The following is a 72089-nucleotide window of genomic DNA, read 5'->3' on the forward strand; positions in this document are numbered from 1 at the left end:
CTGCTAATTGATCTGCGATGGCTTGTCCTTTTATTGCTTTTTTGTCCACATACTCAATGTCGAATTCACTCAGGAGCATCACCCATTTGGCAAGTCGCCCAGTAAGTGTTGCTTTATTGAGAAGGTATTTCAATGGATCGATCCTTGCAACCAACTTAGTCTTATGAGTTAGCATGTAATGTCATAATTTCTGCAAAGCAAAGACCACGGTGAGACATGCACGCTCAATTGGTGTGTAGTTTAGCTCATATCCCACCAATGTGCGACTGATGTAATATACTGCCTTTTCTTTGCCCTCAGCAACTTGTTGTGCTAAGAGTGCCCCCAATGTTGTTGAAGTAGCTGATATGTATAGTAATAAAGGCTGATCTGGAATTGGTGGCATCAAAACTGGTGGATTCAGAAGATAATTTTTGAGTGCCTAGAAAGCTTGTTGACAATTATCATCCCATTTGAATTTGATGTTTTTATGTAGCAAGTGCTGAAAAGGATTGCACTTATCTGCAAGTTGTGCTATGAATCTTCGTATGGATTGAAGTCTCCCTTGCAAAGATCGAAGTTGACTGATGTTTCGTGGTGGTTGCATCTCTAGGATGGCCTTGACTTTTGCTGGATCTGCTTTGATTCCTCTCTTTGAGACAATGAATCCCAGGAGCTTCCTGGAGGTTACTCCAAAGACACATTTCTTGAGGTTTAATCTTACTTTATATTTTTCCAACCGATCAAAGATGACTGAAAGTATGTCCAAATGTGTATCTTTGTCTATTGATTTGCCCAAGAGGTCATCAACGTAATCTTCCACAGTAATGTGCATGAGGTCATGAAAGATAGTAGTCATGGCTCTTTGATATGTAGCACCTGCATTTTTTAGCCTGAAGGGCATGAAATTCCAGCAGAAGGTTCCCCAAGGACAAGTAAATGTCATTTTGTGTTGATCCTCAGATGCGATCTTTATTTGATTATAACCAGAGAATCCATCCATCAAAGATAACATCGCATGACTTGCTATGAGATCAACAATCAAGTCAATATTTGGTAATGGAAAATCATCCTTAGGACAAGCTTTGTTGATGTCTCTGAAATCTGTACATATTCTAATACTCTGATCTAGTTTAATGACAGGCACTAAGTTGGAGATCCATTCGGGATAATCAATTGGGCGTATGAATCTGACATCCAATAATTTCTCAAGTTCTGCTTTGACTAGTAATGCCACTTGTGGATGCGTCTTTCTTAATTTCTGTTTCACTAGTTTTGCCCCCGGTTTAACTATCAAATGATGCATTACCAAATCTGGATCCAATCTAGGCATATCAGTGTATGACCATGCAAAGTTGATTTGCCATTCTTTGAAGAAACTTATGAATTTTGACCCTTCTAACTCCGTCAAATATTGGGCCAGGAATATGTTGTGTGTAACCTCTTCCATACCAATATTTGTTTTGATAGTCTCTTCTACCAACATGGATGACTTTTCCTCATATGATGCTGGGAGAATGTCGAGCCTTCCATCTTCGGGTGCCTCAGAGAGGTTTTCGCCCTCAGATACGTCCTTTCTTTTTACTTTTTTGGGATCAGACAGCATCACAATGTGGTTTTCGCCATAAGACCCTTGGTTTGTTTTTATTTTTATATTTTTGCGACTAGAAGGCCCAACACCTTCACCGAAATATGCCACGCTATTGAGTTCTATAGTGTATCCCGCTTTATGGTCCCTAGGGGGAAGATCATCTTGTATGCCAAGATAGTCAATAAAAGCTTCATCATTTTGGAATGTGTCAAACTGTGCAGGTCCTTCATGATCCCAGTCAATAAGTTGGTGGTGGACAAGGGGAAGGCCTTTGATATCTTCGAAGTTAGTGGGGCTAAGAGTGAAGATGCAGTTATATTCCGGTATTTCAAGGTAGTTATCAAGGTCATCGTTGGCACTCTCCTCATCAGTCTCAATCATAAATGAATTCAAATTATCATCACTAGTAGCGCATTCTAGGACAGGTGTTCTCATTCTATGTGTTTTCGACCTAGAACCTAGAGACAAAGACTGTATGGGTTCCTCTGGAGTTGTTTCTTGACCAACTTTGAATTTTTCATAAAATTCCTCTTCTTCTATGGGTTCATCTAGCTCTCTGAATGCCTCGGTGAGCTCATAGTCACTAGAGGATTTGTCTGAACCCCATTCCCATTCATTGGAGTCTGTGGAATAGCGATTTTCCTGTTGAATTTTGGCATCTTTGATTTGTAATGCTTCTTCTGTCCTTTGAGTCACGAAACCAAGTCCCTTCGAGCGTTCCTTTTTGAATGTCAATTCAGGTTGTAAAGGTTCAATGATGCCTTCCTTTCTTAACCCAAGAGGACTTTTGCCATCATACCCAAATTTTTGTAGAATCTTGAACCCTTTGCCATACTTTTCACATGGTAAACTGATGTGATCTTGTGTATCATTTACAAGGTCTTTGTAAAGCATTTTGTATAAGTCTTCCTCTTCTAGTTCACCCCATTTTTGGAAGATTGTAGGATCCCATTCAAGTGTAATGATAGATACCCGCTTAGTAGGATGTGGTCGTCCATATTCTTTTGGTGAATTCATGACTTGTTGTAAGTACATGGTCTGATTCAAAGTGTATTCACCAATGCCTTTGTCCTAGAATTTGCCCTTAAGTTCACCTTGTTTTGATGTCGAAGGTTTTAATGACTCAAGATCAATGTATGCAGAAGAAGGAACAACTTCACGATTACTAGGAATGATGGTCTCAATTTTCGATCTCAAGTTATTGCAATATATGAATGGACTAGGATCTCCATTAACTGTTATCTCAACTCCATTGTGAGGAAACTTGATGCATTGGTGATATTTAGATGGGTCCACCCTTATTTTATGAATCCAAGGATGTCCTAGCAATATGTTGTATGTGAGCTCTAGGTCTAGAACTTGACAAACCACATCCTTTGTAACCGGCCCAACTCTGAGAGGTAAGGTGACTGTGCCTTTGGATGAACGCTCTTCGTCATCATATGCCTTGATGGTGATTTTATTTGTAGAATTCACAGCTTTATCAGAATATCCTAATTGTTTAATAGTGCTCAATGTACAAATGTTTAGACCTGCTCCTCCATCTATCAGGACTTGTTTTATGCGGTGCTTGTGTATGAAGACTTCAATGTGTAATGGTGCATTATGTGGCTAACTTACGGAGGCGTCATCAGCTTCTGTGAATGTAAGAGAGTGTGGAATGGAAAGGTATCCCACCATGGCTTGAAACTAATCCATGTTCAAATTAGTAGGAATGGCAGTGTCTCTCAAGATTTTGTCAAGAATAGCTTTATGTGTGGGGGATATGCGTAAAAGCTCAAGGATGGAAATAAGCGCGGGTGTTTTCCCTAACTGTTCTACAAGGTCATACTCAGGCTTGGTTGATGAGGAAGCGGTGTTTTTAGCTAGAGCACCTTGCAAAGTGAATTTACCTTGATGAGTTGTAACATGACATTCAGAGGTAGGTTCAGAAGAAGATCCAATGCCTTTCAGAACAATCTTGGGTCTCTGGGTAGAATTCTCAGGGGTTTTGTCCTTGATGATAATGGTAGAGACATAATTGTCCATTGAAATATGATTGATAGTTGAATCATAGTTGTAAGATGCTCTGATAGAGTTGGTTTGGTCATCTATGGCTTTAGCTTTTCCCTTGTCATGCTTTGGGAATGGTTCTTTAAACATCTCATGTTCTTGATTGGATGAGTGTCCTTCAATCTCAATGTCACCTCTATCAATGAGATCTTGTATGATGTTCTTCAGTCGATGACAATTTCCTGTCTCATGACCCTTGCTCTTATGAAATTCACAATACTCATCATCATTCCACCAATTTGGTTTCACGTTTGGCTCATATGGAGGAAAATCTGGAATTGTGATTACCTTGTTCGCCACTAGCTTCTTGAAGACTGACTCAAGTGGTTCTCCCAATGGGGTATACTTCCTTCGTGATCTAGAAGTTGTTTGAGTATTCACTTGATTGTTTGTAGAACTTGATCCAGAAAAAACAATTTTGGGTCGCACTGTATTGGCATCAACAACACCATCATTGACTATGTTCTTGTTTTTATTCCAAAATCTTGGCTTATCTTTTCCTTTAAAGTCACCTTCAAACAAGCTTTTCGTAGATCATAGCCAATGTCTTTGTTAACATTTTGGGTGAACATCTCTACCATTTGTTTTTGTGGAATTTCACAAGAGCATCTAATAGCTAGATTTCTCCATCTTTGTAAAAATGATGAAAAAGACTCTCCATCTTTTTGCTTGGTGTTGCACAAAGTAGTGACTGATATGTCTGTCTCTATGTTGTATGAGAAATGTTGGATAAATGCCTCTGCTAAGTCACCCCATGACTTAATTCCAAGTGGAAGTTGGGAGAACCATTCCATAGCTTGATCACCTAGGCTTTGTGGGAATAATCTCATCAAATATGTCTCTTCTGAAGCTACCTCAATGCAAGCTATGAAAAATTGTCTTATGTGTGCCTTAGGATCCCCTTTTCCTCTATACTTATCAAACTTAGGCGTCACAAAGTGTGTAGGAAATGGAGGCATTGGAATGCTCTTGTCAAATGGATAAGGACATATGTCTCTCATTGTGTAAATTGGCTTCGGTGTATTCATGTCCTCCATTTTCTTTTGTAAGTCACTGATTTGTTGTTCCAAATTGCTCTTAGGTGGAGATCGACTTCTTGGACCATACCCCATGCTTGAGGCACCAATTGGAGGAGGAGCATGTTGCATATATGGATGATATTGATCATACACATGTTCATATGGAGGAGGTTTGTAATGATGTTGCGTATATGGACCACTTGGTATAGATTCATGTTGAGGAACTAAATATCTGCTTTGTCCATGTATACCATACTCTACAGGCATGTCATGTTCTAATGTGTTGCCCCCAAATTTGATGTGGGGTTTCCTTGTGTCCAAATTTTGAACATGCCTTTGAATATCCAATTGCTTTGGTGGTTCCTTAGCATTGGTATGTGATTGAGCATATTTTTTTGCATAAGACTTCCATGATGGTCTGCAAAGATGAGTATCATATGCTTGACCATGTGTGTATGGGACCTCTGGTTTTTGAAACAAAGATGATGGTGATTCCGGCACCATATGTGGTCCTCTATTGCTCCACTATTAGGCCTCCTTTGATCCATGTTGGAGTGAGTTTGTTGCAAAGGTCGATTTTCCATTATTTGAGACATGTCAAAATCATGAGGGATCTTGGCTCCACTTTGTGCCATCACTTGTAGAAAATATTGTCGATCTCTCCTCATTATTTCCTCAACCAATCGATTAAAATGGGGATTCATAATGGTGTCTTCCACTTCTGCTGAATGTATGGAAAAATTGTCCATATTGTCATTGTGTGTATCATTGTTGTTTGTAGTGTCCATGTTCTCAACATTTGGAATGTTTCTATAGGCATCCATGTCAGGTAATGTAGTATGATCAAAATTGAAAAAGATATCATTGTGATACTCATAAGAACTCATGTTTGCGGACTCTTGAGCCTCTTTAGTTTCTCTCCTAGATTTTTGAAGACGGGTTTCAACCATGAACTAGGTATTGACCAAGATGTGTGAGACTAGATGAAAATGGAAAGAGTATGGAAGACCAAGAGTTTGGATGGAATGTAAATGAATCTAAGGTTTACTTGCAATGTCCAAAGTGTAAGACCAAGTATGTATGTGGTAGAGTAGGTGTGGCTTCCAAAGAGATGATAGTTTCTCTTGATGAGGTAAGTTGACCTTGACTCTAAGTAAGTCCAAATGAGACCCAAAGGTGATAGACCTTGATGAGGGACCACTTAGCAAAATGTTGTTGTATGTAGTGTGTTGACAAAGTATGATGAGGACAAGCAAGTGACCTTTTGACTCAAGTTTAGACAAATGTGAATGTAATGTAAGGTGTAAAGCAATGATGGACTTTGTGAGACCCAAAGATAGGTTGAATGCTAGATGAAAACCTAAAGAGATAGCTTAGGAAGCTCAAGAATTCTGAAACTGACTGTGTTTGTTTGCTGGACTATAAAAGTTTTTCAATTTTGAACACAGACATGCCTATATACTTCACAGACGCGATTTCCTGACGCAGACGTGGTTCTGTTAAACACAGACGCGTTTCTGAGATTTTGTCAATGCAATGTTGATTCTGGGAACACAAACGCGTTTTTTCCCTTCACAAACACGTTTATACAACACAGACGTGGTTATATCAGACACAGACGCATTTCTGCAAAATTTGTGCAATTTTTTCCAATCTATGAAGTTGTTTTATTGTGACCAAATTTGACTGTTTGACTATTTTTTCATGACAAGAGGACACAATGTTGATGAGGACTCAATGTTTGCAAGTGTCTAGACAAAAATGACTCAAAGAAAGTGTGTTGTTCAATGTAAAATTGTTTTGCATACACTTGAAGACACAAAAGACACAATGTTTTGTTGTCTGGTCTTGAATGTTTGATTGTTCAAAATAAGTCAAGCACAATTCTTATGGTTGGCCAAGACAATAGTTGTTGATCCCACATGGGGTTTTACCCCCGAGGCTACGCTATTCAGAGCGGATACTTAGATGCTTGACCTCACTGGCTCCACCCTCGACACTCACTTCTCAGGTTAGCCAAGCATCAGTCCCCACGAAAACTCCCCGTGGCGAACTTTGTATCTCTACTAAGAATCGTATCTATGTGGGCCACTACCAGAGGTCCGACCTCCTGCCCCAACAACTAGAAGGATTTGGGCTTCTAAAACAAAAAGGTGCTAGTAAGGGCATCCGCTTGTGTGGCCACACATGCGGCACTTTCAGCTCTATAAATACAGAAGGCTCCCAGCCGGTAGGGGTTACGCCCTACAAATGATCAAATAAATTTGATCAAATGAGTTTATGGGGAGACATGGTGTCGGTATGAACTAATCAGCACACGTTATTCATAGTTTTCACCATGAATACAATTATTTATAGTGGTTTGGAAGAAGATGGCTTTTCTTTTTCTACCACTTGGGTCGTTCTCTCCTCACTAGTAGTCCTAATGACCACATGGGGAGACAGGCTCTCTAAAGATGAAACAAAAAGAGCCTATTGCTCAAGACACAAAAGACAATGATTCAATTTTAGTGCACCAATTGAAGTGTTTGCTAATCTATGAAAAACAAGGCACACAATTAAAAAAATCCAAAAACCCTTGCCAAGGTCCTACAACAAAGATTTGTTAGTAGTGTGGATTGTTTGAAATAATCACCCCTTCCTGCAAGCACACAAGTTAGGTAAATTTTAGATCCAAAAGATTTTGTGAGAATAGGGGCCTTCAACAAAAACGATTTTGCTTTCAAGGCAAGCTGCACCAATTTCATTGGCTAGATCTACAAATGTTAGCTCAAAATAAACCAGATCTAAAAATAAAACCGAATGACTAAAAACTTGAATCAATAAAAATCCAAAAATGCAAATAAGTGTACACAGACGCGGTTACCCCAAACATAGATGCGGCTCTCTGACGCAGATGCGCTTATGTGAAACATAGACGCGGTTTCAGAACGCAGACGCGGCTTCTGGACACAGACGCGCCTAAAAACACCACAGACGCGACTAAAGAACACAGACGCGATTTTCAGAATCTGCAAAAATAAAATACTGTCGAAGATGTAGACGCGATCCAGGATGTCGCAAACGTGGCAGAAAACCATAAACGCGATCCGAAAGTACGCAGACGCAAAAATACCAAAATGTCGTCAAAAATGTCAGATCTGCAACTTCAAAATACAATATCTGCAACAAGGATGTTAAATGCAAAAGGGACAAAAGTCCCACCAGGCGTGCCAAAATGTATACGGTGAAAATGGATACAACAATAACAATATTGGAAGACTAACTAGATTCAACCACAAAACCCTAGCCTAACAACAATAAAGATCCACCATAACATATGAAGATTACCTAAGACAATGCAAATCAAATGAAATCACAAAGATTATACCCTCACATGTCCAATAGGGTTTGGATCTCCATTCTTCCTATCTCCATTGATCTTTCTTGATATATTTGCTCTCAGATTTTATGTGCACAAGAGCTCAACAAAGAACGGAATGTGGTTGCAAGTAGGATCGCATATGAAAAGCATAGTGTAGTTAAGTAGTTGGGTAGTTAGTTAGGGTTGATAATGAAGGAAGCATCTCCTTATATAGAAGACACTATATGAAATGGAGGGATAAGATTGAGAGGTGTAAAAGGAGGTCGGCTATGATTAGAGGGTAGGTAAAGAAAATAATAAAATAATGAGAGGGGTAGGTAGTGTATGAATTAAGATATGAATGACATGTGTCATGGGTAGAAAAGGCTAATGAATTAATTAAATAAATAAAGATTCATTTAATTAATAGAGGAAGTGGGATCAATTAAATAGATAAAATATTTATTTAATTTAGGAAAAAGGATAATTTAAATAAATAAAAGTATTTATTTAAATGAGAAATAAGGCTAGAAGAGGATAAATGAATTAATTAAATAAATAAAGATTTATTTAATTAATAGAAGAATTGGGCTAAAGTAATTAAATAAATAAAATATTTATTTAATTAGACTGGACAATTTTAGGTGTCTACAGTATGAGACATAAAACAAGAAATGAAACCACTGCAAGTGAACATGCCATAATGAGAACTATCATCAAATAGAGAATAACCCAAAGAAGAAGGAGAACGGGATATTGGAATCCCGATCGAACCAAAATGAGGCCAAGGCAGAAGATCACCCATAAGAAGAGCCAAGCAAGCAAAAGAAAGACAAAAAACCACTGCATATACCATAACACTTGCAATTTCTAGGTTCCGAAGGACAACCACCACCTTCCAAGCCTCAATAAAGTCATTCGCATGAAGCAGATTGCACTCCCATCCACAATCCTCATCTTAAACATATGAGAAAGACAACCAGTAGGAATCTCTACGAGGCAAAAATGATAAGAACAGAGAAATAGCAAACCCATATATAACCCAAAACAAGTGAGAGAAGACATCATAACAACTACAACTTGCAATGAAGCACGAAATATCATAGAAGGTGACATAACCAGCTCACCCGAACATAATTACCAAGCCCGCGATCCAAAGAAATGATAAGAAACCAAGATAAAGAGCACACACATACATAATTACCAAAACTAATCACCGAAGGTACATCCATGATAATAAGCAATGCCAAAGATCAATAATGATTACAGAATAACCGAATGGGAAAAAGAGTGTGTGATAACATCATAATCCAATAATTAACCAGATAAACCCGATCTGACTGACAAAGGAAACATGAAAGAGATACCGCACAAACAAAAAACTCCATCACCACCACCATTCATAAAGAAAATACTTAACATGTATGCCATCAGCAAAAGTGTTACCACAAGATAAGAAAATGGACAACACCCTCCCAAATGTAATACATACAAGAACACCCATGACGAACAGGGTGTGTGATGAAAGCATTAGATCGCCAACTTACAAAGAGGACACCACCAATCCTAAAGAATGAAATAAATGGTCTAAGCTCAGATTACACACCTACAAAAACAAGAAAACACATGCCAGACCACTTCAAACTTGAGGCCCCAAGCCCATAAATCAACAGAATAATCAAGAAATGTTGATCACAGAAGACTAAAATAGAATGCTAATGCAAGAAGAGGGAATATCTGTAGGGGAGACTTCCAAATATTCCAAGCCCTCAATTGTTGCCTTATTAGCAAGAAAATCAGCAATACAATTAATTTCCCTATAAAAATAAGAAATGGTAAAGGAACTAAAACACTTTAATTGAGCAAGAATTTGGTCTAAAAGGTATAGTAAGTGCCAAGAGGCACATTTCTTATTGGAAACCGAATGAAAGACCAACATAGAATCCCCTTCAATGACAATATCCTTAATGTTCAAAGAAATAGCTAAATCCAAACCAAATGATAAAGCATGGAGTTCTACAGAATTGTTAGAACCAAAACCAATATATTTACAAGCAGCTTTGACAATCTTCGCATTATGATAAAAAAGGAAAGCTCCAATCCCAAATTTGCCCGGATTGTCGTTGGTAGCCCCATCAAAATTTATTTTAAAAGAGAATTGTGGAGGAGGTGACCATTTAGAAAGCCTATGCTTAACAACATAAGATAAACCTAATGATACAACCCCATGAGAGGGAATGACTCGAAGAGCCTCCCAATTCCATGTCACCCAATTATCCCAATGGGAAAAGGAACACAAATGATCCATTTTTTTATAAATATAGGAAAGCACCACTTCAGAAATGGAAGATTGAATCCTACCTAGCACATCCATCAATGACGCAGATTTATGCTTGAAAATCCTAGAGTGCCTCTCAAGCTAGATATTCCAAATAACAATAGACAAAGCAACAATCCGGAGACAGTAGTAAAATGAAGTCAAATACAACAAAGGCTAAGCCAAAAAATGAGATAATAAATTAGAACAAATGGCAAAGGACCATCCAAGCTTACCAAACAGCCAATACTAGCAATCCAAAGCAAATGGACAATGCAAAAACACATGGTCCATAGATTCCATGAAGAAGCCACAAAACACACAAGGAAACACAGTTGTAATCCCAAATCTATGTAATCTCATCCCTATAAGAACTCTATATTGAACTGCAAGCCAGGCAAAAGAACCAAATTTAGGAAGACGAGTCGAATGCCAAAAGAGTCGAGAAGGCCAAGAGGGGATAGAAGAGGAATGAGACAAAACCTTATATCCCTTCCTTACTAAATAGGAACCTGAAACATTCTTAGTCTAGATCAAATCATCCTCCTTATCTTGAAATACTAGCGATCCTTTCTCAAGCTCCTGCATATAAGCATCTTTGAGATCTTGACCTATCAACACAGAATCAATGGATTTCCAACGAAAAACAAGATAAGGACCTAAAACATCAACAACACAATAATTAGCAACAAACACACCCCAAAGATCAGTGAGGATATCAGATAAACGAGACCAATCCTGAATGGAAGTCAAGGAAGCATGGCCATTCCAAAATTCATCCCAAAATCGAGCCTTTCTCCCATTATGAATTACCCAAGAAAGGTGGGGAAGGATAACCGATCTACAACTAGAAATAAAATTCCAAAAAGTTGACCCTTTTGGAAGAGATGAAGCTATGAATAACCGCTCTCTAGGAGCCCCCCTCAGATACTTAGCAAACATAAGAGAGGCCCATTTACTTGAGGGGTCCTTATAGAGATTCCAGACAAGTTTAGCCCCCAAAGCTTTATTCTGAGTAACTAAATCTCTGATACCCAAACCCCCTAACTCCTTAGGAAGACAAACCTTATCCCAGGCTAAAAGAGGGATCTTCTTCTTGCCCCCAATATTGTCACTCCAAAGAAAGGATCTTAAAGACACCTTAAGCTCATGAACAACCTTGGGAGGATTTTTCAAAACAGACATCAAATAAATAGGAATAGCATTAAGAACTAACTTGATCAGAAGAATCTTACCAACTAAAGTAAGCCATTTATGATTCCAAGAAGAAATTCTGGAAGATACTGCATGAACCACCTTGTCCCAAAACATTGTCTTATCTAATCCGACAAAAAAGGGAATGCCTAAATACTTACAAGGAAAGGATGCCACCTCAAAACCCCAAAAAATGAGTCAACCTACTCTATATTAAAGGGGAATCATTCGGAAAAAAACCTTAGATTTGAGACTGTTAACTTTCTGCCCCGAAAAAGAAGAGTAGTCTACAATAATTTTCTTGATGACTCCGGCCTCTGCCAATGAGGCTAAACCAAACAATAGAGCATCATCTGCAAAAAGACAATGGGATTGGGAAATCAGATACCCATCTATCTTAATACCTTTCCAAAGACCTGAAGATCCAGCAGCAAAAACGGCTCTACTAAAAGCCTCAGCTAAAAGAATAAACAAAAAGGGGGACAAAGGATCACCTTACCTAACACCTCAAGATGAAGAGAAAAAACCAGAAGGGGAACCATTAAGCAATACTAAAAAACGAGCAGAAGAAATGCAGGAAAAAACCCATTTAACCCAACTATGAGCAAAACCAAAATGATTCAAAACAGAAACTAAAGAATGCCAATCCACCTGATCATACGCTTTAAGCATATCAAGTTAAGAATCATTATCGGAGTCTTCTGTAGTGAGATGGAATTCAGATTCTCATGAGCAACAATAGCCCCCTTTGAAGTTTCCCTCCTAGGAACAAAACCACCCTGATCAACCGAAACAATCCTAGGAATGAGTTTAGCCAACCTAACTGAAATTGCCTTAGTGGTGATTTTATACAAGGTATTACATAAAGCAATAGGACGAAAATTAGAAAAAGAATTAGGATTGTCCACCTTAGGGATAATGGCAATAAGACTTGTGTTAAGGTCCTTCAAAATAGTTCTATTATACCTAGACTCCTCAAGAGCTAATAAGACATCATTCCCCACAAAATCCTAGCATTTTTGAAGAAACAAAGCAGTGAACCCATCTGATCCCAGTGCCTTCTCCAGAGACATGGAAAAGACCACCTCTCTTAACTCAAGACTGGTAAAAGGAGCCATAAGCATCCTATTGTCTTCCTCCTTAACAAGTGGAGGAATTGAGCTCACAAAGCTACTATCTGAATTCACTAACTCAGTAGAAAGCAAGGATTTAAAATAATTAACAGCCTTCGAAGCAATAGCATCCTCATCAGTCAGACAATTCTCATTAGAATCATGAATGCAAGATATTCTATTACGATGTCTCTTTAGCTTAGTTGAAGAATGAAAAAAATTAGTATTTCTATCACCTTCTGATAACCACAAATCCCTAGATTTCTACCTCCAATAAGATTCTTCATGAGTGGATACTTTCTCAAGTTGAGCTTTCAAACATTGAAGCCTATTAAAGGACAAAGAATCCATACCAACATTTAAAATAACCTCATTCATCTGCTTAATTTCCTCCTGAATCCTAGGCTTTTCACCAAAAATATTTTTAAAATGAAGAGAATTCCATTCTCTAATCTTACCTTTAAGAAAGGCCATCTTCTTAACAACCTAATACATCCTAGACCCACTCACATGAGGGGCAAACATCCACCATATTTTCAACAGGGTTAAAAGGACTGATCCCTAAACCACATTGGCTCAAACTTAAAAGGAAGCTTCCTAGGGGCCCTATCCTCAACAATACAAAATAAAATAGGAAAGTGATCTGAGCTAGTATAAGGAAGAACCGAGGAAAAGAATTCCCAATCTGAACTAAACCAACATTCAGACACCAAAAAACAATCCAACCTCTTAGCAATCTGAAAAAAAATATTTTCTCATGTTAGTCCAAGTAAAAGGACCATTTTGAGTTTTACAATCAACCAGACTCAATTCCTTAATAAAATGACAAAAATCAACAATAATATGTTTGTTTGGGATAATACTCCCCACTTTCTCTTCAAGACTTGAGATAGCATTAAAATTGCCCCCAAACACCAAAAAGGCACCCTTTAAAGGAGAAGCAATCACAACTAATCTCTCCCAAAGTTTCCTTTTCTCAGCAATACTAATAGGACCATAAATATTGAAAAGTCAAATTTTAACATTGGAAAATCTACTTTTCACCAAACCAAGCATCCAATTCGAGGAAGAAGCAAATATTATTAAATAGCACTAGGATAACTAAAATAATATTATTAAGTTTTTATTATTATATATATGTCTATTTATTTATATAAAACTTTAAAAGATTAAGATATAGATTCTAAATAATTTGTTAAATATTTATTTATTGGATGTGTAAAACAAATTTGAAAAAAAAAATAAGCATATCTTAATGTACCTAAAAAAATACATTTAGATAGTGGATCAATGAAATCCGGCATTAAGATGTAAATTTTATTAGCCAATTAGATTGGAGAAAAATAATTGTTGTAATTTAGAAACTTAAAAATCATGCATCTTAACTTTTTAAAAAATTTAAAAAAAAAAACCCTAGTTCTACCTAAATGCAAGTACTAATAAGAGGTATAATTAATATTATTTTTTTTACTATATTGAGGTGTATAGTTTTACATTAGTAGTATTATAGAAGTTTACTATATTCATGAAAGAAAAATAAAATATTAGTGATAATTTTTTGGGTATTTAGTTATGAATTTTCCATCATTTTATTTTGAATTTTATTTGATTTTAGCTGAGACATGAATTATAATTTTATATTTTTTCTTGGCTTTTAGCTGTACACTACAAACATATTACATAGCAATGTATTCTTAGAAGAAAACACAAAGAAAAATGCAAGATAAGATTTTGTATTATTGATATTAATTTTAACATTGATTTATAATATTAAATAAAATAAATAGGAATATTACTATAATGTTTAGCGACTACTTTGTAATGTTTAGCAATTATATTTTTATAGGAAGATAGAGGCTTTAAAAAGAGAGGCTCTTTAAGATTTCTCCTACTTTATATTGTACCCTTCATTTTATATAAGAGAGTATATTCTCCCTCACCTTCATAGAATTATTGAGCGACATATTCCTTAGAAACTAATATTTAAAGGGATTTTGATTAGTTGACATGTAAAACATTTGATTTTAAATTTTTTTAGAAAATGTAATTTGAAGAAGCAAAAAGATAAAGGTTGACAACCATAATCTATTGTGGGAAGCCATTAGTTTATTTTAAAGTAGATGGTAGATTCAATATTGGGGGTGTAATTTAAAAAAGAAGATTATAAATATTATAATACAAAATTTAAACTAAACAAACATAATGTTTTCAAAGAGTATTATAGGTATAATGAAATACTTAACAATCAATTATGAACCATTATAAAAAGGTCAATAGAGAAAGAGCTCAAAAATAGAAAGGAAATCATATGATCAGGGGAATTTAATAAAATCTCCAGTGCTTCATTGTAGAAGAAACATCATCACCCCACCTAGCAACTTCTTCCACTTGCATCGTTGCTCACCCACTTTCACTTAACGAATTCTTATAGTCAAATCCAATTAAGCCAAGTGGATGCAATGGAAATCCTCCCCTACACTATTTATGCATGATGAAAAAAAGCCACACAAAATATAGGAAGAGTAAAATCATTAGAAACCTCAAGGTTTGTCTAGAATGGTCTACCATGATGTCCTCAAGGAATTTTCTAATGTCATCGTAGTGGGATTATAATGAAATAGTTTTACTTCTTGCAACTCAACCTTCCCATTCAAATCCAACCCTTATCTAACAGCAAGATTCTCCACTTTAATGTAAGGTGCTTCCTTCTTTGAAATATTAGCATATAAATAATACCATATACAAGTACTTGATGACAGAAATGGGGAAGCAAAATGGAGAAAACTGGTCATCCCCCCTCTTAAAATTAGTTAAAACTAAACTTCATTGAGTAGTTCAAGATTCCTATTGCTAAGAAGTTCAAGATGCCTATTGCTAAGGTTTGAAAGTTGAACAAGAAGTAAATTAGGGCTTATAATCTAGTTCCTAAAATACTTAAATAAATGACAAAGGTTATGAGGTCCAAACATTTAGAGTACATAGAGAAGTCATATTTTTATATAACATCCCGAGCCACCCACCTATGATGTCCAGTACACTAATACATCAATATTGGAATTCTCACAAATATAATACCATACACAAAGAAAAGAAAACTACTAAAATTCACCAAGGCACAAAAGAAACAACAAGCTTAGCTTTAGCACTTAGTGAGGCTTAACTTCCTCAATTTATGAGTTGTTATGAATGGGTTTGAGATAAACATTCAAGGGATTATTGGTACCAACATGATCACACAAGAGCTTCCCAAAATACATGAACATGGAGAAATGAAGAAATGGGCTACTCTAGCTTCTTAACATAGAGATAGGGAAAGGAACTATAAGAAAAACATGGGAATATATATATAGAATGCCAAGCTTGTTTGATACCAAAGCTTAGATAGGCACAAGTAGTAATAAGGAATTAAATTATTAAGATAATACAATATAGATTCACCTAAAACATCCATAAAAATCATTATAACATATAGTAATTTAATAGGCATATGCCAACACCATCACAATGAGAGGTGTAGAAATTTCCTTAAAACTATCTAAAATTATATTTCTACTATATAATACATTGTAATAAATAATTATGTTTCTAAATAATTTTTTCTTCAACTATTCTCGTAATACACCACAACTAGACATTCCTATTTGTAATTTTTTTTTAGGGTGATAGCCTTTCATTTGTGGGGAAATTGTCATGTCGAGTCTATCGAATACATATAATAATCTCCACTTGTTTGAATATTATTTTTTCACATTTCAGTTTAGTCTAGGTTTTTTTTATATATGATTTAGATCACAACAGAATTCAATGGGAATAAGTTCATTTTTATCTAAACCTCGACATATTTAAGAGAAGATGAGGTTATTCTAACCCTTCTCTTAGATCTTTTCTTTCAACTTTTTTTTGAAGGCAAGAAAAATTTTCGAAGATAATGGATCAAGCAAAGGTGGCAAACTGAATTATAAGAATTTGATAAAAATGAAAAAACAAAACAATGTGATGGCTAGAAGGAAGGAGTTTTTGAATAAGGAAAAACAAGTTTTTAAGGGACCTAAAACCCTATACAAAACAGGTTTTGGAAGGACGTGCAACCCGAACCGAAAGATAAGCCTGAAAGTCCACCCAAAGAAACATAACACAAATGAGACTCGACACACCCATACAAAAGATGGGGGACAACACAAGAAGGACCCCCAATAAAAACCAACAAGAAGGAAGGAGTTACTTTCGATGGGTAAGAACAACCCCAAAGGCTTTTGGAGGGAGCTAAAGCAAGAGAGAAAATAAGTTGAAAACAACATCACTGATGCGCATTGGTTAGACTACGCTAAGCTTCTCTATGAGCGCTCCCGCGATAGAGACGAACCTCCTTTAATTAATGAATCAAAAGAGCTCTTCTCGGAAGAAGATGTCAAGCGTGGTATTAGGAACTTGGCAAGTGCTAAGGCACAGGACATTGATGGATTGCAGGCTGAATTTTTAAAATGAGGAATTGAGCTCCTTGCTCCTCACATCAAGAATATTTTTAACAAAGTCACTCAATGCGGCTTTCTGATTGAATAAGTGTGGTGATTCCTCTACACAAAAGTGGAGATATTAATAATCCCTCTATCGTACAATTATGATCAATCCACTCCTTGGGAAACTTTTTGGGAGCATGATTGAGCGTAGAATCAACAATTGGGCAGAAAAAGAAGGAAAAAGAGCAAAAGGACAAGCAGGAAATAGGTGTTTTGTTGCTTTGTTGATTTCAAGAAGGCCTTTGACATTGTTCCTAGAGACAAACTGTGGAGAAGAATGGAGGAACTCGGGATTCCTAATGAGCTTAGAGTTGTTGTGCATAAACTTTATGATCAAGTTAGAGCTAAAATCATAACAAAAGAAGGAATGTTTGAATGCTTTAGCAATGATATTGGAGTAAAACAGGGTTGTCCTCTTTCCCCAACCTTATTTGGCCTATATATTGATAAACTTGAAGAGTGGCTAAACAAGACTTATGGGGAAGGCATTTAGCTTGCAGGATATGTTGTGAAGTTGCTAAAACTGTGAATGACTTGAAGGATCATTTGAAGGCACTTGAACGTTTTTTTGCCTAGAAGTCAGATTGCAAGTTACTACCAACAAGACTAAAGTAATGATCTTCTCTTTGAAAAGAAAAAAGTAGCAAATCTCCTTTATGTTGGAAGGCTGCCCTTTGGAAACAATAGATGAACACAAATACTTGGGAATTGATTTCCACAATAAGCTTAACTGTGAGACTTGTAGATCAAAAAGGACTCTAGGAGGTTGGAAGGCCTCTTACCACCTCCAAAACAGATGTAGGAAGGCGGAATTATGGGACTGGAAAACCTTGAAAACTCTCTTTGGTTGCGAAATTTGGGAAGTAGCATGTCAAACCACAAATGGAGAGAACTTGAAAGAATCCAAAAACACTTGATCGTCAGCAATCTCAAGGTCAAATCAACAATCCCCTATGCGATTCTTCTTGCTGAAGCAGGAATGTTCCCTCTAGAAGCCTCGGATATAGTTCGTTTGATAAGTTATTTTAAAGAAGTTAAAAACATGGATGAGCAACGTTGGCCCAAAATGGTGGTTTGGGAGGAATTAAAATGGAGGAAGAAAAATTGGATGAAGCAGAATATTAAATGGACCAGCAAGTGAGACATCCATCTGAATGATTGCCCAAATAATAATGAGGAGATTAAAAGGTTTGTGTTTGAAAAATTTAGAACAGCCATGTGGACAAAACAGGTTGGCCGAAAAAAAAACACATTACATCAAAGAGTTTAACCCGTTCGGTGAACATATAGATAAAGACTATCTAAGGGTGCCAATTAAAGGAAAGGCTAGATTGCTTGTCACTTAGATCAAAACTGGGTCCCACCATCTAAGATGCAAAACGGGTAGATGGACAATTCCAAAAGAAGATTGGGAGGAAAGAATTTGTCTTTTTTGCAATAAAGGGGCAGTTGAAATTGAATGGCACCTCATCTTTGAGAGTGCAACTTATGAAGATATTCGCATGCAGTATGAAGAAATTTTGAAGGGGTCCCAGACTGAAAGAAATATTCGAAGAGGCTAAACTTCACAAGACTGCTAGCTTATTGATCAAATTCCACAACAAAAGGGAAGGGCTGACAAGGAAAAGAACTTGAAAACTGCTAAAACTGCTACTCTGGGTCCCATAAACTAATGGTCTTGTGGACGTCATTAAAACTCATTCATCATTCATTCAAACTAGACTCTAGAAACCATTTTTATTTTTAATTTGGTTATTCTTGTGCCATCATTAGCACATTTTTAAACATATAAGTTCATCATAAGGTTGTTCCTTATTTTGAAAAAGTGGCTCATTTTTTTAGCTTATTTAGCCAATCTCGCAATTTAATATTCAAAAACTTGTTCAATAAAGCTAAACGTAAATGTGGAGTATGTAGTAGTTCACAAGTGGAGTAATGCACCATAGATGGTGAATGTGTTTCAATTTGCAAGGAATGTAGGGGAAAGGACCCAGTAGTTGAGCATGTACTAATTGTTGTGAGGGTTGTTGATACCTTTTGTTCCAAAAATTGAACAAATAAAACCTATTGTTTGAAACAAAAAATATCAATTTTTGCTAGGAAATGTATCAAAAGTTGTTAGGAAATGTACCAATAGTTGTTAAGAAATGTATTAATATTGTAAAAAGTGACCAATCAGGTGATGCCATATCAGCTGCACAACTATTGGGGTCTCTTTTGCACGCCTATTGGTCTCACTTTTTTGGGGGGCTATTTTGGACACCTTAGCAAAAAGCATGCTGATGTGGCATCATATTTGATGATGTGGCCCTGAAACCTTAGTTATAAGCAGGGGACTTGCCAAGTAAGCTGCTGTAAAAAAATCAGAATGATTTGAAATTTCCAAGTAAGATTTTGAGAAGCGCGAAGTTAGGGTGCACAACTCCTGGGTCCTTTCCCCTAGTGGATGTCGATAATTTGTCTTTATTTATAAGGGTGTTATACTTGTAGATAGCATGTCTTGATTCATAAGAGAGGTGTTGTACTGTAAGCAATGAATGTTTTACATTAGTTCACCTAAAGAGTGGATTAGAACTAAAGTCACAAGAATGAGTTGAATCAAAGGAGACATATTCTCTTCAATTGGACCAATTCAACAACTATGGAACAAAGATCACAAACACAACAAGCAGGTGTGCAATAGATCTACATAAAATGCTATATGACAATTCTTTCGATAACCCTAATGTATACCTGACCGATATTCAAGTGAATGAATCGTTTCTTTAAAGACAACCAAACAAAACACACTGTTCCTTCAGCCGTTGTGAAGGCTACAAGCTCAAGTCCCCACTATTTATACCGATGTTCACAACAGGAGAAGAGAAATTGCATGCAACAACTTCCTGTGAAAACAACAGTTCAAATTTCTGACATGCCAATCCAAACCCTTTTTTCATACAAACTTGATTGTTTCTAATTGCATATGAGCTGATGGGAGTAAGAAGAAATTCATATGGTGAAACATAAAGTCTTGTACAAACTGTACACAAGTTTGTTACCACCGATAAACGATGGAGATAAAATATAAGTCTTACTCTTCAATACGCAGAATAAATGATACAGCCGCCCAAACCCTTAAACACAGTCAACAAGCAACGTCACATGCAAATACAACGGGCAAACACCAACACACACAAATGAACCCATGACCTGTAACTTCATAGATGGTTATTCATTCAAACGGGAAGATGATTTTCAATATAGTTTCCGAAACTATAAAGACTTCAAAACTGGCAATAACGTGACTCATAATTTTGCGCTTGTGGATATCCGTCCTAAACTTTGCAAATTAGTAATTACTGTTTTCCGTCCCAAACACAATGCGTAATTTAAAAGTATAAATACTGAATAAACAAATCGACAATACTAGTGTCCGTATTAGTCTATGGACCAAGCAATTTAGCATGCCCTACATAATGAATAGTTAATATTATATTGGACCAAGACCTTATCCTCAACAGAGATCATTGGAATTATTTTTTATACAAGTAGAGAGTGGTTTGCCAATATTTTCAGTTCAAGCATGTCTTATATGCTAATTTTAACGAAAAGAAAACTTGCACAAATATTTGAAACTGTTGTGAAAAATTAGTCCATTGGCAACATTGTAATCCATAAGGAAAAAACTAATGTCAAAAGCTTATTTTATAGACATGATGCCAACTAAATACTAATGACCAGTCAATTTAAACTTATACCTATCCTTCACATATCTTTCAGGTTATATCTTTCAAAAAAGGTAAATACACATCCTCTTATCCAATAACTAAGTAGGGAAAAGCATAATATGCACTGCTTAGATGTCCTCCTTGACAAATATGCAATTCCAAATGGTTGGCATGACCTTTAAAAATGCCTGACACGAACCCACGGGCAAAGTGCCAATTTAAAGATGTTATCTTTAGTCACCTGCTTTAACATCAACAAAAACTATCAGCCAGGTCTTTTAGATACTACTAAAATATGTCCTGATTCATGGCAAGATAGAATTATTCACTTACCTTGTGGTGGGCGTGGGCTAACATTCTGCTGGTAATTCATCTGCCGCATTTCTCTCCGTCTCTCAAAGTTCCTTGATCGGTCAGAGTTTCGTGGTCTATCACTGGATCGTCTCTCATTACAGCGTGCATTATTCCTCACCCATTCTTCATGATACTTCGGATCATATGGAACAGCTTGTCCATTAATAAAAGGCTCTCCTAATCAAGAGCAAAATATAGTTTAGAACAATCCAAAACCAACATAGACTGCAATATACATAATAGAAGTCAAGCCTGAAAATTGCAGCAAATTATGTCATAAAACTCAATAATAAATTGTTTTCTGACAAAAACTTAACATGTACTCAAAAAAGGGAGAGCCTGTAGATACTCCAGTTTACACACCCAAAATCATAACTTAACCAACAATTGAAGAAAAAATTACCATGGCAATAGAAACGTGCCACACAGCCACAATATAAAAAGGAAATAAATAAACACCAAACAGTTAAAACATATAAATAAAAAATTTGATCATGCTCACTATTTCCCTGCACCCAATAGGCTTCAAATTACATGAACAAAATGCTCATCTCTTCCATTATTGACTCAGTCAATACCTTTAAAACCCAGCATGACTGAACTTGAAAAGCACCTAGAGACCTGTTGATAAGTGTTTTATGACTTCATGCAACACAGAATAAAATACTAAGTATTCCATCCTCCCTTGAACAAAATCTTCCCAAATGCTAAACTTCGTGATCAATTGGACAACTCCAAGGTTTCAAATGTCAGGTCTTGATGTGCTCTTGGATAGACTCAGTTGTTTGATGTGATATTGTTGGAATCACGAGGTGGACTTACATTGAACTTTGAATGTGCTTGAATTGCTTGAATGCTACTAGAACTTAACCATCCAATATTGCAATCTGGTGATGCTTTCTCTTTAACCAACTTGGATTGAAAAAAACGATAATGAGGGGAAGGGTTTAGAGAATCTAGTCTATTCCTAGAATGCAAGAGCGATGGACAATCTTTGGTGAAACTCCAACTAAGCTAAGCTTTGGCATGCAAGCAACATCTCCACAAAGCTAGTGCGATCTTCTAAGGTAAACATAAGATGTTCAAATCCCTATTATCAACAAGGATACCATCAAGGCAATGCATATCAAAGTGTGAATAGCAATTGAAGTTAAGCTCATTTAAGGATTCTAGTTGACTGCATATGACACTTTACAATCAGCAAAATGCTAGTAGTATGGATATATGAATTCCACCATTGATCATACACAAAGTTCCTTCATTCATCTAATTATCAATATCTAACATGAAGATCCAACAAGAAACCATGCTATTGTAGAAGAAACAACACATTCCACCATAGCTTCAATGAAAAGGAAGATTATTTTACCAGTTTGGCAACAATTTCTGCCTTCTCCTCCTACTCTATTCTAACTGCTTTGCTACATGCTAGCTATCAGCTATTCTTGAACTATTAACTATTAACTTTTACAAATGAAGTAGTAGAGCCTTTATATAGTGCTCTTATTACAATGAAGGGCCAAGATCAAATCATAATCAATGGCCAAGACTGACAGATAGAAACCCTAATTAGGGTTTGTTACACCCATCACAAAGCATTTGTGGGACACATATCCTTGAATAATTGACCAATAGATGACGACGGTAGGTGCATCGGACTTTGTGTCCCTATGGTAGTTATCCTTTTTTTTGGATGAGTCAAGTACATTGAACCTAGACACCTTAGCTTGAAATGATGTAATTGGATAAGTGATGACTAGGCACCTTAGCTTGATTGATCTTTGTAACTCATCGAGGGTGTGTGGATGAACGAGGCATATCTCTTGATGCTCAACATTATCCAAGCTCGATCAAATTGCATTGATGATGACTTTGCTCAAGTTGATCCTTCAACTTTGATTAGCTCTTCTGGCTATACTGACAATGGCTCTTGGATTTTCGAAAGAAATTCAAGATTGTGAAAATTTTCACTTTTTAGCTCGTGCATTTCTATGCTTGCTCTTGTAAATCTTGTGCTTCATTCTTCATCCTTTTGAACTCCTCTATGTTGATCCTTCTTGATGTTGATCTCTATTCCATCAAGATGATCTTATCCTTGATGTCGATGACCTCCATTCCGTGCCTTGAATGTATTGATCTTTCTCCTTGTGTGATCTTGCGAAATCTTTTTCTTCAAGCAGCTTTCGGGTCTCCTCTCATGCCCTGAAATTCCTTACAATTGATCTTTGTGCCCAAATCATCTTGATCAAATGTTCTTGAGCTTGATCCCTTTGATTCCCTTGCACTAATGAGTCTTGATGTTGAAATGAAGTCTGCCCCTTCATGAGCATCCTGAATATGTGTTGGTGAGTTCTCCATGATGTCAATTTGCTTCCATAACCTGAAAAGCAAACAAACCTTGATCAAAATGTAGAAGAGAACAATGTCAACCTTAAAATCTGAAACGAACTTGACCTCTGATTTTACATTTCAAAGTCTGATTTTGTGTCTGATTTTAATGGAAAATGATCAGAATATTCTGGTTCAGACCTGTAAGCGAAGTTCTAAACAGCCTAGTGACTTTGAATTAGCTTTTAACTTGGCCAAATTGCCTTTGTTTTTTAATGTGATACCACTGTGATCAATGTTTGATGCTGGAAAATGCTGATGTTGATTATGAATTCACTGATCCCAGATGTTGACTGCTGATCTGCTGTTAAATTCGCTATCTCCTGAAGATGAATTCATTATTTGCAATGGTGAATTTGCCTTGTTTTTGGATGGGATCGCTGCTCTCAAAGACAGATTCGCTGAATTATAATAAACCAGTAATCAATTATTGATGAAATGAAATGATCAATAAATCTCCTTATAAGCGCTCAAATGACATATCTTTTGATTGATTAAAGCTAACATTGTGTCTTTTATTAAATGTTGTATTTGGTGATTTCCAGGACATAGGGCCGACTTTGTTTTGCCTTAGTTTAAATTTGGGTCAAAACATTAACTTGATGGGACCCTCCTACAGGCTGGCACTTAAACATATCTCCTCACCTTGGTCGGGCTTTTCATGTCAGAAAGTGGGCCTAACCCCAATCCTTCTGCTCCTGATCCATTTCAAGTTAGAAAGTGGGCCTAACCCCAATCCTTCTACTCCTGATCCATTTCAAGTCAGAAAGTGGGCCTAACCCCAATCTTTTTGCTCTTGTATGCTCATTGATGTGTCATAAACTTTCTCCAATACGCTTCAAACATTTGCTTAATATGTCCCATAGATCTTGGGATGTAAGGGTGCCATAATTACCAGATTGGCTCCTCCACAAAGCTCCATTTGTTTATTGTCCCTTCTTCTACTGCTTGGATGCTTTTAAGATCTTCATCGTGCCTTGTTTTCTTACTTGGATTTCCTTTTGTTTCACTGTCAAACATTGCCTCTATATTATGTAATTGGCTTTCTTCCTTTCTCTTTTGATAGCCCTTAAAGCTTGTTGACTTAATGGCATTAACTAATTTCCCTTAGGCTGGCAGGAACTTGGCTTTGATACCACTTGTAATGTCCCCTTTTGGGAGGACACTAAGTCTTGCCCAATATACTTGTAGAATTATTACAGGTTATGTATTTTCAATCTGCTGGGGTAATTTGGACAGATTCAATTCGATGTTGTTTCACAATATAAATGCACAGGTCTGCTGTTTATAAATATCTGATCTGTTGCCTATACTGATATATGTGTGTGTGTGTGTGTGTGTGTGAGAGAGAGAGAGTGAGAGAGAGAGAGAGAGAATCTTTTCTACTCCATCAGGTCTGATTCTATGATTATTGATTTAATGTTTCCTCTTCTTTTCCTTCGATGCCTGCTTTATTATTGTTTGCAGATTTGTATTTGTATTCTGATCTCTTTGATAAATGTTCATATCATTCTTCCAGATTTTCTTATAATTCTGATTTAATAAGTCTACTCCTAAATCTGCTTTTAATGATTCAGATATTTTGTTCTATTCCACGGATCCTTCCTTCTCAAATGAAAACTTCTCCACTTCAATGTGAGGGAGAGTCGCACCTCTTTTTAATGGTCACAACCTTTCACAATTACCACCCTTCAAAAGGGTCACAACCTTTCATCATTCCTGCCCCTTTGAAAGAGTCACTTCCTTATCTTCTTCCCATTAATGCTTCCTTAATTCCTTTGCTCCCTTCTTTCTTCCTTTTCTCCTCCTTTATTCCAAAATGAAGTTTTCTTCTCTCCCTTTTATATCTCATGTTTGAGGGAGTCACAAGTTTTATTTCATGCCTTTTGACCATTCATTAGACTTAACTAAATTTAATTATATTAATTTTTATTTTTATTCCTTTATATTTTAATTTATTATTATTATTTATTAATAAATCCTATTTCAACAAGGGGACATTACAGCTTTTGCCTAAGCAAAGGAAATGATGGAAAGGCAGGTCAGGGATTTAGGAGGTCAAAGGCAGTGGTGAGAAGGAAGTTCGGACTTTCAAGACCCCAAAGGAAGTCATTCAAAATGGTTCGTGGATGAGAAGGGGCAAAGGAAATCGCTCCAAATGTTCACCTTGCCAGCTCAAAAACAATCAAACTGCATTCTCAAAACAATATCATCAGCAATCAAGAGAGATTTGTCATCCAGATCGTGGATTTCAGGGAGCAAAGACAATGCTCTAAGCCTGATCAGGCTTTGTGAGGGTCAAAGGAAAAGATCTCAGCCAGTTTGTACCTTTTAAGAGGCAAAGGGAATCGTACACTGTCAAATCACTCTTCCCCAGTGGCAAAGGAAACGACTCATCTCTTGTGTCGCTGATTTGGACAGTCAAAGGAAATCTCTCACTCTTAAGTCGTGCCTTTCAGTAGTCAAAGGAAGTGCTGTCGGTGTTATTGTTAATGCCTTAAACATTTTCACTCTCCACTCTAAAGTTGGGGAGCCCAAACAATGTGTGGCAAGGAGGGAGTAAGGGAAATCGCAAGGCATGTGAAGTAAAAGATACACGGTAAAGAAGGAAATGGGATATGCCGTGGGGGTAAGATAGATGGAAGATGCGGGGGTAGGATGAGTGACGTGGTAGGGAGTCATAAGGGGTAAAGGGATAAGGTAAAGAGAAGGTGCCGGAAGATGGGGAGTTATAAGGGATAAAAGGATGCTGTGGCAAGGAGGGGTGTAGGCTAGGATAGGATCAGGTTATGAAGGGTATCAAGGAAGGTGGCTTAGGATAGGATAGGGGTAGGAGGTAGTGTGGTAAAGGAGTGTGGGTAGCGGATGGGTATATGGATAGGAAGGGTATATGGAAGATGGGAGATTGTGAAGTGGAAGGGATGAATGTCAAAGGAAGGATGGATGAGAGGAAGGAAGGCGAAGAAAAGATGGAAGGCAATGGAAGTGGAAGGTAGTGAAAGGAAAGAAGAGAAGATGGAAGGGCTGTGGGATGAAGAGGGAATAATCGAAGTTTTGGGCATCCACTGGCAGTGCTGGGAGTGGCAAGAAGTGGAAATGGAAGGAAATGGAAGATTGCACTTTGCTTGGGTACCGGGAATGATTATGCCTTAGGTTGCTGATGTGAAGCTTAACTGGAAGTGATTTTCAAGAAGTCAATTTTGCTAGCTTAATCATTTCCCTGAGCCTTTTCATGACAATTTGGACTTCCAGCCTATCCTCTTCCTTAGAAACTTGACCTCTAAAACCAACTTGCCTTAGCCAAATTTAGCATTTTATTTCTGATTCAGCAAGTAAAAGATGACGATTATCATGAATCATTCACTTCCTAAGCCTTGAAATCAAACTGACCTCACTTCATCCCAAAGAGAGAGACTTGACTTGATTGCCACCTGAGACATCGCACCTCTTCCAAGCAAGGGCTAATAGCTAAAGACGCTACAACTAACCTAGAAAGCAGAAAAAGGTGAGGGTCCCCATTTGCAATGGGGCAATGTGTGAATACGTCACAACAAGACCCTAACCTTGTTTAGTACATTATTACCCTTGTTACCAATCAATATCTGAACCTAACAACAATAATTGACCTTGTTATTATCAGAAAGCCGATGGATGGTCAGTACATGAAAAATTCATATATATATATATATATATAATTGACCTTACAGCCAGCTATTATCAGAGCAGATCAATGGTCGACGCTGAAAAATTCGTACACAATAAATATGAGCATATGAGCACATCCAACATGATATTTAAAAGTAAGAAAAATGCAATCTAGCTAATAAACATAGATATTAAGGAGTAGTAAATATCCTCACCTCCATATGACTTTGATTTCAAGTCTATGTAGGAGTCAGGTAGCACCCAGCTAACATTAGGAACATCTACAATGCAGCAGAAAATCCCAAGTAAGAGTCCTGATATGACTGTCAAAAAAGAAGGAAAGAAATATAGAACAAAACATCAAGAAACACACACGATTAAGCTTCTGAGAGATCTCTTCTGATACATTGCAGCCAAACGCATAGTAATGCTTTGTAGAAACAGAATAAATCTTCATCCTGGCTTCCTCCTCACTGCAAAATAAACAAAACAGAAAATGCCCACTCAGAGTGAGTACACAAACTCTTGAAATCAAAGCCTGTGAAACAGAAACCTCCTAACTCTAATTCTTGAGAATTGTCAACCCTTAAACTGTCTCAACCAGACATACAATACCCCATACCTCAATATCCAAAATGCATCAAAATCCAACTACATATAAACCCTTAAGTCAGAAATCCCAAATTCAAAAACCCTCTGAACCTCAGACCCCACACCCCAAAACCCTTGAAGATCTCAAAGCCTGAAAAACTAGTCACAAGGACTTGTAACCAAACCTTAGTACTCCTACAATCTCCCTGTCTTGGAAATATATAGGCGAACATCTCCAAACGTCACAATACTTCAGCTGACATCTTAATTTACTCCCCATAATGTCCAAAAATCAGAAAGTTTCCTATATAACTAAAGGTGAAGATAGTGGTTTAGGTCGCTGCCAAAGCAATACACCAATTTGTTGCACGGGACCCCCCTTTTCAGTACAGGTAGGTTTGCCAGTTCAGCAATTTCTGGATTCAATCAGCTGAATTTGGCCATAACATATATATAACTTATTATTAACTCTTTATTTTGCATCCTAGTAGTTTCCAGAAAATGTTATTACCTGCTAGTATGATCTAGCTAATCTAGTCAGCAGTCTTGATTGTATTGCTGTGTATTTCTCTACCTTCATAATTCAATGTCCGAGTGGAAGTTCTGATAAATCTACAGAATTCAAGTTTTATTAAAAATAGTGCTGCCAACAATCTGTGTCAAAATGCCTATTAGCCAACTGGGCTAAGCCCCAACCTGTGATACATGAAACTTTGTTTTTCCATGGAATGAATTGTTGCTGCCTGCTGATTTGTCTATAGCAGAAATTAAGTAATTGGCAGTTGGCAATCTGCTATGTGAACAGCTGTTTCAATTGTAATTCCGTATACAAAAGAGTGAAGGTAGCAGGAGCAGCAGTGGATTCAGTTGATCCTGCAAAAGCAAGGGTAACAATGGTTGGGTAAGATGGATAACTAGGGCACCATATATGGTATACTCACCAGCACCATAAGGATCTGTATTCAGTGTTAAAGTTTTTGGATCTGTACTAAACACAAGTTTCAAGGCACCTTTTCTATGAATGTTTCTCCAAGATTCAAAATGCACCATAATCTTTTTAATGACTATTTAATGAAACAGTCTCTGGAGAATGTCCTGCCTCCCCTCCGATGGTCAAGGGATGCATGGGCATCCGCTACATGTTTCCTTTTTCAGAAATGCCCGTGTTGTATTTTTTCTGATTTTTGAGACAGGCAAGGATGTTTCTTTCCCACACCGAGTTCAGAATGTCTCCATTTGTAAAGTGTTGGGATTTAGATCCATGTTACAGCCGATCAATAAACTGGGATAGAGGATTACTTATCAATAAGTGATCAAAAGCAGTTTTAAAAGTATTACAGTCTACGTAAACATACTGAACAATATGCAAACTTCAACAAATACAAGATATGCCAGATTTGCATGGCAAATCGTATAAGGAAAAAACTCATCAGCAAAGGATTGTCAACAGATCTCTTCACATAGTCTCAATCTATTGGCTTACAGCATACTCTTACTCTGCAATCATATTCATTTCTATCAACCTTCCAACCTTGGTACATCCATACACACAGAAAGTTATATCCACTAAACCATCCAGCAAGGAATTCCAATCATTTAACCATCTAACTCCCACAGAACATGAAGTCACAAAACCATAACATGACCATATCATGATGTCAGTATGCCACACATTACATGTAACATGACTTCCCCATATGACTAACCACTGCACATAATAAGTCGCTAATGCTCACACTTAGTCAAATGTTGTTGACCCAATCTAAGTAAACTGTGTAGTTGTCTTCCTACACTGCAGCCAAACAATGCCCATGGCTTACAGTGGCAAAGACAAACTTCTGGTGAAACATAGCTACTTGCAGTACCTCAAGGCATCTCCCACAACACAATCATGTCCTTGATTACCATCAATTGTATTCCAACAATGCTGCAAGTGCCCCTGCACTACAATATACATTTACAATAACATGCCTAAAATTATGCAGCTATGAGAACTCCTCCAAATGACTTGCAGCAGGAAATATAGCACTTGTGGACTAAGAAAAGCCTCCATAATAAACCAAAACATTTGAAACTACTTCAACCTGCCCCATATTAGACAATTGATATTATTCTACCATATACAAATGAACTTTATTCAAAACCTCTTCACAAGTGAATAGCACATCCTAGTTTCGACATTCTTTCACTTGATATTTACAACAGGACACAGTGCAGTATGCAACCCAAAAATTTAACCTCACGCATGGAAATGGGATAAACCCATTGCATCCCTACACAAAAACTTAGCAGCATTCACGAAAATAATCATAAAATCAGCAGCATTTACGTAAGTGTTGATTTTCTATCTCTGAACTTCACCTGCATCAACCATCTTTTCCACAAAATGTTGTACATTCACAAGTTTAGTTCAAGCATGATAAACAAGATTCTTAACTAAACAAAATGCAGCCTATGAATCACAACTCAATACTGTATGACTCTTAAAACCCTGTTATCTAGTCTTTGTAATCGCATTCCTTCTTTACAAGTATGTGTTGTCCCTGAATACTTTGCTTCAGTTGTGGAATGCACAACTGTCTGTTATTGCTTACTTATCCAACTAATTGCTCTTCCAAACAATGTAAAGCCATAACTACTAGGTCATATTCAATTGTCTAGATCTGCAGCCCAATCAGAATCAAAAAATTCCTGTTGGTCACTTTGTCTATATCATTAGTACCATTATAGGCCAAATAAGTTCCTCTCAAGTATCTGATTGCTCTCTTTACTTGTGTCCAATGTTCCTTCCCTAGCTTCACCATGAAGCTAATTAGAAATCCCACCACTTGGGTAATTTGTCTTCTATAGAATATTGCATGCATAAGACTTCCCACTACACTAGTATATGGAACATTGCTCATGTCTTCCAAAGCCACCACAGACTTAAAACATTGTTCCAAACTTAACTATGTACCAACCAGAAGGGTTATACTTACTAGTTTACATTCATGCATGTCAAACCACCGCAAATGAGTTTCAAAATATTTCCTCAGGTTTATGTGCAATTTCCTATTAGCCTTATCCTTGTGAATCTCCATGCCAAGTATAAATCTAGTAGCACCTAAGTGCTTTATTTCAAACTTACTAGACAATTGAGGTTTGAGATCCTTTATTGAAATCTTACTATTCCCAATGACAAGTGTGTCATCAACATATATGAAACAATAACTAAAATATGCCCCTTCACCTATTTGTAATCCAGATAGTCCTCAGCAAAACTCCTTGCAAATCTCAATTTTAATGCATATGAATCAGACTTCTATTCCACATACTTGGTGACTACCTCAATCCATACGGAAAGCTATTCAACTTGCAAACCATATTCTCTTTACCTCTTACCTCAAATTCTTCAAGTTGTCTCATGTAAATTTCCTCCTCTAAATCACCATGCAAGAATGCAATCATAACATCTATCTGCCCTATTTCTAAATCATAAGTCATAAATATAGATAACAACATTCTAATGGAACTTTACTTAGCTACATGAAAAAATATCTTAAATCTATTCCCTCAAGATATATAATCTAAGCATTAATCTTATTAAAAACAATGCCTATAATTTATACATTTAAAGGAAATATAATACTATATTAATTCTTAGAGAGGTGGCGATTGTGGGAGGTTGTGACTCTTTCAAGGGGCATTGATTGTGAAAGGTTGTGAGTTGTGACTCTTTTTCGAAGGGCAGGCATGTTTAAGGGATGTGACTTCTCCCTCACAATGGAAGATATTAAGGGAAGGTGGTCTCATTTGAGGAAGGGAGGAGGAGAGAACAATTGGGAACGAATATATTATTCTAAAAGAGAGTAATGAAGGGTGGTGACCCAATTCTAAGGAGGGGTGGTGACCCAAGTCTGATGAAGGGTGGTGACCCTTTTATCAATGAAGTATAAAGAGATCATCCAATCATTCAGTGATCACTTATCAATCATTCCAATCATTCAAATCAAGCAACAATCAATCAGAAAGTCATTCTATCAAATCATCATTCATTCAGTCAATCAATTATTCATCGATCATTCAAGCATCAGAGATTAGACAAAAAGGTTAAAGCGATATTAACTCCACTTGTGCAATTACACATTCTGCTTGGTGGTATGACGCATAGTAATTATGTTTATATCTGCACTTTCCAGAATTAATATATTGTTGCTTACAAGTATTTGTATATATCTACTTCTGCGTATTTATGTCAGATCATATGTTACTGATAATTCTGTGTATACATATTCTGAGCACGGATCTGATTATGCACATTCTTTGTTTGACTGAGACTTATATATATTTGCTTACAGTCTGACTGCATTGTAGCCATGATAGGAAGTGGAGAGGTTACCAGTGAGGAAAACGGTGCTGGGGTTATCTAGTAGGCATGCCACCTCATAGTTTATGACCGGGGAGTCCCATGAGGCCAAGGGGGTACAGAGGTGCTGCCCTTGGGCCTACGAAGAATAGACTTCCTGGGCACCTTACTGTAACAGCCCTCATATCTTCTATCATGCTCAATGAATATGTAAACCATGGTTTATAGGACAGGTATGACAAGTGGAGGAAAACAGTGATAGGACGCCTCACTAGGTAGGCCACCTCATTGATGGCATGAGCCACATGAGGTCAAGAGGCTTAAGCCGCCCTTGAGCCTAGGATGGAGGGTTTCTTGGGCACCACACTTGGTTATCCTATCCTATTCCTATTCTATGACTAAGTTCTTTTAAAATGAATTCATGCCACTCAAATAAGGTCTTAGGATTTGTTTTAATCATGTATTTTATAATTTTATATCTCCTAACTTGTCTACAGGGCTTCATTCAGAATAACAGGCATCTCTAAATCTCATTCTACTCTATTTAAGGCATAAATTAGGTATCCATTTGTTGAGGACATTACATTGTTATATGGAATCATGGAAATTGGAGTTTAATGTTAATACTTATAAGATTAGATGTTACTGAACTTTTTACTTTCTAAATGACTATTAATATTGTTGTAGGACCTAAACTAGGATTACTTTGAATCATGTATTACATTGATAATTTGTATAAAGTTAAAAATAAATTACCTTCTTAGACTTAAGCAGAAATTGTTATTCTAGGGCTTAAATTAGGGAGATTCCAAGAGTAGACATTACAGTATGCTGCCTATATATCCCTCTTCATTGGATGGAAGGGTATGTCTCTTCCCACGGACACCCTCCTGGAAAAAGTGGCAACTTAATCATGTGACCCTTGCTGTTAATCAACAATTGTTATTCTGATCACCTCTCTTTAAGGATTAGTAACACTATTCAAAGTAAAGATTAATCCTATCCTCCTTAATCCATTCGCTGTCAGGCTGACTTGTATTTGGATTGCTGCCTCATACCTATTGACCTCGTGCCTCTTCATCTCACATGGCCTTTAGGAATCTATCTTGTTACTGATTTGTTTATCTCACAAAACGCTGATTAGGAGAAAGACTTTAATATGAAGTAATTGGTTTAGGAACATAGAAAATGTAGTGTCCCTCCTAGACTTGTCTTTTGATTTAAGCATCGATAGACTTGATTTGACTCTTATGTGATGTTTTGATTTATGTTTATGACTCTATCTATATGAGTAGATTCTATTGATGATGATAGACATTTTATATTGACATAAGTTACATGATGGCTCTTCTGGATGATTGACATATCTTGGATTATGATGATGATGGATTTACTTGATAATCTTATATGTGCTCATGGTTCATGATGAATTCGTATTGCTCATGGGATTTAGATGATATTATGATTATGCTAACCCTATTTTATTATCATGATGATTGAGTTGATCCTATGATGATTGTGATTGTCTTCTAGTGTCTTCGTGATAGGGACGATGTCATACCACTCATTGCGAGCATTATATGACGTTGCGATTCTCTATCACTTCCTTGATCATTTATGATATGTATATGTTATTGCATATGGTGTATCATAGTTAATAGTGGTTGCAGGATTTGCAAGCACTAGACATCAACTCCACCTGGTCTCACAAGTCTAAGCGTGTCTTATCCCAATGGCAAGTTGTTGGAGATGGCATAAGTTTCCTTCCTTACACTCTAGGTCCTAGTTGATATCCTAATTAGTGTAGTGTTGTTGTTGAATTGTCTTGTGACATCTTACAATATGTTGTGCAACCCTTGTGTCGGTTTGCCTTATGGTGTTGAGAGTATTTGATTATATAATTAATTAATAATTGATCAATATAGTTTATTAATGTTAAAATTAATTTATTAAATAGCTTGGTCATTAATTGTTATTTGTCTAATTTATTATTGGGATTTAATATTTATTTGTATTATTTAATTATTTTATATGGTTTATTATTTATTTATTGCCCTTGGTCATTTTATTTATTTATTGGACCTTTGGATTATTATTTATTTGTTTATTTATATAGTTGTGATATTTATTTTATATTGATTTTGATTTATTTGATTATTGGGTTTTTGTATTTTATTTTGCCCATGAAGTTATTTTATTAAACGGCTTTGATTTATTATTTCTCTTGTTACTATATGGTTAATCAATATAATATATTTATTACCTACCCTTCTATTGTATTGGTTGATTTTGTGAGGGTACGTAATTAATACTATTTTATATTATTTACCTCGAAACTATGCATAGTAGGTATATTATATGGTTTATAGGAATATTTTGATTGGTCGATATTCTTCTATAGTTTTGAATTCAAATTTACTTATTGAGCTTTCTGAGAATGTTGTCGGTTTAGCTTCCGAGAGTATTTTGTTTGCATTTGGAGTTTTGATTTTGTTTGAGCTTGGATTATTGGGGATTTCGTGGTTGGATCTGAAGATTGATTGATTGGATTTGCTGGAATTGGATTGCTCTACTTTGAATTTTCGTAGCCATCACTACTTTTTCAGGTTGGAGCTTCAACTCCATTTCCGCATTTCGATTTGAAAAGATTGTCTTCCTTGTGATTGTTGAAAGATTGTTTGTAAGGGGGAAAGTTTTAGTGTTAAAGATTGCTATTATGTTTTGGGAAATTGATTTATTTATATATGTATATGTGTGTTTGATATTGGCAAAATTGGGAAAATGGAGTGTTGTCGGGAAAGTATGTTCTACATTTTCTATATGATTCTGTGTAATCCCTTCCTTGCGGCCTTGATGAGCCTTAAATTGCCTTTCTAATTGATGTTTTGTTCCTCTTTTTGCCTCACTTCATGTCTAGATGTCACTAAGTGAATTGTGTGCATTTTTGTGCATGACTGTATGAAGAAGGTGTAGGGAATTGATGTCAAATTCTCTATGTATGATCTTATTGTCATGTTTGTGTTGTCTTAGCTTTATTTTGGCCTCCCGCACCTTTTGGGAGTGTCATTTATTCATTTTATGAGCCTGCGAGCAAAACTAGGCATTTTTGTCACTTGGTATCTCCATTTTCTTTCATTTTTGCTCTCTGCCATGGATGCACTATTTTGCACTGCAGATGCGCTAAAGTTTACAGTGGATGCGCTACAGAATGTTATGTATGCTCTACTCTGCACTGTGTGTGCTCTAATCTGATCCTCCAATGCGCTAAACTGCCCTGCTTGATGGTTTAGTCAGTTTTTGATCAATGAGGTCACTTTTCCAGATTGTTGACTTTTACCAGAGGCTTTTTGTGATTGCTTGAGATCTCAAAGATGACTTTTGATTCTGTATTGATCATTCCTTTATTGATTTTGACTCCGGCAAGATGGTTTGTGCCTTGCCATTGAGGATTGTGCATATGTGTTGCATAGCTCCAGCAAGAAGAAGAATGCCTTGTTGTTGAGGAATGGATTATGTGAGCTCCGGTGAGAGGATTGTGCCTCACTGTTGAGGATGTATTTGTATTTGTATATGTGTGAGTAAGATGTTGTTTGCCTTGCTCTTGCTTATTGTTATGCTTTTGATGGTGAAGGCTCTCGCTTTATATGTTGGCTTTATGGTTCTTATTGTGCTCCAGTTTTGTATTGGCAATGTTGAGATTTTGGATTCAATCATGTTGAGCCTTCATGATGTTATTGTAATGTTATTGTGGTTTATGTTTCACCCTAAGGTCTTGGTCCATGGATAGGGGGAGTGGGCTCTTGCATGTGTAGGACCGGGGTTGTGAGCAATAGGCTCTAAGAGGTTCTTAGAGAGGATGCTTAGGGTCTAGACCTGTCATGAGACCACATGGAGGGTTTATGTTTAATTTGCAAGTGATACCACAATAATTTGATTAGTGGGTTGGGTAATTAGGATTCACATAATCAAGATGATGAATAGTTTTTGTGGCCCAATCTCATAGCCCTTGAGGAAAGACTCGGGATGAGCTTGGGAAGACTATTGTGACAATAAGCCAAACTCCCTTGATTGCTCATAAGTTGAGATGGCTTCACATGTCTATCAGGGTGTGGCTTGGCCCCTTCTTTGTGAGGATAGCATGTGATGACACTCTTTCCCTACATGTGTCCATAATCCTTATGCCTTGATTGATTGGTATGCCTCTAGGAGTTTATTGATTTATGATTAGCCTTGTGATGTGATTTGAATTATTGCTATTTGGTTGTTTATCTTTTGTGGATGCCATGTTGAGTCCCTTGGTTGTTAGGTGTCAACCTAGGTCTAGAGTGTTAGTTGGAACCTTGTGTCATCTCCTAGCACGGGGGGTGGTTCTTTATTGGTTCCACATGGTCAGGTGGTTTGATGTCTTCTTCCATTGGGATGTTCTTCATTGGTTGCTAGCATGCGTGGATGTGGATTTATATCTTCTCTTCATGTGGATGGATCTTTCGAGCATAATCTATGCGACTGAGATTGAATCATGTAACTTATATCACAAGATAGATATAATTGTAAAGAAGATTATGTAATTAGTATCTTGTGTTCAAATGTAATAGGACTTGTAATAGGTTGAAATCATGATGAGTTGTAATAGATTATGATGGTTGAAATTGGATATTCGTTACATATGAAATGCTGATTGGAAAGGAATAAAATGATTAAGTAATGTGATCGGATCTTCTTGTGTATATCTATGGATAGTAGTGGAAATGATAAGTGATTCATGTATAACTATGAGTGAATGAATTAAGTTGAAAGATGTTATTAACTAATGCTGGTTATTGCTGGATTATGAATATGAATGAGTAGTTGTAGATTTAAATGGTTCTCTAAAAAGAAATGAATTAGATTTGCACTAGATATTATTTCATTGGGAAGAAAGATATCATCATGATAGATGGATAAAAGGAACTAGGAACATTTGATTGGTGCTTTAAAATGAACTTAAGGAGTTAATGGGAATATGTTAGGATATGCCTTGATAGTTAATGATTCTCATGTTAGGAAGAAAGTAAATGAGTAGGAAACTAATGTAATGGATGTTATTGGTATCATGGTATATGGATGTGTTTATGTGTTAATGATAGTAAGTAATGGCGTTGAGATACCCTAGGGAAATGATATTTGTGTAATGTTATTCCGCTTGTATATTATGTTGTTAAGAATATGATTATGTTTAAGTTGTTTATGCAATTCATGATTAATGCATATCAATAATGGTAGATTAATATGTTGCATTAGTAGATGTTTAAAAAATAAAATTCTCCATTTGTTAGTTAGTTTAGTTATTTTCTCTAGGGTATTTTGGCAGGCATTATAGAAAATGGCAAGTCTTACTAGCAAGGCCATTTCCTGATCATTGATGTACAGCAATATGTTTGTCCTTTTCTTTCTTTTAGCTGCAACGGAGATACATCATGGTGGGGACATGACACATTTCATGGTGGCTGTACACATGCCAAGCTTTTTTCGATTTGATGTGCAAGATATCGTTGATTTTTTAGGCATCTTCCATGGTGAAGTTGCACATAGTCATAGTAATGTGCATGGATTATTGATGGTATGTTAACATTCATCTTGCACTCCCGTGGAAGTGCCCTATCCACCCAAACAAATTGTGATGGGTAAAGTGTAAGGGAAAATTGGTATGTCATGATCAATATGTACAGTGTCATGTCCCCTCCTTGATCGTTATATATATCCTAAATGAAGTAATTATTATTATTAATTAATATAATAATTAACAACGAATGATTATTTGAAATTTATTTATTTATTAAATATTATTATTTAATTAATATTTATTACTAATAATATTCTTGAAATATTCAAATAGCAAAAAATAAATATTATATTATAAACATAATTAATATTATAAATTACACATTCATATTACATATTCATTAAACATACACATCACATTAATATTCTTATTAATATTAAATATTCATTAATATCAAATATTCATAATATTCTTATTAATATTAGATATACAGCAATATTAAAATTATTTAACTATTTTTTAATATTCTTATTAATATTAAACATTCATTAATATTAAATTTACATATTAATCGATGATTGTTGTCTATTACCAGTTTAATAAGTTGCTTTTATCTTGTTGATAGTATTAGCATTTAGAATATGATTTAATTAATAAATATAATGCTATAATATAATATACATACCTCGGTGATTATTTTAAATTTCAGAATCAATTATATTGAAGAAATTAAAGACAACGTTGTGGATTAAAGGCTTCATGAAGTAATTAGTGAAAAGGTAAGAATGATTCCCAATAGGTGCGATTTATGAGAAGTGGCATAAACAGAAATTACCATTGTCTTATTAATAATAAACACAACAACAATTAAGGAAAGAATGATTACCTTCATGGAGTGGCACGATATTACGAAGAGGCCACGTGAGCAATGAATTAGTAATGGAATGGTACGATTAAGTAATGAAGTTTAAATAGTTTAAGTGAAGAGGTAGGACATCACTCGTTAGAAAGGGTGTCTCTCTTTAATATGATGATATATATTTGTAGAAAGGAATTGGAATTAAAAAAGGGTGGGGAGGATATGTAATACGAATGCACCAGAAATCAGTAAATAAAGAATGAAGTGTAGACTAAGTAAAGAACTTGTTTCAGATTTATATAAAGAATTTATGACAGAATTGTGAGAAGTCAGTGATTTGGTTTACGATAGATTTAAGAGGAGAAATAATGGATAAGGAAATAAGAAAAGACAAAGGCCTCTGTTATTATATTGTCTGGGAATCACATTGGGGTATGAATCTGAGAATATAATACTATTAACATAATATAGTATGATGCTGTTAACATAAAGTAATACTAATATGGTATGACACAATTCAATACTATTAATATGACAAGGAAGTTACATAACATAATATTATACTATAATATAATATAATATAATATAACATAATATAAATATAATGATGTCAATATAACATAATGCTAGTAATATAATATAATATAAATTATATAATACAATAATGTTATTACATAATACAGATAACATAATACAATGTTGTTAATGAAATATAATATAATAATGTCATAATGATAGTTTAATAAATGCTTTCCTATAACTATAGTGTCCCTCTATTGTAATCACTATATATTAAATTTGTGATTCTAGGACAGAATCTTAGAAGGTCCCATTAAGGGACATTACATACAGTCCTTTCTAAATATGAAGTTGGCCATTCCAGTCAGCAAAATAATCCTTGTTATTTACAATCTTGGGAAGAGGAGATTGAGGTGCAAGGAGAGACTACATACAATGATCTCCAATGTGAACAAGATATTGATATGTTAATGTATGCAATTAATAGAGATTTTGCATGTGTATGTCCCTATTGATGATAGAGCTTCATATGGTCTACATGTGGCTTCTAATCCTGCAGTAGAACTCAGTGACACATTGGTTGAAAAATGGGGACTTTTGCAAAAGAACGAATCAATGTCTATCATTCAAATGTGCTCTATATATAAAGAATCGTGCCCTAAAATTAGAGTCAATCTATCAGTCTGATGGTTCAATACAGGTATATCCCCAGAAACAGGTGGACCCAGTAATATAGGAATATTCTAGAAGGGGATAGATTTCCATTTATATTTTTTCTTTCACTTGCTATAGGTTGAAAAAATTAAAAGAACCACAGCCAAACACTAATAGTAAACATACACGTATTTTTCTGGTTTTTGGCAATTGTTTCCATAAAATCTTACAGCATAATTTTCAGCAGGTTTCTCTAGTAGTAATGAGAGAAAACAACAAAAAATATTATGAAATCTATGTGTTCCATGGAAAAGTACTGTACTCCAATGTTAATAGCTTCTGCTAATAAACAATATGATTGCCTAATTTGAATGCATAATTTTCTTGTAACTGACAAAGCTACACAAAGATGTAATTCTCTATGCTCATCAACTTCTGCTAAAAAGACATTCAAAACTATTAAACCATTTCTAAAAATATAGGTGAAAAAGATCCAACCCTACAAAAGTGTAGGTGAAATTATTGTTTTGGACATTTCCAGGCATATGATTTCTTGCACTATTTTGATACAGAGAAAGCTAAGAATTTCTGATTTTACTTTGATAAAGAGATCTCGAATCATCTTGTTTTCTGGCATCTATGGTCTTGCACAAAGCGTACTTCAGTATTGGTATTAGTGTATTGTTTAATGTTTATAATTCCTTAAAGATTTAGTTTGTGTGTGCATGCATGTGTATATTAATTTCTTAGAGCTATAATTTTATATATATATATATATTCACACACACGTCTGTGTAGGTATATGTATGTGTGTGTGTGTGTATATGTATATGTATGTATGTATGTATGTGCATGTATGTATATATACACATATGTAAATGCACATATATGACAGACTCATACATGCAGCATTGAAAAGATTTCGGCCACACCACCTACAAAACAGATGCACCAATGCCAACCAAACTCATCCTAAATGCATTAGGTCAAAATGCAGGTTTCATTGAAACCCCTAGTATAAGCCACAATAAACTATTACTAAATTGCTTTACAATAAATTAGAACATTTGCAGTACATTGTCAACCACTAGATCTAACAATAAGTCCAAAATGTATTATTATGCATTTTTGCCATTTTACAGATTCAGCCACATAAAATACAATACAGATGCAACAGCTGCAGCCAAACTCATCTCAAATGCATTAGGTCAAAATACGGATTTCCTTGAAACCCCAAATATATGCTAGCACAAATTATTACTAGTTAACATTACAAATTTACAACAAATTGTTACATTTGCAGTACATTGTCAACCACTGGATCTGAAGATAAGTTCCATGTGTGTTATTATGAATTGCTAAGTTGCAGGGTTCGCCCCCTAGGCCCCTAATACCAGTCTGGTCTGGTCCTAGTCCAGGTCCTGGTCCGGTCAACCTGTGGTCCAGACAGGGTCCATGATTGGGAGGGCTGGTTTGGACCAGGTCGAACCCGGGCGTCCGGCGGCCCAAAAATGACATTTTTTTTGCAAAAATTTATATTTTTTTCAAATCTGCCACTTAAAAATTAAAATGAAACCCTAAAAGTGTGTTTTAAAACATAAACTTGGATCGTTTCTCCTTATTTGTGTTGCAAAGCTCCAACAAGTGTTGCAGCATCATTTCCACACATTTGCAAGCTCCCATTGGCTGAAAGAGGTAGGTTTTTTAACATTTTTTTCAACTATTTTTTGTTTCACAAATTGTCAAACATAAAACATTATTTGTTTTTCATTATTTTGTTTTTGTTTTTGAATGTGTTCATATTATTTCTTGCCATAAGAACTAGAATGGCATCTGCCTCTTCCTCCATAGGCACAAATGAACAATCAAAACAACAAAATGATCCAAATTCTCCTCTATGGAAGTATGTTAACATTATAAGACCGCTTCTAGGAAGTGGGGGATTCTATTGGAGATGTCAAGGATGTGGTAAAGAATGTAATAGTTCATATTTTCGGGTGGTAGGCCATTTGTGTGGAATACTAAGAAGAGGCATCAAAAAATGCCCTGGAAAAGATGGTGCACCTATACTAGGTGAAATGGTGTTGAAATATATTAGGGAGCATGAGGCAGTAGAAGAGAGAGAAGCCCATAGATTGAATCAAACCACTCCAAAAAAAACAAAGGGAATGCAACCCCCTTCTAATCCCAATGTTGTAGTAGAAAACCATCCCTTATTTTCCACAACTGAGCCTCAAAGTGAAACATCCATTACATGCAAAAGGACAAAGGGGCCTTTAGAAACCGCATTTCAAAATGAGAGTTGAGACATTGCCAACCAAGATGTAGTAAGGTGCATATATGCAAATGGGTTGGCTTTCAATGTTGTTCGCTCTCCATATTGGAAGAAAATGTTGAAAAGTGTTAATGAAGCTCCAAGAGGGTATACGAGCCCAGGTTGTGAGAAGGTACACGAAACCTTATTGGAGAGAGAGGTGAAGGGGATTGAAGATGCATTGAAGCCCATAAGAAATCCAAGGGCTGAAACAGGTGTATCTATTGTTTCAAATAGGTGGAAAGATTCTAAAAATTGTCCCTTGATCAATGTCATAGCAGTGTCCCCTAAAGGGGCAATGTTTTTGAAAGTTGTGGATTGTGAAGGCCAAGTAAAAGATGGCCAATTTATTGCAGATATTCTCATCTCTACCATTGAGACAGTGGGACCCAGCAATGTTGTCCAAGTCATAATGGACAACACAAAAAATTTGTAGAGCTGCTGGTTTGTTGGTTGAGGAACGCTAACATCACATCTTTTGAACACCTTGTGCAGTCCATTCACTCAATCTTATGCTACAAAAGATTGGAAATAAAATTGATTGAATCAAAGATGTGTATGCAGAGGTTGAGGACATCCAGATGTTCATCACAAACCACCACATGTCTCAAGGGATTTTTAAATCATTTTCGAATTTGGAGCTATTGAAGGTAAGTGAAATAGTAATTTAATTTTACATTTTCTGATTTTCTAAATTTTCAATGTTCATTATTTCATTGTGTAAGCTATATTGTGTATTTCTCTTTAAAGTTTGGCTTTATTTTTCAATCATTTTGGCATTAATTTGTATTATAGGTTGTTGGGACCCGTTTTGCATCAAACACAATCATCTTGAGACGACAATTGAAAGTTAAAGTGGCACTTCACAATATGGTGATCAGCCCAAATTGGACTATATGGAAGCAGAGCAATAGTGAAAGGGCAACAAGAATTAAGGTCAAGATATTGGATGAGTCATGGTGGGATCTTATGACATTGATAGGCCTTGCATTGGTGAAATTTATGATGGCATTGACTCAATGCTTGAAATAATGAAGTGCATTATAAATGCAAGAGAGCAAGAACCCGAGGAGAAATTCTTCAAACAAGTGGAAACAATTGTTGTAGAACGGTAGAAAAAGATGACCACTCCTTTGCATCTTCTTGCCTACGCCTTGACACCAAAGTACTATAGCAATCAATTTCTTGATCAACTAGGTGTTAATTTTGTGCCCTAGATCAGTAATCAAATTTATGTCTTTTAATTATGCCCTAGTTTGTTAATCAGATTTGCAATATTTTATTAAACCATAATTTAGTAAACTCAGAAATGAAGGAAGTAAACAAGAGACAAACACAAATACCCTAGGAAAACCTCCAAGGAGGAAAAACCCAGCATTAAAGACCCACAGGTCAGATTATATATTCTCCCTTAGTATCACAAATACAATACTTAACTTCCTTTTCAGATCTGATCCCTTTTGTATGATAGATCTGCACTTCTAAGCTCTTCAAGTCTGCACCAAAACGACCTATGTCCTCTTGGACAAGTTTGCACCCTCCTTGTGTAAATTCGCACCTTTTACATGCAGAGCTGATTCGCTGAACACTTGAATGAGTGAATTGTATTTGCAAGATGTCTTTATTTATATGTGTCTTAGCCTTTATTAATTCAAGTCGGCCTCCTTTTTTTTGGCGCCAATATATTTATTGTGGCGTAGAGTATTTAGGGTGGCGTGCAAGTATAGGGCTGGGCTCAATCTTGGGGGCACGTTACCCTTTAGGATAGGGCCCAGTCCTAAATGGGTTCGGATGTTGCCTTACCTAGTTAAAAACAACACTCCCTCTTAACTAGGGAAGAAGAGAATACATAATCTGAACCTTTAGAGTTCCATCTAGCACACAAGCATAGAATGGATCTAGCACACAAGCATAGAATTACATCTTCCACCTAGCACACAAGCATAGGATGGTTCTAGCACACAAGCATGGAAAGTGTAATACACAAGTGGGTCTTTACATAATTACAATTATCCATCTAGCACACAAGCATAGATTAGACACAATTCATTCTTGCACACAAGCAAAGAATGATCAAAGTGCTGCAAATAGAGTCACTGAGATTGGAGCTCCCTCTCAATCAGGGTTCCCTTTTCCACAATACCAAGTCTGTCTCTGAAGTATTCGAACTTCACACTGGATAAGGGTTCAGTAAGGATATTTGCAACCTGTTCATCTATGCTAATATACTTTAGCTGAATGGTGCCTCTTTGCACCTCTTTGCACAATATCCCATAGTATCCATCTTGTAATGCCTGTGGAGGATTACTTCAAACTTTAACATGCACACTTGCAAGTCATGAATACATACACAATTTATTCATGCACATCATGGAGTCTTTCCATGCCATCGATCACGCATATTCATCATTCATTGTCTTTACCTCAATCTTCTCCCAAAGAAGAATGTAACATCATAATCTTCCATCTTGCACACAAGCAAGAAATGGAATAGACATAATCAAAATATTGTAGTCTTCCATCTTGCACACAAACAAGAAATGGAATAGACATAATCAGAATATTGTAGTCTTCCATCTTGCACACAAGCATAGAATGGAACTACATAAATAGTCTTCCAGCTTGCACACAAGCATAGACTGGATCCACCTTACATTGCCCGCAGAGGGTGGAGAGGATCTTTTCTACCATCTTACATTGCCCGCAGAGGGTGGAGAGGATCTTTTCTACCATCTTACATTGCCCGCAGAGGATGGTTGATACAACACAATGTATCACAGAGGTTGAGACTCCCTCTCAACCAAGGTTGTGTTTTCCACAGCTTCAAGTCTATCTCAAGCTTCAAGAGACTTGGTGAGAACATCTGCAACATAAGATTGTCCTGCTTTAAAACACTGAATTGTCAGGCATCAATATACAACTCTGATAATAAATAAAAATACCACAACAAGAATTTTGAAAAACCACACTGCTTCTCTTGATGCAACACTTGCAACAATGTATTTATCTACAGTAATACTTAATGCAACTGAGGACTGTCCCTGTAGGTCCAAGGGATCGCAGTGGGTGAATGCTTGAAGAGTTTTCCTTGTCCGTAACACTTCTTGACCAATCTGAAATCAAGCAGCTTCAGCCCATAATCAACTGTGCCTCGCAAGTATCTTAGGATGTGCTTGGCTGCAACACGATAAACATGTTTGGGCAAGCTCATGAATTGACTGAGAGCATTCACTGCAAGGCATATGTCTAGTCTAGTGTTAACTAGATACATCAGTGATCCAATCAACTGCCTGTACTCTGATGGATTTGCAAAATCAGAGTTAGCTGCAGAAACACTTAACTTCTTTAAGTTAGATTCCATAGGAGTAGACATGGGTTTACAATCCATCATTCTAAATCTTTTCAAAATATCAATAGTATACTTTCCTTGACTTAGAAAATTTTTGTTAGACCTTTGCCATACTTCTAAACCTAGAAAATAATGCATTAAACCTAAGCCCTTCATTTCAAATTCTGAAGCTAGTTCTTTCTTACATCTAATGATAAGTTCATCTTTACCAGTAAGAAATGAATCACCCACATATCGAACTATAATTAGCATTTCATTATTGGATGACTTAAAGTAGATGTTATAGTCAACATCATTTTACAAAATTCTAAACAAGTATTCTTTCATACCAAGCACGAGAGTCCTGTTTGAGGCCATACAGGGCTTTCTTCAATCTACACACCTGAATCTCATAACCCCATAAGATATACCAAAATAGCTGGAACTCCCTCTCAGCAGCAGCTGTGTCCAATCACAGCTTCCAAAGTACTTGAACTTCCTTTGAGTGTATGCCCATCCCAATAATTTCCCTTGAAGATTTAATATGCCCTATTTTAGAAGCATTCCAAGCCACTAAAAAATCCAATCAATTTCCTATACTCCGGGATAGGAAATCATACTCTAAGATGAAATTGAAAAATGCTTGACTCAAGGAAGGAATTACATGCTAATACTCATAATAAAAGGTAATCAACCAACATAGGTTAGAGTATACCAACTCAAAAGGAGACGCTCCTCCTTAACTTCTACACAATCAATCTTTTATGTTAATCTCAAGGATCCTGTCCATCTATCTTTCAATAAGGTGGACCCATAGCACAATTGTTGAGATAAGATGAGGATAAATTCCATCAAGAGATTACACAACAAGATTGCCAATAAATGTTATCGATAGAAAACGAAAATCCTAAGAAATCAACAATACATTCTAACTTCAACTATGTAGGAAAGAGCATCATCATAACCAATTAACTGAAAGCAACCTGTCATGCAGTTATTTTGACAGATAACTGACACATAATAAAACTGCATTTGTCACAATATTTAATGACATGAGCTCGAATGCAACAAGGATGATATAAAGATGTTAACTTGGGATAACACAGGCACAAACTTGCTTGCAGACCTACAAGGATAAACACTTGTCATAGGGAATCTCAAAACATGATTGGCCCAACACGGGTTAATTCAAAGAGAATATCATTTTCCTTTCACACAACCCAACAAGGGTTTTACGAAACTAAGTAAACACAAACCCATAAGAAGCAAATGAAACCCTTATTATTACAACTTGACAAAGTTATTCAACAGGAATACTTAACCTTCAATTATCATAAAGTCTCTCATCACAAAGTTAATAAAGAATTAAGAAAAATACACCTATTGATGTTTAGATAACACTGACACTAGAACCGAAAGCTTCCCCAAAAGAAACTATCTTTGCAATCTATCTTCAAAAGCAATAATTCGCAATCTCCTCTTGATGTGCCTTAGCACAGCCAGCTAGGGTTTGAAGATTGGTGGGAATACAACTGATTTTGTTAGCAATACAAAATAGCAAATGCATGTCTAGTAGCAAATAAAGCTACCATACCATCAAAGATTTAATCATTATTAAAATTGGATGGGATCACATCAAGGGTTAAGAATCATGAAATATATACCAATCTAAGGTTTAGACCAATTCTGAAAATCAACAACTCTAAAGGTTTGAATAAGGTAATAACTCCACAGTATACACTTTGCATTCCAGAGATCTAAAAATCTGAAAGGAGAAATATCAGTCACTTCCTTCTTTGGTTCTTCACTCAAATCTCCACAATGAATTAAAGAATGACTCCTTGATGAGGACCTGATGATGCCCTCTAACTTCACCCTTGTCATTATCTTAATAAAAGACGAACAACAACCTAAAGGTAAGAGCTTACTGAAATCTGAGAGTTAGTATAACCTTAGCTCTGATACCATGTTAATTTTGTGCCCTAGATCAGTAATCAGATTTATGTCTTTTAATTATGCCCTAGTTTGTTAATCCGATTTGTAATATTTTATTAAACCATAATTCAGTAAACTCAGAAATGAAGGAAGTAAACAAGAGACACACACAAATACCCTGGGAAAACCTTCAAGGAGGAAAAACCCAGCATTAAAGACCCACGGGTCATTATATATTCTCCCTTAATATCACAAATACAATACTTAGCTTCCTTTTCAGATCTGATCCCTTTTGTATGATAGATCTGCACTTCTAAGCTCTTCAAGTCTGCACCAAAAAGACCTATGTCCTCTTGGACAAGTTCGCACAAGCCTAGACAAGTTCGCACCCTCCTTGTGTAAATTCGCACCTTTTACATGCAGAGCTGATTCGCTGAATGCTTGAATGAGTGAATTGTATTTGCAAGATGTCTTTATTTATGTGTCTTAGCCTTTATTAATTCAAATCGGCCTCCTCCTTTTTTGGCGCCAATATATTTATTGTGGCGTGGAGTATTTAGGGTGGCGTGCAAGTATAGGGCTGGGCTCAATCTTGGGGGCACGTTACCCTTTAGGATAGGGCCCAGTCCTAAATGGGTTCGGATGTTGCCTTAAGGCAATCTGAACCCATATTGACCTAGTTAAAAACAACACTAGGAAGGCTTGCACCATGGAGAGATCTACAAGTGTCTAATGGGTACAAGGCAACATTCCTTAGACTCTATCCTGATGATGATTTGTGAGATATTATTACAAAATAGTTCATAGAATTTGCAAATGGAAATGGTCCAAGTGTTGATACTCTTCGTCATAGATTCAAGAAGGATGCTCATAGTTGGTGGTACTTCCATGGCACATGCTTCCAAAACCTACAACCCCTCGCTGTCAAAGTTTTATCACAATTAACTTTAACTTTAGTCTTTAATTAATTAAAATTTATCACAAGTTTTATTTATAGTTTACTTTTGTTGTTTGTAACTAGGTCTATATATGGGTTTGGATTGCCTTAAGGCAACATCCGAACCCATTTAGGACTAGGCCCTATCCTAAAGGGTAACGTGCCCCCAAGTCTAAACCCAGCCCTATACTTGCACGCCATCCTAAATACCCACGCCACAATAACTATATTGGCACCAAAAAGGGAAGGAGGCCGACTTGAATTAATAAAGGCTAAAGACATATATAAATAAAGATATCTTGCAAAGACAATCAATTAAAGTTCAGCGAAGTAGCTCTGCATGAAAAGGTGCGAATTTACGAGGGTGCGAACTTGTCTAGACTTGTGCAAAATTGTCCAAGAGGACATAGGGCATTTTGGTGCAGTCTTGAAGCATGCAAAAGGGGCAGATCTGATATGTAAAGATCAGATTCAGAAAAGCAAGCTAAGTATTGTATATTGTGCAATAAGAGTGAATACATAATCTGAACTGTGGGTCTTTAATGCTGGGTTTTTCCTCCTTGGAAGTTTTCCCAGGGTATTTGTGTTTGTCTCTTGGTTCCTTGTTTTATTCCTGAATTTACTTGATTATAGTTTACTAAATTACAAATCTGATTAATAAACTAGGGCATGATTAAATGTTACAAATCTGATTACTGATCTAGAGCACGAATTTAACATGGTATCAGAGCTAAGGTTATGCTAACCTTCAGATTTCAGTAAACTCTTACCTTCAGGTTGTTGTTCGCCTTTTATTAAGAAAATGACAGGGGTGAAGTTAGAGGGCATCATTGGGTCCTCATCAAGGAGTCATTCTTTAATTTATTAAAGATTGTGGAGATTCGAGTGAAGAACCAAAGAAGGAAGTAACTGATATTTCTCCTTTCAGATTTTCAAATCTCTGGAATGCAAAGTATATACTGTGGAGTCATTACCTTATTCAAACCTTCAGAGTTGTTGATTTTCGGAATTGGTCTAAACCCTAGGTTGGTATATATTTCATGATTCTTGACCCTTGATGTGATCCGATCCAATTTTAATAATGATTGAATCTTTGATGGTATGGTAGATTTATTTAGCTACTAGACATGCAACTACTATTTTGTATTGCTAACAAAATCAGTTGTATTCCCACCAATCTTCAAACCCTAGCTAACTGTGCTAAGGCACATCAAGAGGAGATTGCGAATTATGGCTTTTGAAGATAGAATGCAAAGATAGCTTCTTTTGAGAAGCTTTTGGTTCCAGTGTCAGTGTTATCTAAACATCAACAGGTGTATTTTTTAAATTCTTTATTAACTTTGTGATGAGAAACTTTATGATAATTGAAGGTTAAGTATTCCTATTGAATATATGGGGTTTCTTTGTCAAGTTGTAATAATAAAGGTTTCATTATCAATATTTGCTTCTTATGGGTTTGTGCTTACTTAGTTTTGTAAAACCCCTGTTGGGTTGTGTGAAAGGAAAATAATATTCTCTTTGAATTAACCCGTGTTGGGCCAATCATGTTCTGAGGTTCCCTATGACAGGTGTTTATCCTTGTAGGTCTACAAGCAAGTTTGTGCCTGTGTTATCCCGAGTTACCATCCTTATATCATCCCTGTTGCATTCGAGCTCATGTCATTAAATGTTGTGACAAATGCAGTCTTATCATGCGTCAGTTATCTGTTAAAATAACTGCATGACAGGTTGCTTTCAGTTATTTGGTTATAATGATGCTCTTTCCTACATAGTAGAAGTTAGAATGCATTGTTGTAAATAGCATATGTAGGAAGAGTGAAAGATGAACAAGTCAGTGCTCTCCTTCTGTGATTAGCATTGAGATCTCTTCAGGCTGAGGTAAGCTTTTCACTCATTAATTTCTTCTACTTCCACCAAAGCTGAATATAATTAGGATCTTGTTCAGCAAAGTAAGAAGATTTTGTTCTACTTGATATTTATCAATCATATGTATGTAGTCATGCTATATCTTGTGATTGGGTTTCTAAGAAATCTAAATTTCAGTTGTTCAGTTTGAAAGATGATTTGGCTTATGTATTTTTCTTGCTTGAATCTCACGCCTGTTCTCTTTTATAAGTATATAAGGATCCTTTTAGGCATGGTTATTCGGATGGGAACTAGGTTGTATCTCAGCCTCTCGGGGTTAAAGATGAAGGTTTTCTGAAAATTCACCTTGCAAAAGGTGAAAGTAAGAGAAAAGCAAGTAGCATCTTCAGTTGTATATGATTTTTGGTTCCTTTATTGATTCTTATTTGATTAAGGATTAAGAGGGAGTCCTATCTTCAATAAAGACTTAGTATTAAAGAATTGACAATCATTTGTTAAGTCTAGGGTTTTGTAAAGTTCTAACTTCCTTTCTTAAAGTATTTTGGTTTTTGATGTGATGATTTAACTCTATTCTCATCATTGGAATATAAGGAATAATTAGCGCAAGGATCTAAATTTATTGTCTTCTAGGATTAGAAATGTGTCAAGGATCTAACCAAATTATTCCAAGTCAAGTATACTTTTGATATTTAGAATAATGGATTGTAAACCTTTATGAAAACTAACATAAAGATTTAGGATGTCTGTAGCAAAGTCTGATTTTGCAGATCCATCTGAAGACAAGCAGCTGATTGGTGGATGCCTCAGCTAATTCATGATCAAGGTTGAAGCATGTTGTTGCTGCCAAGCATATCTTGTTGCATTTTGAAAATCTCAAATGATTGTGAGCAAAAGACTGTAATCACCTCAGAAGGCTAACTCAGATTTTGAAGTGTCTCAAATAAGGGAAGTCACTTCAATCTCCTGTTGTAACTTGAATACCCTATGATCTCTTAGGACTACAGCAAACAGTCCTCAGTCACGCTGAGTACTGCTGAAGCTGAATTCATTGGAGCATGAACTGTATCAAGGAAATTGTGTGGTTTTTCAAATTCTTGTTGAATGGTTTCTTATAATTATTTATTATCAAAATCGCATAGAGATACCTGAAAATTCAATGTCTTATGGCAGGATAATCTTGCGTTGCAAATGTTCTCACCAAGTCTTTTGAAGCTTGAGTACTTCAGAAGATAGACTTGGAGCTCTGAAGAACACTGCCTTGATTGAGAAAGAGTCTCAACCTCAATGATGCATTGTGTTTCATCAACCACCCTTTGCGGGTAATGTAAGGTGGTAGTGTAATCTTCTCAGGGAGAAGAGTAATTGTTACCATCCTCTACGAGCAATGTAAGATGGTAGAAAAGATGGAATTTCATCCTATGCTTGTGTGCTGGATGGAAAGTGTACTAGATAGAAGATTATGTTTATTCATTCTTTGCTTGTGTGCAAAATGGAGGACTATGGTTTATGTAACTTCATTCTATGCTTGTGAGCAAGATGAAGGATTATGATGTTACATTCTTCTCTGAGAGAAGATTGAAATGGAAGCTCTTCATCATTCTTAGCAAGCAATGGATGGTGTATATGCGTGATAGATATCATGGAAAGAGTCCATGATGTGCATATATATACTTGTGTTTATTCATGTCTTGCAAATGTACATGATAAAGTTCTGGATTCATCCTCTACAAGCAAGGCAAGATGAATATTATAAAAGGTTCCATGATGAGTTACCATTATGTGATTTGGTTACTTATTACTTATGGTTACTAGCTACTTGTTGTGATCCTCTCTAAGGAGTGCTGGCTGAGTTCAAATTACAGATTGCACAATGAATGTATCAGGAAAAGTACTTTGGGTATCTACTTCAACTTGGGCTCTGCAGTGATCTCTTGAGCATGTAGAAAGCAATCTTTCGTAGCATTGAGCACTGCAGAAGCTGAGTACATTGCAGCATCTGTTGCATCCAGAGAAGCAGTGTGGCTTCGCAAACTCCTCGTTGGATTATTTGGTCAAGCTAGTGGTCCTACCACCATTCGTTGTGATAATCAAAGTTGTATAAAGATGTCAGTAAAACCTGTGTTCCATGACCGGTCCAAACATGTGGAAACGCACTATCACTTCATTCGGGATATGGTGCAAAGAGGCGCCATTCAACTAAAGTACAATAGCACGAATGAACAGGTTGCGGACATCCTTACCAAACCCTTATCCAGAGTGAAGTTCGAATACTTCAAAGACAAACTTGGTATTGTGGAAAACGGAACCCTGATTGAGAGGGAGCTCCAATCTCGGTGACTCTATCTGCAGCACTTTGATCATTCTTTGCTTTTGTGCAAGAATGAATTGAGTCCAATCTAAGCTTGTGTGCTAGATGGATAATTGTAATTATGTATAGACCCACTTGTGTATTACACTTTCTATGCTTGTGTGCTAGAACCATCCTATGCTTGTGTGCTAGGTGGAAGATGTAATTCTATGCTTGTGTGCTAGATCCATTCTATGCTTGTGTGCTAGATGGAACTCTAAAGGTTCAGATTATGTATTCTCTTCTTCCCTAGTTAAGAGGGAGTGTTGTTTGTAACTAGGTCTATATATGGGTTCGGATTGCCTTAAGGCAACATCCGAACCCATTTAGGATTGGGCCCTATCCTAAAGGGTAACGTGCCCCCAAGTCTAAACCCAACCCTATACTTGCACGCCATCCTAAATACCCACGCCACAATAACTATATTGATGCCAAAAAGGGAAGGAGGCCGAATTGAATTAATAAAGGCTAAAGACATATATAAATAAAGATATCTTGCAAAGATAATCAATTAAAGTTATGTGAATTAGCTTTGCATGAAAAGGTGCGAATTTACAAGAAGGGTGCGAACTTGTCTAGACTTGTGCGATATTGTCCAAGAGGACATAGGGCATTTTGGTGCAGTCTTGAAGCATGCAAAAGGGGCAGATCTGATATGTAAAGATCAGATTCAGAAAAGCAAGCTAAGTATTGTATATTGTGCAATAAGAGTGAATACATAATCTGACCTGTGGGTCATTAATGTTGGGTTTTTCCTCCTTGGAGGTTTTCCCAAGGTATTTGTGTTTGTCTCTTGGTTCCTTGTTTTATTCCTGAATTTACTTGATTATAGTTTACTAAATTACAAATCTGATTAATTGTTACAAATCTGATTACTGATCTAGGGCACGAATTTAACAACTTTGTCTTCATAGGTTGCTAGTTCATCTGCATCAGAAAGAAATTGGAGCACATACTCTTTCATCGACTCAGTAAAGCGCAATAGATTGCAATCAAAAAGAGCGGAGAATATACATCTTCTTCCACACAAGAAACATGACTACAACCAAGGGGAAACGAAGATGTGGGATATAGAGCCAGAGCATACTAATTTGGATGCTTCCGCTTCTCAACTTGTTGCATTTGATTCCTCGGATAGCGAACAAACTTATAGTGCAAGTGCAAGTGGCATTGGCATTGGTTCATCTAATGTCAATGTCAATGTCAATGATGAGGAGGATAAGAAGGATGAGAATGATGATGATGAATTAGAGAATCCATTTGATGATTAAACTTTAAATTGTTGAAAGTTGAAACAATGATACTTGAATATTTTGATATTAAAATTGATGTATATGATGCTATGATCATGATGCTATGATTACATGTTTGTGTTGGTTTTGTTGTTTAGCTTTATATGATGCTATGTGACATGCTAATCTTAATTCATGCTTATTGATTGCATATATATATATATGTGTGTGTGTGTGTGTGTTTTTATACTAACGAACCCAAACCCCTTTTCAAAACTTTGTCGTACCGATTCTTCGAACCCAAACCGGCAACTTAGATGAATTGAAGAATTTCAAACATTTACTAAGTTTCTAGGAATTATTACTTTTCATTTTCAACCTTCAAAGTTGATGTTTCAGTCTTAATGTTAGAGCATACCCATTCTCAAGCATCTGCTTTAATATTATTATTTTTGTCTCCCCAAGACGCAAGTTCTATTTCTATAATTGAAAATGGCATAACATGATGTTTCTTTGAATATCTGAAATGAGGAGACTAAGAATGTGGGAAAAAGGTTTCAAGGATGGTAAAAAATTTCTGGGATGGCGATGGTTGGGGTGCACTATTAAAATAACTTAAACAAAATAAAAGCAAACAAAATTTTAAAAAGCAGATATAATGTGCTGCAATTGGAATGACAATCCTCCCCCTTTTAGGTTTTTATCAAGCACCACTTTAACTATATGTGTGTGTGTGTGTGTGTACACTAGAGCAAGTTGTCCAATCTGGGAAAAAAAGGAGGTCAAACTTCCCACATCCCCTAAAACCATAGACTCCAAAAACCTCATGAAATTGTGAACCAATCAAAAATCTTCTCACTTATCTGAAACCTAGACACAAAAGCCAAGGCATTGGTATAATGCATCAAAATAAACCTGCATGTCTATGATCAAAAGATTGCAAGACCCAAGATTTTGGGAATGCATAAACACTCAATTATAAACTCTAAAACCCTACACCCCAAGTCTACTCTCTAAAATCCACCTAAATAACATAAAATCCTACTCCTGGCCCATTCATGGGATTTGTAAGATGAATTTGAGCGAAGGTGAAAGATGCTCAGTAAAGTGGGAAGTACCTTAGCAAGGATGGTATAAAGCAAATTTTGATGGCACATCAAAAAGTAATCCTGGATTATTGGGTGAAGGCTTTGTGATCAGAGATTAGATGGCGAACATTTTGGTGATGGGAGCCCAAAAGCTTTCACAAGGTACGAACAATGAGGCAGAGGCTAAAGCGATGTTATTGGATGTTCAATGGGGGTTACAATTGGGTATACAAAACCTACATCTAGAAGGTGACTCACAAATTATTACCAATGCAATCATCAAAGGTGAAGCCCAAGCATGGTATTTAAATAAATTTATTTGTAAAATAAAAAGTGATTTAAACTTTTTCAGAAACTACACCATCTCACATGTGCGACGGGGAGGCAATGAAGTTGCTGATGTATTGTCCAAGCGGGCAATATCATTTGAAGAAGTGGACGAAGCACATGTGGAAGATTTCAGAGATCTGGAGGAGGATGACGTGGGGGGCTACATACAGTGGGGTGTTTAAATGCATTTATATAATAGTAAGGCCGTGAATTTGGTGATGTGATCGAGCATTATTTATAATTGTCTGGGCCCAATTTTAGATGCATCTAGTGGCGGTGGTTGCTGAGGTGTTGAAAGGGATGGAGGCTACATTTACATTGTATACCTCCAAGCAACAATTGGCATTCATGGGTGATGTCTCTGCAAAGAGAATTAAGTATTTTCAAGTTCAGTGATGATGCTTGTGCAAATAACAGAGACGTTTAAAAACTATGCATAAATATAGACCGAATGTGGATGTGGTTTCAATGGTGTTGGTCTGGGGGCTGGAGTTGAGAGAACAAAGGAGGTCTTGGTTCAGGTGCTGCAAAAGTGTGTGGAGGACGACTGACTTTGGGGGTTGATGAAGTTGCTGGACATGGCCATGCCTGGGGCAGGGTTTGATGCAGGTGAAGGACTTTATATTGACAGAATTCACGAATTGAGGGAATTGGTACCCTTCATTCGGTGGCCTTTTGGGATGGATAGGGATGAACGCAAAGCAGAAGCGGCAATTGGCTGGGACTCTCTCAAGCTCTACCTGAAAGAGAAAAAGATGGAGTCTCGAGGCACTGAATTTGGTGAACTTGTAATGAAGGAGGGTAAGAGGGAAATGGTGGGAGTGTGGAAATTGAAGCAGAAAAGAAGGGCAGTGGTATGTACTGGTGATGCTGCGGGAGGTGAAGTGTTGAACAATGCTAGTGAAGGCCCAAGCGGACAAGCCCACAGCGTCCCCTAATTTCTGGAGGGGAGGTGTCTTGGGTGCTTTGTGCCGTTTTGTTTTGTTTTTGTCATCACAATGTTAATATATCTGCTGTCGAGTTGCTTTGTAATGTTTATAATTGTTATATGTGTAAATGCAATTGTCTGTGTTGTGGTTTCTGAGGTTTGGGATTCAGGCAGGTTTTAGTTTCGTAGTTTGTTGGTAGGTTGGGGTTCATTTTTGGTGAATTACTGTATGTAACCCTTTGATAGTTATAATTGTTGGCAATTTTGAAGAAAGCCAACTGTTTGATGGTTGTATTGGTGTAATGGCAGGGCTGTAGTTGGTAGATGTTCTAGGTAGTGATCGCCTGTATAATTCAGGCTTTTTGAAAACTTTGATAAAATGTTATGTATTTCATGATACCAAAACAAACAAAAAACTACTACTCCTAAACTTGATGATTATGCATTATCATGATAGTCAAACAATAATCTCTGAAAACTTAGAATGTAGAACCCAAGTTTTTATGTTTGGAATCAAAATTATTTACAATCCCTTGAAATCCTGGCCTCCAAATCCCACATGGATACACCAACAATCTAGATTCCAAAGCCTATCGATCATGCAATATCATATAAGGCCCACTAGAAACTTTCTAGCCCCAGTCTTCAGAATCCATAGGTTTTGTAATCTGCATAAAAATTTACCTATAATCCCTAGAACTTTAGCCTTCAAAGCCCACTCAAACCCAACCAGACACCATAAAACTGTAAACTCCAATGCATAATGATTAAATGAAAGTATAAAAGTCAAACCTACAGCCCTAAAACCCTGGACTCCAGTACATCAACATTTTTTAACTGCATAAAAGTTTAGATAGAGATCATCAAACTCTAGAATCCAAAAGCTCACAAAATTTTGTGAATACACTAAAACACACCAAAAAAACCCTAAAAATCCTACACTCCAAAATTTCAAACCGTCAAAACCCATCTCCAAAGCCCTACGTAATTACATTAAATGGGTTGAAAAACAAAGATAAAAATGCAAAAAACCTGTCACGACCCTTATGCAGTAATTGAAAAATGAGGAATTCCTTACCTTCCAACAACTTGGGCCAGAGTCTTGATATAGAGTTCGATGATTTCATCTCTGGTCATGTTTTCCCGGGGAAGCTCCACAACGATGAACCAGTGCTCGTAGTCGCAGCCATCCTGCAAAATGGTCTCTTTGGGAGGCTTGTTGCTGAAGTCGGGAACACGGTCAGTAAACGATGACGTTGCCAACGACCGGCAACCACTGTTTCCAAGATTTTGCTGGGAAGGAAGTTGCGGGATCGAAACTGCTCCCAGAAAACGTCCACTGCGAAAAAATACAGTTGGTGGCGCTACTCTGCCTCGTACGGCCTGAATGAAGGCCCTGCCTGAATAAACCAATGCCCTACTACCCAACATATTTTCTCCTTCCTTTTGAAAGTAAGCCGCTTTTAAAATTCCATGCATATAACGAACTACACTCCGAACTTGATATGCTCTGTTTTTACTTCGGAGGCTAATAAGGCTGGGTCCCATGAACAGGTTTCCGGATCGACGGTTCAGAGCGTGCGAAAAACGACTAGACGATTGGAAATGCATTGACCGTTGGATTTCGCGGTCGATGTTTTGTCCTTCAACTTATCGGCGCTCAGTTTTCGGGCACGGCTATAGCATATGCACTTCAACGAGTTGCAATGGTTACGTGTTTGTAGTAAGATATTTTTTTAGTAATATATTGGAAAGCAAATAAAAATTTTTATTTTTTTTGTTGTTGTTTAGAAGTAGGTTGATTAATAATTTGAGATAATAGAAAGTGCACATAATTATAATATAGTTATAAAATTATAATAATATCTATAACTAATGCAAACTTTAATAATAACCTTAATTTTAACCTTAACATAATTTGTACCTTCACCCAAATTTTTAACCTAATTCTAACTCTAAATCTAACATTAAATACAACCTTAATCTTTTTTTTTTAAATCTTAACTCTTAGCCTAAATTTTTTAATCTTTTAAGTTAGAAATAATTTGAATCTTATTTTTAACCCTAACCTTAACGCTTATTCTAACCCAGACTCTTATTATAAAGCTAATTTTAATCCTAATCATTATTATAATAATAAATAAGAATTAAGATTAAAGTTATAATATAATTAAGAATTATAAATTAAGTTATAATCATTTCTTTAAATTATAACTGTAAAATTAATAATAACAATCTTAATTCCAATTAATAATTATTTAATGAAAATTTTAATAAAATTATCAATGATAGATTTTTTATTATTATAATTTGGGTAATGTTATTATTAATAAATTATTTATAATTAATATTTTAATCTTCATACAATATTTTTTATTATATTATTGCCTTATATAGATTTAATATTATATGATAAGGATATATAATATTATATTTATTTATGTTATAAATATAATTTAGATTATAAGTAAATATGTTAATAATATTGGTCAATAATATGCATAATATTAAATTATTTACTCACACCTTAATCTCAAACCTTAATCACAAATTTTCTTATATTTTAATAATTTAATATATTTAACCTTACTAATATATTATTATTATATAATTTTATTATTCATTGATTATATATAATTAACATGTTTAATTTTGATTTTCTTTTAATATCAAAAATGTATTTAATCCTAATATAATAAATTTATTTATATTATTGTATATATATAGAATTAAATATATTAATAATATTTATAATATTAAAATTATGTACATCTTTTATCTAATATTTAATTTAATTATATACTATAAGGAAAGGAAGACCTTCAGGATCCAAGAATAAAAACAAGAACAGTAAAAAGCAAAATCAAACAGACTTTGAAGATGCTTCTCCTATGGAGGACATTGTGGGTGCTGAGGCGTCTAATGCTCTAATCATGTCACAATGAATTGTGTTTCTTGGAACATTAGAGGGCTGAAATGTCCTGATAGAAAGTTTATTATCAAGGATTTTATCAAGTCTCAAACTAATATTGATATGATTATGCTGCAAGAAATTAAATCTACTAGATTCAATCTTGAATCCAATCTTAATTTTATTTGGAGAGATGCTATCAAATTCTCCACTAATCACCCTCAGGGTAGGGGTGGTGTGGTGATTCTTCTCAGCCCCAAATGGGGACCTAAGATTAAAAGTTTCGGCTTTTCTCCTTGTAATAGAGCTATTTGGTTAATCTTTAATCATAATGATATGGAATTTGGTGTTTGTTCTATTTATGTTGCCAATGATTATATGGAAAGAAGCTCGTTTTGGACTTGGCTCACCTCGCTTCCTGACATTCCCTGGATGTTTGGAGGTGACTTCAATATGGTTGAGAATCAGGAAGATAAAATGGGAGGTCTGCCTTTCTCTTGGAAAGATCAGGAAAGACTTACTTGGAACAACTTTAAAAGAGCTAAATCCCTTTTTAATCCTTTAAGGGGAAACAAGAATAATAACCCTAGCCTTTGGTTTACTTGGTGTAATTTTCAGAAAGGTCAATACAAAATCTACTCTAGGCTTGATAGATTCTATCTTAATAGCAATTTCTTTTCTGTGATACCTGATAAAAATAATAACTTGGTGCTTGTCTCCCCTACCACCCTTTCGGATCACCACCCTATCTCTATATCTGTTAATCTCGGTTGCTCACCTAATTCTAGTAATCATTCTGACCATAAATTCATTCTTAACACTAGCCTTCTTGAGGATAATGACATTCTTGCTGCCATCTCCATTATTAGACTCATCAATGAGTCCCATTTTCCCTCTCTATCCTATATCCATAGGTGGAATCTTGATGTCTCTGCTTGGCAGAATTTTTTAAAAACTATTGGCAAAGATTATAGGTTTAAGGAATCTTGGCTTGATAATAATCTTTATAATGCTGAGAATGATATCCAAAATAATCCGGATGATCCTTATCTCTGTCACCAGCTTGCCCATGCTAAAAATGCTCTCAGAAATCATCAACATTATAAAGCTCTTGGTGCGAAAATTTGTTCAAGAGCCCATTGGCTTCAATATGGAGATAGAGGAAGTAAATTTTTCTTTAATCTTATTAAACATAAGCAAGCTAAAGAGTCTATAGATAAACTGCTTATTAACAATCACTTGACTATGGACATAGAGATTATAAAGAATGAATTTGTTGAATTTTATAAAAATCTTTTTACTTCAGAGGATACTCAGGAGGCTAGGGCCCTTAGAGACCAATGTAAGAATCTCATTCCTAATAAGATCTCGGCTGAGGATGCTTCTAATCTTAAGCAACCCTTGTCTCTAGAGGAAATTGAGAAATCCATCAATTCCCTTAATAATGATAGAGCTCCTGGACCTGATGGGCTGCCTTCTGAATTCTACAAGGCCAACATCAAATGGATTAGCAAAGTCTTAATTAATATTTATAATGAAGCCATTGATACCGGAACCCTGGGTAGGGATATTAATTCTGGTATCATTAAGCTTATCCCTAAGGAGGGTGATAAATCCCTTATTAAAAACTGGAGGCCTATAACTCTCTTAAATGTTTCTTATAAAATTTTGGCTAAGATTATGTCAAACAGGCTCGAGGCCATTCTCCCCAAATTTGTTTGTCCTACCCAAACTGGATTTGTGAAGGGCAGATATATTTTAGAGAATCTTGTTACCAGCTGGGAAGCTCTTAACTGGGCTAAGCATTCTAATCAAAAGGTTGCTATGTTCTTGTTGGATTTTGAAAAGGCTTATGACAGAATTGAATGGAGCTTTATTAATATGATGCTCTAGGCCTTTGGTTTCCCGTCCTTCTTTTGTGGCATTGTGAATATGTTTCTCAAGGATGCTCATGCTCAAATTGATGTTAATGGTTCCCTGTCTACTTCTTTCCCTTTGGGAAGATCGATTAGACAAGGGTGTCCTCTTGCTCCCGCCCTTTTTGTTATTGCTTCTGAAGCTCTTTTTTATAATCTTAGAGACAACACTTTATCCCCAGCTGTTAAAGGTGTCATTCTTCCTAATAATAAAGAGATTATTAACTGTCAGTTTGCCAATGATACTTCTCTGTTTCATGAAACCTCTGAAGACAATTTTGTTGCTATGATTAATAAACTTAATTTCTTCTGTAAAATTTCAGGAGCTAGATTGTCTCATGCCAAATCTATTTGTCTTGGTTGGGATGATCAACCTCCTAATTGGTTTAATAAATTTGATTTCCAATGGGGTGGCCCCTCTAAAATTGTCAGATATTTGGGTATCCCCTTTTCTGTTGACCCCTCTTTGAAAGAGATGTGGGCTTGGGTTAAGGATAAGATCCATAATAAACTAAACAAGTGGCACAATAGGTCTCTATCTTTTGCTAGAAGGATCCAAGTCTGCCAAAAAATTATGTCCTCTTACAACATTTATTATGCCTCTGCTTGGATGTTTAATGACTATCAAGTTATGGAAATCCAGAAGGCTATAAGAAATTATCTTTGGTCTGATGGGAAGGGAAATAAAAAGATGCATTTTGTCAATTGGAAGTGGTGTCATGTTGATAAGCTCCTTGGGGGCCTGGGGTTGAAAGACCTGAGACTTAGCGGTCTTGCTTTGGCCTCCAAATGGATCTTTCATGCCTTGGAGGGAGATGAGCCTTGGAAAGTTTTGATTCGTAACAATATTGAGAGGGGATATCCTAAAAGTGCCAAATTCTGGAAAAATCTTCCTCTCACTAATCTCATTTGTGGTGAATTTCCTATTACTGTTCAAGGCTCAGCGGTCTTTAAATCCATCTGGAAAGCCTGGAACCATGTTAGGCAATTCATCACTAACAAAGATTTTTTTGATAATAAAACCCTCCACGATGAAAGGTCCATTTGGTGGAACCTTAAGCTTGGTGATAAAGCTCTTGCTCTTACCCAAGGGTGCTCGGCTAAGTATTGGGCTAACCTTGGAATCAAGCAATTCATTGATATCTTTGAAATGGACAGACTTATCCTTTGGGATGATCTTAAGAATAAGTTTAAACTTCCTGATTCTCATAAAAAGACTTATGGTATGATTGTTAAAGCTAGTAAAAACATTCCTTTTCTGTGTCATGTGGACTCTAATAGTTATTTAAAGATAAAATGGCCTAATGGTATTATCATTTCTAAGCTTAAGGCTAAGAATATTTATTCTATTTTAAATTATAATGTTGATGTTATCAATCATGTTAACAATATTTGGAATACTGATTTGGATATTCCTTCTTGGAAAAAGTATTTTGATTATCTTTGGAAAAGCTCCATTGATCCTAAAATTAAATGTTTTAAATGGTTACTTATTCTTAATAAGCTTCTTGTTAGGAGCTCTTTCTCTGATGTTAACTATTGCACCATTTGCAGAACTCTGGAAATGGGAAATCATATTTTCTTTGAGTGCAGCTTTGCTAAAGAGGTTTGGTTAATGTTCGGTATTTCTATCCCTTCTAATTTCAATTTCTTTGAAGTTATTACTGGGTTTATCTCTAATGCTAAAAAAGATGTTAACATGTTTTGGGATATTACCTCTTATAGCATTTTATGGCAAATTTGGAAGTGCAGAAATGAAGAAAGGTTTCAAAATATCCCCAGAATGCTTACTGAGTCTTTTTGAAGTCTCACATATTTTAAAATTTTTTCGCAGATTCAGATCACCATGAAAATCAACAAGGCTAAATTCAAAAGGCTGCTCAAGGACGGTCATGCTACCTTTTTTGCCAATGACGCTAAGAATGGATATTTCTAGAGGTTGCATTTGGATAATATACATGATTTCAATCAAACTTTCAGTAGAATTAGAAAGGAGATTAAAAGAAGACCTCACAATGCTACTAATGAGTCTGTTTACATGCTGAAACAAATTCAAGATCAGAAAAGCATGGTGTGGATGGATGGCGCTATGGGTTTGGCTGGCTTGGGTGGACGCCTGGGATGATGTGCTTTACTAGTTGTCGTAATTTAAGTTATATATGTTGCTGGTTCATTGTAAATACTCTTTTTAGATGGTGTGAGGCTTAGCTTCTGTTCTCTGATACTCGATGATCTCTTGTATTTTTGATCTCCTTATTCTTAATATAAAAAAATTATATACTATATAGGAAATATATATTAATATATTTATCAAAGATAAATATTTATATTATCAAATTTTATGAGGATAACTAAATTAAAGCTTTAAAAGATTCAAAGATTTAGATTAAAAAAAGTTAAATAACTTGAAAAGTAAATTAAAACACATTAAACATTATTTTAATGACCTAAAAATTTGCCTACAAAAATTCATGTAGAAAGTGGATTTGGAAATCCGATAATAAGATGCAAATCATTTGAGCCAATTAGATTCAAGAAAAACAATTTCTATAATTTGAAAACTTAAAAATCTTGCATCTTCACTATTTAATTTTTTTTAAAAAGAATCGAATTAAAAAATTCATAAATATTATTTTTTGTATTAAATATAAGGAGTTCAAGATACAAAAAGAGATCGCAGAGTATCAAAATAAAGATTACAAGAGGCAAAGCCTCAGCATAAGAGCAGCTATGAGAAGCAAAGAACTGACAACATGACCACCAAAAAGAGCCACAGGAACCACAGGCTAATGCAGAAGGTCTTCATGAGTGTCCACCCATGCAGTCCACCCCAGAGTGCCTTCCATCCACACAATGTTCTTCTGATTCTGAATTTGATTGAGTATGAGCATCATATTTCTAGTAGTATCTTTGTTGTTCCTCTTGATTTCCTTGTTAAGCTGCTTGACAGTTTGATCAAAGAGATTGAGATTGTCCATATGATGCCTCCATAATTGCCCATCCTTTAGCTCAGTGGCGAAGAACATAGTGTATCCAATTCTGAGAAGCCTTTTGAATTTATCTTTATCAACTTTCATGGTAATGTGAACCTGCGAGAAAATTTTAAAATGAGTGAGACTTTGAAAAGACTCAGTAAGAACCCTAGGAATATTTTGGAACCTTTCCTCATTCCTGCATTTCCAAATTTGCCATAAAATGTTAGAAGAGAGAATATTTCAAAACAGATTAATGTCCTTTTTAGCACCATCAATATAACCAGTAATAATTTCAAAAATGTTAAAATTGGTAGGGATAGAGATACCAAACATGAGCCAAACCTCTTTAGGAAAGCTGTAGTAAAAAAAAATATGCCTCCCTATATCCGGGGTCCTACAAATCTTGCAGTAAGTAATATCAGAAAAATCCTTCCTAATAGGAAGTTTATCCAGAATTAAAAGCCATTTAAAACACTTAATTTTAGGATCAGTAGAGCTTTTCCAAAGTTTATCAAAGAACTTCTTCCAAGTGGAGACATCCAGGTTAGTATACCAAATCTTGTTAACATGGCTGATAATGGAGTCATTATAGTCAATAACAACATAAATATTCTTGGCTTTAAGTTTGGTAATAATAGTACCTTCCGACCACTTAATGTTCATGTATCTGTTGGAATCAACGTTGTAGAGGGAGGGAAGTCCTTGCTGGCTCTGAAAATCATATTATAGGTCTTTTTATGAGAAGCAGGAATGTCATACTTATTCTTCAGGAATGTCATAAATATTATTCGTAGAAAAACAATTGAATAATCAAGAGTTAATGAAACTTCGGTACAACCAATTGCAATTGTACTAGCCTAACGGTAAAGGATTTTTTTTTATGGTGTAATAAAATAAAATCCATTAAATAAAGCTATACAATGACTACCAAACATATATGTCACTGAAGTGTAAAGATATTTTAAAAAATGGGTTTCAAATTCAAATTTTAAAGTGAACCCCAAGACATCTCTTTGTCTCTACCTAAGTTATTGTTAAACCATAAATTTTCAATTCCTTTTCCAAGGTCCAATAGCACCTATGGATTAGATTTACTTCATTTTCACAACCATGACTTCAACCCTTTAAGATTCAAATTCAAAATTTTAAATGGATGTCAAGCTCTTACATCAAAATTTTTTAAATATATAAATGAACATCATTCCTAACTTCTTTTAAGTAATTAAAATCTACTTTAAAAAACCTTATCTAATTATGACTTTTTTGAATCACACTACATTAGCATTAACAGTCTTTAGTTATTTCACTTTTTTGTCAAATGCATTTCCAAACCTTAATTGTAGTAATCTTACTGTTATATTCTTATCAATATTACAATTACTATTATATTATTATCAATATTCTTATTATTATATTATTCTGATTATTAAAAATATTATATTATTAATTTATTATTATTATATTTTTATATTATTATTTATTTATTTTATTCACTTTTTTATTGATGTGGTCTTCCTTAAATTGTAATCATATATTATAACATTTTTTAAAAAATATAATTATTGGAAATGAAATTTAATTTATTAAGTATTAAATTTTAATTAAAAAATATAATTTTATAGTTTTTATATCAAATTTAAATTTTAATGTTCAATAACAATTCTTTTGTGACAATAATTAATCAATTTTTCACATATAAATATAATAAGCATCCCAAGAATGTTATCTTTTTATATGTGTGTATGACAATTACACTTATTCATTCAAAAAAATTATTATGTAATAATGGTCAGTACTTGTGTTTTTAATATTATATAAAAAAAAAATTGTTTAGAAGTAGGTTGGATAATAATTTAAGATAATATATTCTTGCAATAGTATAATAGAGAGTGCACACAATTATAATATAGTTATAAAATTACAATAATATCTATAACTAATTCAAACCTTAATAATAACCTTGATTTTAACCTTAACATAATTTGTACCTAGCCCAAATTTTTAACCTAATTCTCACTCTAAATCTAACATTAAATACAACCTTAATCCTATTTTTTAAATTTTAACCCTAGTTCTGAATTTAATTCTAACCTAAATTTAATCTTAAGTTAGAAATAATTTGAATCTTATTTTTAACCCTAACCTTGACCCTTATTCTAACGCGGACTCTTATTATAAACCTAATTTTAATCCTAATCATTATTATAATTATTGTAGAATTATAATAATAAATAAGAATTAGGATTAAAGTTATAATATAATTAAGAATTATAAATTAAGTTATAATCATTTATTTAAATTATAACTGTAAAATAATAAAAATAATCTTAATTTCAATGAATAATTATTTAATGAAAATTTTAAATAAATGAATATCTATTGTTAAGCATGTTAATATGGTTTGGTATTCTGATTTATGTGATGTCTTGGCAAAAAAAAAATTTACATCTTTGGAAAAGTGTTATTCCTCCTAAAATCAAATGCTTTAAGTGGTAGCTTATTATTGACAGACTTCCTTTCAGAAAAGACGACTCTAATGTTGATCTTTGTTCCATTTGTAGAGTTCCTGAAACTTGCAGGCACATCTTCTTTGATTGTTCTATGGCTAGGGAGATTTGGTTAATGTTTGGCATATGTATCCCGGATCATGTGAATGTTTTAGATATCATCATTGGCTCTATCTCTGGGTTAAAGAAATATTCTAATATGTTTTGGCTTATTTTGTCATCTTATATCCTCTGGTTTATTTGGAAGCTTAGAAATGAAGATAAATTTCAAGGTAATGGCAGATGTCTTACTGAGTCTTTCAATAGACTCACTTTTTTTAATATTGTTGTGTAGATCTGTTTTGTGATGAATGTCGAAAGACATAAGTTCCTCTGATTCCTTAAGGACGGGCACATCGCTATGTTTATTTATGCAATGAATGATGGATACGATTGGAGGAGGGTCATAGACAACCACACTACTTTTGAAGAGGCCCTCAACAAGCTGCACAACAAGATGAACAACAACAGAGTTCCCTCATTTGATTGTATTGGCTTGATTGCTTAGATTCAGGATCGAAAGAAGGTTGTCTGGATGGAGGGTTCTAAAGTATGGACTACGTGGGTGGAGTCCCACATTGACATTATGTACTAGCTTGCCATTGATGCTCTTGTCTTTACCCTTTTGCTTCTGTGGTTTTTGTATCTCAGAGATAGTTATGCTTAGACTCTTTTTGTAGTTCTGCGATGGCTGGCATTGGCTCACCCAACTCTTTTATAGTTATGTTGTTCTAAGTTCTCTGATTGTCTTTTTTTTGGTTGGAGGTTAGGCCTCGTTGATACTCTTGTAATCCCTCTTTTACTCTCGATATTTAATACAAAAAATGAAAATTTAAATATAATTATCAATGATAAATTTATTATTATTATATTTTAGGTAATTTTAATATTAATAAATTGTTTATAAGTAATATATTAATCTTTATACAATATTTTTAATTATATTATTGTGGTATATAGATTTTTTTTTTATTAAATATCGAGAGACCAAAATAAGGAGAGTTTATACAAAAATGAGCATGGGAGGCAAAGCCTCAGCCATCAACCAGAGAGATTATCCGACTGAACATAGACACACTCCTACCAAAAAAAAGTTACGAGAGAGAGTATATACAGTGATCCATAAACATCAACTAAAGAGCTACTAAATACCTGTTGTAGAATCTCATCTTGGTTTTCCAACCATGTTGTCCATCCTTGTGGGCCTTCCATCCACACCACCTTCTTCCACTTTAGGACCTTGGTAAACTTCTCAAACTTATCAAAATAGGGACCTCTATTGTCCCTGAGTTCCTTGATCAGCTTCTTTAGAGCCTCATCGAATGCAGTCTGGTTCTCTGCAATTCTAGCTCATTCAAAGCCATCCTTCATCTCATATATGAACATGGTTGCCCAACCATCCCTGAGGAAACGCAACAAATTCTCCCTCTCAACATTCATCAAAAAGCATACCTGCACAACAATTTTATAACATGTGAGTTTCTTAAAAAACCCAGTAATATTCCTATCAGTACCTTGGCTCCTCGTTTCTAAGTTTCCAAATAAACCAAAGTATGAAAGAAGAAAGAATTTGCCAGAATAGGTTAGCATCCTTCTTGAGGCCATGAATGAATCCAGTAATAATATCAAGAGTACAAACATGTTCAGTAATGGAGATTCCAAACATTAGCCAGACCTCTTTGGCAAAATGCAATAAAAAAAGATGTGCCGCATAGTCTCAGGCTTCCTACATACATAACATAGGTTGAAGGTAGCAAAGTTATTCCTAATAGGTAGTCTATCCAACATTAGTTGCCACCTGAAGCATTTGATTTTAGGGGGGATGGGGGACTTCCATAGTTTCTCAAATGTTTTATGCCAGGCAGAGGTATTAAGGTCAACATACTAGAGGGAGTTAACATGATCTATCACTGTTGTATCATGAGTGAGCAGTTTGTAAATAGATTTGGCTTTGACCTTGGAGGGGAGGGAGCCATCCTTCCATCAGAACGAGAGGTATCTGTGAGCATCTACATCAATGTTCCTAGGAAGATCTAGACAAGCACAGGCATTTTTAATCATATTGTAGGTTCTCTTATGCGAGGCAGGGAGGCCAAACTTATTGCTAAGATCCTCCCAGCTAATGAGATTATCATGTTCCAAGATGTCCATGATATATTTAATGCCCTTATTATACCAACACCTAGCAGAGCATCCTTGGGTTAAAGTAAGGGGTTTAGAGTTATGGTAGAGGCTCCACCATATTGACATTTCCCCATGCAAGGTGTTATTACAGTCAATATTAGAGTTGGCAATAAGTTTATGCACATGCTCCCAGGCTTTCCAAATGGACTTAAACACCCAAGTTCCTTGAACAGACACAGAGAATCCGCCTGTTACCAAATCACTAAAGGGGAGGGCTTTCCAAGATTTGGCAGACTTGGGGACGCCATTTTGTATGTTATTTCTGACAAGAATCTTCCAGGGTTCTTGTCCTTCCAAGGCATGAAATATCCACTTGGTAGCCAGAGAAATTCCTTGCGTTTTGAGATCCTTAAGTCCCAGCCCACCAAGTTTCTAATCTATGTGGCACCAAATCCATTTGACCGCATGGGCCTTTCTTTTACCCTTACCATCAGACCATAGGAAGTGCCTGATAGATTTTTGGATCTCATAAATTTGGTAGTTGTTGAACATCCAGACAGAGGAGTAGTATAAACTATAGGAGGAGAGGATTTTCTGGTAGACTTGGATCCTACCAGCCAAGGATAGAACTCTATTGTCCCATTTGTTAAGTTTTTTGTCAATCTTTTCTTTGACCCAAATCCACATGTCTTTGAGAGAGGGAGAGACAGAAAAAGGGATACCAAGGTATCTGACTATTTTATTGGGTCCTCCCCATGAGTATCCAAACTGTTGAAGCCAATCCGAGGGTTCCTCTTTCCACCCAAGCAGAATAGATTTGGAATTGGAGATACGAGCACCAGAGGCTCTACCAAAGGTTGCAAGTTTTTGATTGAGGGAGTCAATGTTATGCCTAGAGAGCTCCAGGAAGAGCGTGGTGTCATCAGTAAACTATATGTTGAGAAATTTAGAGTCATCCGACATCTTAATGCCATGAACTTTAGGGGATAGGGTATCATCTCTCAGGAGGTAAAAGAGGGCATCTGAGGCAATGAAAAACATAGCAGGGGCAAGGGGGTAGCCCTATCTAATGGATCTAGAAAGAGGAATAGGTTGGGAGAGTGACCCATTAACTTCAACCAGGGCGAAGGCATCTTTGAGGAGAATTTGAACATATTTACAGAACTCGCTAGGGAAACCAAAGGCTCTAAGCATCATGAGGATGAAGTCCCATTCCACCCTATCATAGGCTTTCTCAAAGTCCACAAGGAACATGGCAGTATCTTGATTTGAGGTCTTGGCCCATTCCATAGATTCCCAGCTAGTGACAAGGTTCTCCAAGATATACCTACCTTTAATGAATCCTGTTTGGGTATAGCAGATGAACTTGGGAAGAATTTTCTCAAGGCGAGAGGCTAGGGCTTTGGCCAAGATTTTATAGGAAACGTTAAGGAGGGTAATTGGCCTCTAGTTTTTTATGAGGGCTTTCTCCCCATCTTTTGGGATAAGTTTAACAATGCCCCTATTAATGGACTCCCCAAGGGTGCCATTATCAAATGCTTCGATGTATATGTCATATAAGTCTTTGGTGACCCACTCAATATTGGTTTTGTAAAACTCAACAGGAAGTCCATCAGGTCTTGGGGCCTTATCATCCTTGAGGGCTTTAATGGCATCAACAATTTTTGTCATAGAGATTTTGGTCTTGAGAGGGAGAGCTTCATTCTCAGAGATTCTTATTGGGATAATGTTATTGCACCTATTTCTAGCATCTTTTGAGGCTTCACTATCCTCCGAGGTAAAGAGGGTCTTATAAATCATTTCAAAAGCATCTTTGATCTCATTGATGTTTAGGAGTTCCTTATCCTCAACTATGATTCTATCAATTTTTTCTCTATTTTGTTTTTGTTTAAGGAGATTGAAGAAGACTTTAGAGCCTTTTTCTCTGAATTTGAGCCAATGATTACAGGCTCTAATGAAGGCACCCCTGATTTTGACCTGTTGATGTTTCCTAAGAATGTCTCTAGTTTCGCTAGGACAAAGGAGGAAGGATGTAGTTGTATTTCAAGCTCCAAGGAGTGGAGCCGATTAGTGCGAGTTTTTTCCACAAACCTGAGATCCTTGGCTTTCTTTAGGCCAATAGTTTGGAATATTTTCTGCCAAGAGGAGACGTTTATGTCCCATTTGAGGGTGTGTGATTGGGGATGTTGAGAGTGCATGTTAAAGAGTCTAACCATTTTAATGGCAATTAGGGCATCCTTGTCATTTAGCAGGGAGGTATTTAGGATAAACTTCTTATTGAAAGGATTGTTGTTAGGGATGGAGTTCCTAGTATTGATGACAACAATGATAGGGAAATGGTCGGATAAGGTCAGTGGCAAAACAACCACCGAGTTCCCCAAGTGGTTAGGGGAGAAGGAGAAGAAATCTTTATTAACATAGAACTTGTCTAATCTGGAGTAGATTCGACTGGGGTCTTGCTGAAAGTTGCACCAAGTGTACCATAGGGCAGAGGATTCAAATTTGCTGCCCTCAAGGGGGTCAAATAACTACATGTGTTGTTTAAACCTATCCCAGTGAGGTTTCTCTTGGCACTTCCATTCAAAAGGAATACCCCCAGCCTTGTCATCTTGGTTTTCAATCATGTTAAAGTCTCCAGCCATGACCCAGGGGATACTTGGAAGGATTGCCAGCCAATTTCAGAGGGACACTCTTTCCCTATGATCATTAGGTGCATATATAGAACATACCCCAAAATAGGAGCCTCTAATATCCAGGGAGGCCCAGGCCACTCTGTTACATGGGGAGACACCCCTATCCCTAATGTTATTTGTCCACTTAGGGTAAATGAGGAGACCAACTCCACCCATTCCCTTAGGATGATTGGTGCATATTTTGATCACATCTCTCCAAATAAAATCAAGCGCAGTGTCAAGGGAGAACTCAAAGGATTTAAGCTCTTGAAGCATAAAAAAGTCTAGATGTTTATGACAATTCAGAAACCTTTTAATAACAAACTTCCTATCAGGTGACTCAAAGCCTCTAATATTCCATGAGATGTATTTCATGAGAAAAGGGGATTAAGAGGGATTGTTTGGGAGACCATTTTGATCTCCAAACTTTTTCTTATTCTTGGAACCAACAGGCCTGCCTTTCTTTTTAGCTATGGAGAAACCTTTCATGAGGTCATCATCTTCCTCACTAAGCTCAGTTAGCTCATTTTTACCATCTGTAGTATCTACAATGTTCGACCCAGACACTTGGGAGCCTAGAAAGCCAAGGAGCATTGAGCTAGACTTAATGTCTTCTAGATCCTTATTAGCATAGATAATTTCAATAATATGGTTGTCCTCTATTTCATTTAGCATAGATGTTGTTGCGGGGTTGGAGGTGTTAACATTAGGGATAACTTTTGCAAATAATGAGAAATTAGATCGTTTGTGGGTCCCAAACCTGAGCATCATTTTCATAGGATTATCACTCATGTTAGCATCACCAGCACCGCGTTCAGTCTTCTCTAAATTTTTAACCATATTTTTAACCAAGGAGGTGGTTGGAGTTTGTGAAGCATATATAATGTCATCATTTGTCGCGATGGGGTA

General features: G+C 35.9%; 1 protein-coding gene across 1 annotated transcript; it reads right to left on the reverse strand.

Annotated features, from left to right (window-relative positions):
- Window positions 1–20785: 20785 nt before the first annotated feature.
- LOC131075770 (multiple organellar RNA editing factor 8, chloroplastic/mitochondrial) lies at window positions 20786–57662 on the reverse strand. The gene is made up of 5 exons (XM_058012657.2): window positions 57115–57662; window positions 27597–27694; window positions 27437–27502; window positions 21168–21365; window positions 20786–21075 (listed from the first exon to the last, which is right to left on the reverse strand). The coding sequence occupies exons 1-5, from the start codon at window positions 57645–57647 to the stop codon at window positions 21068–21070; spliced, it is 903 nt and encodes a 300-aa protein (XP_057868640.1). The 5' UTR covers window positions 57648–57662; the 3' UTR covers window positions 20786–21067.
- Between the last annotated feature and the right edge of the window lie 14427 nt (window positions 57663–72089).

Source organism: Cryptomeria japonica, chromosome 1, assembly GCF_030272615.1.
Source record: "Cryptomeria japonica chromosome 1, Sugi_1.0, whole genome shotgun sequence".
Lineage (NCBI taxonomy): Eukaryota > Viridiplantae > Streptophyta > Pinopsida > Cupressales > Cupressaceae > Cryptomeria > Cryptomeria japonica.

What these genes read in the sequence shown, in the direction of transcription:
- LOC131075770 (XM_058012657.2), bottom strand. Translation starts at nt 57,647, where the DNA reads ATGCATTTCCAATCGTCTAGTCGTTTTTCGCACGCTCTGAACCGTCGA. An exon ending in CTGGCCCAAGTTGTTGGAAG is followed by an intron (nt 27,695 to 57,114) that starts GTAAGGAATTCC and finishes TTTATTTTGCAG; the next exon opens with TGAGGAGGAAGCCAGGATGA. An exon ending in GATCTCTCAGAAGCTTAATC is followed by an intron (nt 27,503 to 27,596) that starts GTGTGTGTTTCT and finishes GCTGCATTGTAG; the next exon opens with ATGTTCCTAATGTTAGCTGG.